Source organism: Pangasianodon hypophthalmus, chromosome 16 (assembly GCF_027358585.1).
Source record: "Pangasianodon hypophthalmus isolate fPanHyp1 chromosome 16, fPanHyp1.pri, whole genome shotgun sequence".
In the NCBI taxonomy this organism is placed as follows: Eukaryota; Metazoa; Chordata; class Actinopteri; order Siluriformes; family Pangasiidae; genus Pangasianodon; species Pangasianodon hypophthalmus.
In genome coordinates, this window is record NC_069725.1 from 5383699 (window position 1) to 5454911 (window position 71213).

The 71213-nt window shown below is 37.6% G+C and overlaps 2 protein-coding genes across 3 annotated transcripts in view; one reads left to right on the forward strand and one right to left on the reverse strand.

The window, feature by feature from the left end:
* Window positions 1-7365: 7365 nt before the first annotated feature.
* Window positions 7366-22063, reverse strand: tbx18 (T-box transcription factor 18). The gene is made up of 8 exons (XM_026944923.3): window positions 21594-22063; window positions 20002-20185; window positions 19569-19670; window positions 19069-19240; window positions 18420-18587; window positions 17447-17511; window positions 14951-15045; window positions 7366-13970 (listed from the first exon to the last, which is right to left on the reverse strand). Exons 1-8 carry the CDS (start codon window positions 21796-21798, stop codon window positions 13309-13311), a joined length of 1653 nt encoding a protein of 550 aa, XP_026800724.3. The 5' UTR covers window positions 21799-22063; the 3' UTR covers window positions 7366-13308.
* Window positions 22064-62067: 40004 nt separating this feature from the next.
* Window positions 62068-71213, forward strand: part of LOC113545557 (hormonally up-regulated neu tumor-associated kinase homolog A) — a 15747-nt gene continuing 6601 nt past the window's right edge. For both annotated transcript variants that reach the window (XM_026944955.3, XM_026944956.3), the window contains exons 1-4: window positions 62068-62724; window positions 67398-67690; window positions 70062-70117; window positions 70523-70661. In XM_026944955.3, the coding sequence (XP_026800756.3) occupies window positions 62500-62724; window positions 67398-67690; window positions 70062-70117; window positions 70523-70661 (713 nt within the window). In that variant the 5' untranslated portion in view covers window positions 62068-62499. The remainder of the gene's footprint in view (window positions 62725-67397; window positions 67691-70061; window positions 70118-70522; window positions 70662-71213) is intronic.

The window sequence follows — 71213 nt, forward strand, 5'->3', positions numbered from 1 at the left end:
GCAACCTTCCGGATGGACCCAGGGGGTGTTGAGCTCTTCGCAAAAAGCTAAATAAACCGAGATTTCCTCACCTACCAGACAGAGAGTAAAGAATTTGGCCAGCTTTGGCACAAAACTGTCATTTGTTAAAACTATTTCTGCACTGAAATGTCATTTTAAAATACAGAACATATCCTGGAAAGCATGCACAATTTTTTATAGTTCTATGACATACACAAATATTAGTGAAGTGGAAGAATTTGACTTTTTGTTAAGTTGAGGATAAAAGACAGTGAATGGAATAGATTCATTAGAGCTGCAGAGTTCTATTAGTTCAGCTGCTGTGCTCAGTGTGTGTTAGTTTGTGTGTGTGTACATATGTGTAATGTGTGGGAGTGTGTATGTGTGTGAGCAGCTAAGGGGCATGAGTGACCTTGAGTAAGCTTTAATCTTCCTTCCTGTACGTGTGTGTATACTATATATATATATATATATATATATATATATATATATATATATATATATATATATATATATATATATATACATATATTCACACACACACACACACGGGCTAGGTTTACGTGCACATCAATATTCCGATATTAATTGGAATTTGGCAATGATCTAATTAGTATTGAGTCACGTAAACGCCGCAATCCGATTGCCTGATTCAGATTAAGACAATATTCTGATTCCCCAAATTGTGTTTCCCACCCCTGGAATTAATATATTTTTAATTGGACATTTGTTGCATGTAAACACCTTATTCAGAAGGTCCACTGAAAGGAGATACATGCACATGCTCAGGCTACAAGGAATTGTGGGTGCTTACAGATGCTTAGCTGTAGGCTCAGTATTGAGGACTGGCACCTCAGGCATACTTTCAACCATGTTTACAGGAATATTCCGATGCCTGTATGCATATAAACATCGTATTCGGAATACGGCTGCAACCGAATATAGACCTCAAACGGAATTTGATGTGCATGTAAACATAGCCAGTAACACACTTTTTTACTAACTCAATAAAGCAATAACATAAACTTCTAAGATAAAACTTATATTAAACGTTTGGGTGACCATATTTTCCACAGGCTTCTCCACATCTGGGAATGCATACAGCGAAGGTTGAATAAAATGAGACATGTCTTATAGTCTTATAGATGTGTCTAAAACATGTCTTATTTGCATTCACTTTGCATATGTTTTTATTAATGTGCAGTATTATCACATGCTGTCATTCCACTCTGACTTCTCTGTTGTTATGAGCTGAGCAAAATAGGCATTCAGAATAACGGTACACTATATAATTTATTTTTTCATACAATTTTAATTTCACAATCAAATATTATTATTATTTTTTAAAATTTCAATATAAAAAACATATACATCCATGAACATATAAATGTTTTTTATTCTTTAATGTAGGGCCTCTCTAATAATGAGGTATTAATCTCAGAAGTGTGTTGGTTAAAAAAATTGGGTAAATCACTCCAGAGTACATTTCAGCATTAGTGATTGAAATCTGTAAGCCTTTCAGCTTTAATTTTAGATTGAAAAGTTATTGAGGTAAGATGCTAGATTCGTTGACTGCTTTGACTTTGGCTGTTCGTTTGGCTCTGGTGGTTTGCAGAGAGATTTCACACGGTGCATGTGACAGCTCAATCGCTCATTATGATCGTGTGGATAATTTTAGTAGTGTTAAATCCCAGCTGGTCAAATGCTCACACACCGACACATGCTCATGTCGAAACACGGACTGTGAACTGCTGCTCTAGTAATATGAGTCATATAGCAAATGTGAACACTTGATGAACAAACAGGTGCATGCACCCACACACACACACACACATTTCATCTGACAGCACTGCACGGCTTAAAGTTTTCTCTATTACTGTCACCTGATCCAACTGCCATGGTAATTAGCTGATAAATTAACCAGCAGTGGAGACATTTCGAGCTGTGCAAGACAGTTAATCACCAGGACTGGAGTCTTAGAGGATACCAAACCATGTTAAAGAACTAACCCTAACCCTGAGCATCACCTCTTGTCATCTCATGTCTTCTATCGCAAAAATGACAACTAACATGCACTTACTGCTCATTCTCTGTTTGCATTGTGCCAAACTGTACTTAAAAAAAAAACAAAACAATATTACAGAAAAAAAATCTTGAATGAAAATGTACTCACTCTCTACCTTCTTCCTTGCACGCCACTCTACTAAATAAAATGTTAAAATACTAAGCCGTTGTCCTTCTGCACTCATAGAAAAAGGTTAAAGCTTGAACACTTGGCCCACTGGGAATGCTTAAAGGTGCTACGTAAAAACCCTACGACAAAAGGTTCCAGAAAGCAAACTATCCTAAGAAACAACCAGGAGCTTTTTTTTTCTAACAGAATATAATAGTGTAGTGTTTTGATAAACTTGATGATTCATTCATCTTCAGTAAGCACATTATCCTGGTCAGGGTCATGTTAGAGCTGAACTCTTTCCTGGGAAAACTGGGTGTGAGGAGGGAATACACGCTGGATGGCATCATACAGACACATATTCACACACTTATTCACAGCTAGGGACATTTTAGCAAAGCCGATCCACCTATAGGCTTGTTTTTGGGCGCTGGGAGGAAACCAAAGAACCCTGTGGAAACCCGCATGGACATGGGAGAACATGCGAAACTCCACACAGACAGTAAGCCAAGTTCAGGATCGAACCGGAGATCGTGGAACTGTGAAGCAGCAACTCTACCTGCTGCTGTCCTGGACCTGATCTATTAAAAAAATGGTCCAGATTTGAATAAATCAATGTGATTTGATTGGATTCATGTAACCTTTAGCATTAAGCTTAATTTTCATAACTTTTTTTTAATATATAAACTGATTCTTGCTAGTTGTGCGAGACCGTGTTACTTTTGTTGACTATTGAGTGAGACACTATGAACCAAGCAGATTAGCCCAGCTAGGATTTTCACACTCCTGTCAATGTGTTTTTAATGCTCTTCTTAAATTTTAAAATCTCTGCTCAATGGTTAAGGCTCTGGGTTACTGATCAGAAGGTTTGGGGTTCAAGCCCCAGTACTGCTAAGCTGCCACTGCTGGGCCCTTGAGCAAGGCCCTTAACCCTTTCTGTTCCAGGGGTGCTGTATCATGGCTGAGCCTGTGCTCTGACCTCAGCTTCCTAACAAGCTGGGATACGTGAAGAAAAGAGTTTCACTCTGCTGTAATGTATATGTGTCAAGTAAAAGCTTCTTCTTTATCTTCTCCTAAACTAATTTGCTAGGCTGAACATTAAATCCAAAAAGTCTCTAGTTGACTAGCACCAACACATGGGACACATGACCAAAATTATGGCCACATCCACCTTCTACAACTTTCTCTCTTGTGTTATGTTTCCATCCTTTTTTTTTGGTTCGTCCCTCACTTCCACTGTCGTCCCTCTCTCTGCTCTCCCTCTCTGACGTCTGCTCTCCCTCTCTCAGCTGACATAGTGATCATGGCTGGGGTTTCATCAGCTCTTTGCGCTTCTCACTTCTGCTGAGATTGATGTTGTGCTGGGCTATAAATGACAGCGCTAAGTCTGGCCATAGCATGGAAGGTGTGTGTGTGTGTGGTGGGAGGTTCACCCGTCCTCTACATTCTGCTGCTAATGGGACCAGTGGGGTGTGTGTGTGTGTGAGAGAGAGAGAGAGAGAGACAGGGGAGTGAAGGCATGAGGGGGTGAAAAAGGGTGTCACTATTTATGCTGCGTGCGAAAGACAAATTGCCCTTACTGTCACCTCCCTTTTCCTTCTCTACCTCCCGCCGGCTGTGTGGAAGTTCTGCTGAGTTCTCCTGAAAGCTAAACTAATGACCACACCGATTAAAACCAGCTCGATTCTGAAGTACACATTATGCTGGATAAAACATGTAATACTATTATTATATTACATGACAGAGTAATGTAATACTAAATAGTGTGTGTGTGTGTGTGTGTGTGTGTGTGTGTCTGTGTGTGTGTGTGTGTGGGTGTGTGAATAAGAGTCTAGACAGTTGGAATGGGCTGACCTGGCTTTTACTTTGATTTGTTATCCAGTTTTAATATAAGATCGTTTAGCATGCTGGCAATCATCAGACAGGACGTTTATAGAAAGTATCGCTTTCAGCAGGACACACACATTCGTGTATACAGATGGGCTTTGGGATTGCTTTATCATAATTTGTTTTTTTTTTTAGTTTTTGTTAAACTATTTATTTATTTATTTAAGTTATGTTTAAACTTATTCAACTCTTTCTTGGGCTTTTGGCCTTCTGCAACCTTATCAGTTGCATCCAGGCTGAAAAAACAGATCTATTCTATATATTATATATATATATATATATATATATATATGTATATATATATATATATATATTTTAAACTGGAGCACTGTTGCATTCTGATTAGTCAGAAGGTGATTAGCAGCTTGGACAGCTGAAAGCTTCATATTAATGCTCTCGTTCTAACATGTTATCACTTCCATAGTAACAACTCATTCACATGAACTTGTATGACAGATTAAAAAAATGTTGATATTGTGAAGTTTTTTTTGTGAAGAGATGTTTATTTAGCATTTTTGGAAGGAGTCTCCAGTTTCAGTGTAACAGTCAGAGGTAAAACTGTAACTTTAGGTTTTCCAACAGGGAAAGTCTTCAGGACGGAGGAGTTTATGCTTTTTCCAGTTTCTCAGTAACATGACAAGCTGCATTTTTTTTTATTTTTATTAATTTCAAGAAAGATGAGAGTGAAGTGAGGGAGCAACTGTTTCTAACTATTACAGCAATGAGAACAGGAACTAACCTGTACATTTAATGTTGCAGGTATAATAAATAAAATTAATAAATAAAAATTGAATGTAAATCATGTTCCAGTAGTTGTTGTCTCAAGCATAGAAAATTTTGGACCATGATGACCCATAAAAAACTGCTTTTTGATTGATTATTACTTATTGGTAAATAAAGACAATGAACATAAATGTAATTAATGTATGTATTTAAATATGTAATTGATCAAAGCCAATTGATGCTGTATAATTCAACTGAAGCTTTTAGTTGTCTATCGATCAAAATTGCAACCAATAATAAAACTTATATTTCCACTAAGTTTTCCTAAATAATTTCTGTCCTGGGGATATCCAGAGTATATAATTCATTCTCTAAAGTAGCTGGGAGATTTTTCAGCCAGAGACAGATTAAACCTCAAATAGGAGACATGTCTGGGAAAAAAGGACATCTGTGTCTTGAAGTTGTAACTCAGTATTTATTAGACAGGAAGAGAAAAATAGAAATGGAGAAAAGTCTGAGTGAGAACAGGAGAGAAATGGAGGAGGGTGGAGTTGGGATCCTCTGTCCTGTCTGTGTTTTTCGTTGTTGTTTGTTTACATGGTGGTGTTAGCAGAACGCCGGTTTGTAAAGCCAGCCCACAGACCAGCATTCAGGATGACCAGATCTGCAAACAGCTCCATTAATCACTGCAGTGGAAGGGTTTGATGACAAAGATTAAAAGAGTGTAAGAGACACCAGTGAGCCTCAGATTACTGCAACTGTCATCAAATACCCGCCAGGACATCCACCCTGAGCTCTCCCGCCTCACTTACACCCCAACACAGCTGACACACCTCGCTCTGTGCAGCACAGGTGCTTTGCCTGGACACACACACACACACACACACACTCTCTGTCCACTTGTCCTCTCACACTGCTGTGAATTATTTTCCTGTCAGTTTTTTCTCTGAGTGACCAGCTCTGCTTCACATGGCCTCATTGCACTCTCTTACTAAAGCTTCCTTATGCAGTTAAGCTTCCATCCAATATAATATTTATTAACCTCCTTGCTGGACATTTAGCTTCTCACAAACCTATTCCCAAATCATAAGTTTATATAAATGCCATCACTCTAATATGTTATCATTGATATGGTGATGTTTGCAAGTACCCCTCTCTGCAGAACATACTGTCCATGGGGCGGAGTCGGATCAGATCCAGATCCTCCTATCTGGGAGGAGTCAAAGGGGTAGATGCAACTCGGTGTGTTTCAGGCTGGATAAGTGTGTTTAATGCGTTGTTTCATGTTCTACAGTTTTGTGTGGGTTAGGAGTTAGGGTGAAGAGTTAGGCTTATAGGAGGAGTTGGATCAGATCCAGCTCCACCCCCTGGACGTTTGCTTCTGCAGCGAGGACTATCTCTAAGTTTGGCCTCATTAGACTCTCCTACAAAGGCTTATGCAGAATGTTAGGTCAGTGTCAGCTCTGTAACACTGCAATATTTGGTTACTGGAGCAACAGAAAATCAAAGGAAAGTTTACTTCTTCATTTTCAAATTTTCAGCCATCTTCTGGATCATGCCAGATCATTTCTAAACTTTAAAAAGTTATGTTTCATTAAAGGTACAGTTTATAATGTTTTGAAGTCTTTCTAGAATTTTCTTCATTTCAGGGTTCACCTCCAGCCAGAAGAGAACGGCTCAGTTAGTTTTTTTTCTTTAAGGAGGTGGGTGTCAGTTAGGGATCTTGTGGGGATTAAGGCTTGTCTGTGTTTTCATTGCTACTGAAATTCACCTTTCAGGCAGAGGGCTGGAAAAAAAAATGACAAAACCCTCCTTTAAAATATAGTGCAATGTATTTTTAGCAATGACCATGGTGTAAGGCTCTCAGAACTTCAAACATAAAATTGCCTAAACATAACATAAAATTTTCTACTAATCAGCCTAAATTGAATTGACCTAGTTTTCTAGTTTCCTTCCTTTAATGGCCAGTGTCCTGTAGTGTAGGGCAAACGTCAGCACTAAATACTGCACCACATGTGTTTGAGCTGTAGGACTTTCAGCACCTCAGTGTGCTTAGTGGAGAATGCTAAGCATTCAGCTCTGCCAAACGCCGATCAACTGGCCAGTAGTCCACCAACTGCCTGTTACGTCACATAGGACGTAATATTATATATTATTACATTTTTCTGTTTCTCGACCACCTTGCATCTAAAGGATGTCCATCTGAAACATCTTGTTTCTATAAGAACTGTGTATTATTTCAAAATTTAAGAAGAGAAATGGAATTAAGAGAAAAAGTAACACTGTTGTACTAGTAATACTGGTTAAATATTGTGGCCTGTATATACTGAATGCAATGAAGAACTATATTTCTTAAGTAAAACACCTTTATGATAGTAGGAGTGGAATAATGTCATAAGATTTATGCATATTAATAAGTTGCTGTTAAATGTACAGCATTTGGACACAAAGAAGACAAACATACCTACTCACACAAACACAAATATATATATATGTATATATATATATATATATATATATATATATATATATATATATATATATGCAAAAGTCTTAGGCACCCCATTTTTAGTACAATATTTGTAATAAGTTTTTATGACTTCTACAATATCGAGTCAGTACAAAAACATTTTAGATTCCCAAACATTAGTTTTCCAGCAAAAATGAAATGTTACAGAAAAATATTTGAATGTCAGCAAAGAAAGCAGCGTATTACATAAGAGACACTTTTCAGACAAAAAAAACATAATGAAGGCTGCTGGGTTTTGCTGCAAAAATAAGAAGCGAGTGTGACAGTCAAAGTCTCCAGAAGAACTGTGGCTGCTTCTGCAAGATGCTCAGTAACACTTACAGCTCATTTCTTTATAAAACTGCACACATTTTACCTGAGACTACTAAAACTTTTTTTTAAGCAAAAGGTTGTCTACACTAAATACTGACTTTGTTTCATTTATTACTGTTTACTGCTCTTTACAGTATTTTTTTTTAAATGTAAAAACATTTCATTTCATTCTTTTTGAAGGCATCTTTGCTCTACAGCATTTCTTTGCATGTGCCTAAGACTTTTGCACAGTTCAATTATTCATTTATTCATTTATTTATTCCTTCAAGCTGTACATCATCCACATTTCTAAAGAAAAAATAAATAAAACATAAACTCAAATCGTCAATGAGAAAACCCTTTCAGTAAATAGCTTTCCACAATTTGCTTTCCACAAAATGCATGAAATTACTCCATCACTTCTGCACAGCCAGTGTGCAGGACTTTATGCTCAGTCATGAGTGACTACACCGCAACATGTAACTACAGGAAGTGTGAAGCAGAAAACACAGGCTCTACTGTAATACGTTTGTATTAGTCATATGTTAAAGAAGGAGGAAGCAGACGAGCTGCCGGCGTGGACTTGAACCATGCTCTTTGAGGTTATTTGTGGCCAAATTGTGGATCATTTGCATTATGTAACACACCAGCGGACACACAGATGAATATATCTGAATAAGCATGACTATATGATGTGGCTTGTAGTTTACTCTGATGTTAATACGGTATGATTGATAGAGTACTGCAGTATATTAATATGAATTATTTATTATGAACTGATTTGAACTTTTGTGCATAAAGGCTGGTTTTTGGCAATACAACAAAAACACATTCAGGATGATCTACAGATGAAGGAAAGACATCTAGCTACTGTACATAGGGATGAGTTTGTGTATATAGGCTAGTTTGTGTGTGTGAGGTGGACTGTATGAAAGAAGGAGATTGAAAAGAATGATGTTTGGATTGCAGAATTGCAGAAGGTCTTATAAAATAGATGGAATAGATGGTATAGGAATGGGGAGGTGGCATGATGTGTAGAAGAATTACTGTTAGCACCACATAGTTGATTATTTTCCGAAAACAGCTCGGTCCCTAGTGTTTTATTCCGCTTATACCTCAGTAATTTGTGTTTGATTACAATTTTTTACAACTTTATTATAACCTATGTTATAACAGCTCTAAGCAGTTGTTCCTTCACCTCTATTTTTTTCTCTCTCTCTTGAATAAGACAAATGTTGTAGCTTGCGAATTGCATGTTACCAAGAAACCAGTAGATTTTCTTGTGCCAGTAAACCTACTGACTATTACAAAGCACTGACACTGGAGACTCCTTCCAGAAATGTTAAATAAACATCTCCTAAGAGAAAAAATATCAATGATTACATGTTTTTAAAATCTCATTATGTGGAGTGTGGAGAACTTACAAGTTCCTTAGTAAGTTGTTAATATAGAAATAATAGCATTATAACGAGCATAATAATATAAACCTCACAGCCAGAACTATTGTAGAAAATTAATCAACACCTTTTGACCAATCAGAATTCAGCATTCAGTGCTGTAGTGTAATTATTGATATGCCTTCTATGATCATGTTTCTCTCACACACACAAACACACACACACACACACACACACACACACACTATCAGCTCTCCAGTGCACCTGCTAGCCTTAAAGTGTTAATGTACTCAAATGTACTGATAATGAGCCAGACATTGAGCTGTTATGTGCGTGTGTGTATGTGTGTGTGTGTGGTCAGGCTGTCACCTGTTATTCAGATTCAGCAAGCCAGTCATTCCTCTGTTCTAAAATAAAATACCCCCCAGCATGCTGTAACCCCACTCACCTTCAAGAAGCACCTCGGTGGCTGTCAGAAGTCAGACTCTTCCTCACACAGCACACTAACAAACAGGACTCATGTGCTTAGATACTGCATTATCATTTTCCACCAATTACACAGCCATTTTAATCTAACAACTAAATGCCTTGATAGTTCTATGACTTATTTCCTGTGTAATGTCTTTTTACACTCTCTCCAGTAATGTCTCGCACACACACCACAGAGGAACCATTTTGATGACTTGTGTAATTTCACACTAGTTTAAAGTTTTCACCCAATCAGTGGCACAATGGTGACAGGTTTATTAGGGCAGGAATTTTGAAGGGTGAAGTGCTCAATGGTGGACCAACATAGACAAAAAACAAAATATATAACATACAAAATATAAAATCATTCAATTATTCAATTGGAGAACCGATTACCATCATGCTAGTTGCAGATGTTCAATGTAGCATCGGTTGAGAGCTCATTACCACCATTCTTGTTGCAGATGTTCAATATAGATCTGTTGTTCCCTTAAAAGGGTTTTTTTAAAAAAAAATTTTTTTATGAAACCATTAATGAAACACACCATATGCTGAGCTTGATTATAATTATGGTCTTATACCACAGTGCTATTGACTTGTTTGGTTCTGATTGGTCAGAAGATGTTGATTAATTTTCTATAACAACAGTTTGGGCAATTAATGCTCTCTTTCTAATACATTAACAGTTTAATTGCAAACAAAATTTAGATATGGATTTGTATTGTAGATTGGCAAATTGCTGAGGTATAAGAGGAAAAAAATCACTTTGGGATGTGCCATTATAGGAAAATAATCAACGTCTCAATCAAAGTGCTTTTCATTGTGTCACATCACACATCACACCACCCTGTCGTTGCTTATTTTCCTACAAGAACATGCTCTCGAGTGTTTTCCTTACTTATTCTTCTATAAATCAATAATACTACCTAACCCCACCCTCCAAGATTGACAAGCAACATTAATATATATATAGCATCATAGCATCAATATATTGTATTTTGTCTATTCTGCTTCACTGTAGTGCTTGGCTTTATAATTTCTACTCATGTACTGTCAGAAAAATTCTTATATGTTCTTGTTACAAAAAACATGCATTCTAAACATTGATTTTGCATTATGGAATACTTGGACTTGTCGATGTCAGCTATGTTCTTCTTTCGGCACAGCGGATCATTGGTCAGCATATTTGATTTGGCACAGGTTTTATGCCGGATGCCCTTCCTGACGCAGCCCTCCCCAATTTTTATCTGGGCATGGGACCGACACTCGGAGTGCACTGTCTTGTGCAACGCCAGTGGCTGGGGTTGGCTCCCCGGCAGGAAATCGAACCCGGGCCACGGCGGTGAGAGCGCCTAAACACTAGTCCTCCAGGGAGCCTTGTGGATATCAGCTATATTACTTGATTTAGTGTTGGTGCGAGGCATTGCTGTACAACTTTCAGAAGTCTAACACTTAGAGGTACAGATACAGTTTTTGTAGGAGTTTGTGTTAAAAAAATTTAGTAATAGCTAATAAAGAGGAGAGCGTAATATTTCAGCTCATTGGAATGATATGGTTTGATGCTCAACAGTAGAAATTATGAATGAATTTGTTGTGTCTGCTTTATCTTTTGAGTTATTTAGAGTATTTAGAGTCAAAACATTAAGTCTTAATATCTTAAAATGTCAGTCTTGCCTGATAGACTCTTAATAATTCCAAGGCCCAGCTATATAAATAATGGATATGGAGTTATATTCCTTGAAAAGTCTGCTTTTTATATAGTTCAGCTAAAGCTGTAGTGGATGATGTGGTGCTATATCATTCATTCATCCATTCATTCACCTTCATTAAGCAATTTTTCCTGGTCAGGATTGCGGTGGATCTGGAGTGTATATCCTGGGAACATTGGGTGTGGGACAGGAATTCACTCTGGATGTATGGCACCATGCACACACACACACACACACATACCCATTCACACCTAGGGACAATTAGGCTAGCCAATCCATCTAATGGCATGTTTTAGGGACTTGGGAGGAAACTGGAGAACCCTGAGGAAACCCAAATAGGAAAGGTGAGAACATGAGAAACTCCACACAGATAATAACCTGAGCTCAGGATCAAACCACAAAGCTGTAAGATGGCAATGCTACACACTGATGATGCCATATCATGTAATTTAAAATTAAAGTAACTGAAATATGTGACAAAAACTTTTTAAGTTAAAGAGATATTTCCTTCCCTGACATCCTGTGAGTGTTTTACACATCTGTCATGACCTTGTCTGACAGTAATGGTAGATCTTACACACACACACACACACACACACACATACTCACACAGGTATATTTTGCATGTGGTCAGTTATATACATTGATTAACACTGAGAAACCTCATAGTCTTATTGTTTTGTACAATATGCATATATTTTATTTGGCTCAATAGGGTTTGTTTGTAATTCCCAGGCCAAAAATTTTCCAAAGTGTCAGATTTGGCCACTTAACAAACATCAAAGATAAAAAAAATGTTTGCTGTAAGTGCATGAGTGAACTTGTCCAACAATAACATTAATATCAATCTTTTCCTTATTTATATAGAATTGCTTTTAAAAAAACAGACATATTAAAGCTAATACAGTATGTCTGCTAGAGGAAAAAATAAACCGTTTTTGAATAACTGAAGCTTTAACTTTTCAGCTCCAGTTCACTGGTACTAAACGCTGACCCAGGATAAGCCAAGAAGCCTGACGGAGGTTGCCAGAGCATGCATTTGTAACTGTATGTGAGTTGAACAATGCCATGGCCTATATTTCTAAATCATGTCAGTAGAGAAGTGCAGATCAAATTTCCACATCGCAGCTTGGTAAATAACGGCCAAAGTTTTATTTTTTTGCTCACTGTTGCTTTACCTTTCCAATTTCAGTTTAAGCCCCATAAACTATGGTGCTAGCTGGAAGTCATTCAGGCCATAAGCAGTGGAGTCGCTAAATCTGGGCATCCGACTCTAAACCCCATACAGACTACTGCTGATTTCCTGCTTGCAAGCTCTGCTAATACCAAACAAGTACCAAGTACACTGGCAGCCAAAGCGCAAATCTTGGTTCCAGTGGGACTTCACATTTTATTTGTTTCCTAACTAAAAGCCCGGTTATGCTGTGACGCTGGCCACCTCCTCTTTCTGGTCTTGCAGGCTCCCAGCTGCTCAGTTGGTAAGAAGCTAATTCGGATTCTAGGTCAGCTCATACCAGGAGTCTCTCACGGAAACTCACTCAGATAAATAGGCACTGTTCGCTGTACTAACAGTATGGAGAAGTCAAATTTTGGCATCTAGTTCTGGGAGGGTTTGACTGTAAAGTGTGTGTGTGTGTGTGTGTGTGTGTGTGCAGTAAAGTGAGAGAGAGAAGTGCTCTCCAAATTTTTAAAGTACTTTGTAAGTCAGACGTGCTGTCCAGTCTTGCTCTGCCTGTGTTCAGCTCTGTCCTAGTTCACGGCAGAAATGTTTTTATCATGGATAGATGCCCACGCTTAAACCATTTAAAGTCCAACCCCATGGCCATCAGTGCATGAGCTTTTACTGTATGCAGAACCCAGTAGGAGATTTGACTTTTTTTTTTAAAACAAAGGCAACACTTAAAGTCTCACTGTAACCTCCAGATAACAATAATGCTAGAAATAAAACACTCTCCTCCTTTGGCTTTCTCGATCCATAAAATACTTCCTCAGTATTGCATGTTACATCATTCCTTACCTTTGTCAACAATCTCATAGTACTGTCCCATAAAGAGAGCTTTGAGAGACCTCCAGATTGTTTTGGCCACCTGTCTGTGTCCATGTCATGGTGGGGAGGTCAAAGTTCATAGTTCAGGCCATATGGGCAGTGACCTGAGAGGTGGAACTTGTCAGCCCTAATGTCCGTGAGTCAAAGAGAGATTGTTGACTCCCACTGAGCATGTGCAGACCATCCACAGGGGACAGAACTTGCCTGTCTGTCAAAGTACCGCTTGGGGATGAGCCCAGGACCGAGCTCTGTGTGGCAGCCATCTTTTCAGGACTAGCAGCCAATCGTGGTGAGGTGGAAAAGTTGTATCCATAAAGGCCATAGGGACTATGGAGACGAAAGCCGTTGTACGAGCTCTGTGCACTCTGATTGGTGGAGAAGGCATTGTGAGCCGGGCTGGGCATGAAATACTGGAGCTGGGGGGCATGACCAGGCATACCGGGGATCTGGATTGGAAGGCCAGTCTGTGTGCAGGAAAACGCCTCTCCGTCTGATCCGCCCACATAAGCAGGATTTCTGGTTGAGGAAAAGGCGTCGGCTGCAGGGCTGGCCAATCGGCTGTACGAGTCTGCAGTGAGGGGCGTGGGGAATCGGTGAAGAGGATGGCTGGTTCGACTGCAGGTTGAGTAGTCACACACAGGCCCCGCTCCTGTGGCCAGGTGAAATGCTGGGGAGGAGCATGATGATGTAGAAAGTAAGTGTGTGTGTGCCGAAGACCCAACAACTCCATGAGAGCCTGCTGCACCTGCAGGACACACACATACACAACATTACAACTCGTATTGGACAGTAATGATAAAAAGACACTGTAGAAGAATCAGTAGATATTTTTAAATATTTTTCTACATTTAAATTTGAGAGAACCGACAAAGACAAGTGATGTGTTCGCTCTGAATCGTGTCGCAAAACTGCTGAACCGTCTTGAGGTTTATACTTTTGGCAGTAAGTTCCCATGATCAAAAACTATTTACAAAGCTCATGGCCACACTAACCATGATTGCATCATTTTGAAATTTGCACCACCCAGTGCACCACTTTGGATCCACCATAAACAGAGCAGCTGTGGGTCACTCAAATCCACACAACAAGCAAATCCTTATAAAAACCTTTATTACAATCTTAACCACTAAAGCTCCAGGGATGCATCTGCACAACATACCGTTCCAATTATTTCCGTTATACATAGCTACTGAATAATTCAGAGCTGGTACAGAATAATACGCTTTAGAAAAACAGGGCCTGCTGCTAGAGAGCAACTCTCGACTGTTCACTATAAAACAGTCTATTTTGATATGGTTGATTCCTGGCAACCCATGATTCTTTGCAATAAGTGATGGGTTAGGATTATAAAAGAATAAAAGAATCCAGTAACTTTTACCTTTAAAAAAATCAAAACAGTGTTTCACTAGGCTTTTTTTTTTCATAAAAATGCAAGCACCATGATATGTACTGTCAATATTTTGAACACGTCTTGACCCATATTTCACCCAGCCCAAATTAGAACAACATATTTCCACTCAGCACAGAGAACACAAACAGACACCCCCACAATACACACACACACACACACACACAAATGTGTGGACACACACACACACACACACACATGCAAATGCACATACACATGGACATACACATACACATGCAGGTACATGTGGGTGCATTTTATATCTAAGTAAATCAAGTAAATCAAGTAAAATAATCATTAAATAATCATTTCTGTACCTTGCTTGGTCATTCCTGGTATATCCTCAAACGTCAGAGTTCTGAGTGAAGGCCTCCAGAAAGCATACGACTCCACCAGAGCCTCCAGACCCATCCTGCAAAGTTACAACTCTTAGACTGCTTTTGTACAGAGAGTAAGCTTTAATCCGGATTAAATACACAAATCTATTAATCCACATGCAGCAAACTTTAAACTTTATGTAAAAATAATTATGATATAATTTAAAACCTCTTTTAATCCAAAATCAGTAATTTAATAGGAACTAGTTTAAAGTTCTGAAATGCCAGCATATATTATACACTGCAAATACAAATGCAATTGCAATAAAGTGTTCTTAAAAGTAACATTGCTACTGTTTACTTTTTTTTTTTTTTTTTATGAATCTATGATCATCCTGGGTCAAGGTTTTAGCCAAAGGTTGACCTGTTAATTGCTGATTTGTAAGCCTTGTTTAAGCTTAATGAAACCACAGTGCTGTTGAATTCTCATTTCTGATTGGTCAGCAATTCTGACAATAGTGCCAGCTGTAATTCAAATATTATTTACATTAATGCTCTCTTTCTAATATGTTATCTTTCTATGGCAACAATTCATTCACATGGACTTGTATGGCCTACACTCAACATCATCTATGGCTAATAATGAACATATTTGTGTTGTTATTTAACAAAGAAAAATGTATAATTGTTGATTTGTTTAAGTTTTCCCATAAGGAGATGTTTATTTAGTGGGATAGATTGTTTTTCTTTTCCGGTTTCTCAGTAACATGACAAGTTGTGTGTTTTTTTTGTCTTATTAATTTCAAGAGTTTATAGCTGTCATAATGCAAGCGATAACAGGAACTTATTTCCCTGATGTTCCACAACATTTAACGTAATTACAAGTGCTTAAATTTACAACATATTGTTCATTAATAATAAATGGAAAATTGTAATAATTGGCAAATTACTGTTGTGTAAGACGAATAATACACTTTGCGAAGTGTTGTTATAGGAAAATAATCAACTTTGGTAACTCAGCTGCACACTGGGCCGTGTCACATCACCCTGTCGTTGAATATGTTCTTATAACAGTGTGCAACATAACTCAAATAAGAACAAAACCTAATAATTGATAAATTCATTATTAGCTCTCAACAGTGTTTAATGCAAGCCTTATTGGAGCACTTCACTTTTAAAATAGTAATGTGTTAAAATCAGTTATTCAAAAAGCCATAAAATGTGCAGATTCCAGCAAACTATACCGTTCGCCAAACCTAATGAAAATTAAAGAAGCAGATCTCTAGACCACTGCTCGAACAGTCGCTGGCTGCCATTACTGAGTGTCCAACCCTGGCAGCCATCTTAGTCCAGGCCCCTTTTCTTATCACCATGCTTTTGGCAGTACTTAGGTAATGAGGAACATAAAGTGTGTGTGTGTGTGTGTGTGTGTGTGTGTGTGTGTCAGCAGGTATTTCTGCATGGCTGTAATTATTTTCACACGGTAGGATCAGACACAGAGTGCAGGAAGCCACAGTTAAAGCTTTATGAGGAGAGAGAAAGAGATGGAGAGAGGCGAGGTAACGTCGGCTCTCAGCGCTCCTCGTTAGCATGGCCATTCCGCTGCCTCAGTGCCACTCAGGCGATAACTCGCACAAGATGTCTCGACTTGTTTCGACCCCGGGTTCTATGAGACGTGCCGCTCGAGCTACCCGACGGCTCAGTTTGTTTAGCAAGCTCCTTAACTTCTCCTATAATCCTGAAACGAGAGGTGAGAGCTGTCGTGGAGAGAGGGAGAGGAACGGATGGAGGGAGGAAGAGGAGAGGGGGGGTGCACGTGGTCTGGTGCTATTCAGCAGGGTGTTAAAAACGTTCTCGTTTAAAACTAATGAGCAGGGTAAAACCCCCCCGCTGAGACTCCATGCCAGCACCACAACCGCCTTATTACTGGGCAACCTCCATTTCCTGTTTACGCGTTTATTTATTTTCCTGCTTTTACGCAAGCACAGAGATTATTTTTATTGTCTCGTAGATTTTATTTTTTGCATTTAGGCCCGTTTTCTTTTTGGGAGAAATAACGGACTTTATTGTGACGCTGTTTTTATTTCTTGTTTTATATTTATTTTGTCTGGGCCTCGTCGGAATGTTGGTGATCTGTTCAGTTTGGCTTCAGAACGACTTTTTTCTCTTGCAAAAATAATTATCAGATAATCCTGTAATACAGCCTGCTGGTTCTCAAATAACTTCACACTGACGTCAGAGCGCAGAGAACACAAGCAACAAAGACTCCTTTTAAACCGTGTCTGTTAAAAAATATTCCAAAACTCTTTTTGTGGAATTGTTTCTCCCTGAAATGCAATAATTATTGTAATAATAATTTAATTACTATGTAATAATAATAATAATAATAATAATAATAATAATAATAATAATACAATGCATCATTTAATCTACTCAGAGCTGTTGACCATGTAGAGTTCTCTTTATAAAAGGTAGGAAGCCTGGAAGTGTCTTTACCTGTTTCGCCCTGAGTCTCTGAATCCTTTCGCAAATGGATTTCTGTCTATTTTCAGTCTTGTAATCTGAAAATACACACACACACACACACACACACATACAGAATCACTCAGACGTTTCTTCACTGACCCACAGCCTGTTATGCCGAGTCCTCTGACCCTCTGCAAGTGACCTGTGTCCCATAATGCAATGTGGGGGAGTTCTTTTATAAGTCATGTTTGCAAATGCTACAAAAGCTGTATGTGTGAGTGTGCTCACATTTGTGTGTGTGTGTGTGTGTGTGTGTGTGTGTGTGTGTGCATGTGTGTATGTGTGGAAAAGGACTGCTATTTTTGGACAGATGGATAACATTTTTTACCAAATCACTCAAAATTGATTGTGATCAGAAAATTATAACTTGCAAAATAAAATGCAGAATAGAACATGCAAATCTGTCTCAGCAATCTACATAAAATTTACCAAAAAAAAATCCAAAAAATACAAAGCAAGTTTTAGGCAACAGCTTAATTTACAAGCTCAAACCCACTAAGGCTACACAGGAAAAATGCACACACTTTCAAGTAAAGAAACCCATCCAACAGAAACCCATGCTAAACTGAATATGCTGAAAGCTACAAATGCACTACAAATCGAAATCTGATGTAACAAAAACCTCACTGGTGAAGAGAGGAAACTCCATAAGCAATGCTAAATAAATGCTTAAAATACCTTACTATTTATGGCTAGGTTGGTCTTTATGGGGTGTTTTATATTGTTTGTATTGCTGACAGATCCCAGACGTCTTTGATCTTCGGTCTCATGTAATAAAACTACTGCAATGGGAATTGAACTCGCTCTAAATGTTCACCATATACAAAACTAACAATGCCGTAATAAAGCATCCCAACAGGAGCCTCCTGTAAACGTGATCACGGCAGGAAATCAGGCTGAAGTTATAACGGGAAACACTGTTAATGAGTTTGGTGTTAGTTACCTGTTGGTTCTGGTAGGCCGTGACTGTGGTAAACACCGTTTCAGGAAAGGAGAAGGCCTTCACGCCGTCGCCGGTCGGCACGGCCTTAACGGGTGAGAGCTCGTCACCGCACTCTTTACGGATGACGTGGACACGCGGCTGGTACTTGTGCATGGAGTGTAGAATGATCTGGAAAACATTATCCCGCGCATCCGTGTTTAGAGTGGGGGAAACGGAGGAATTACCGAAGCAGTTTTCTACTTCAATAAAAACACACGTGCTCACATTTTCAAAGCCGGAGCAGGCCTTCAACCAGCTCGCCGCAGGAATGCTTTCAATTGAGTTTGTTTACAACCTTCCACATTACAACATGTTTAGGCCTTTAAAATAATTCAGCAAAACAAAATGCACACCGGGCGACAATCGCTAGCATGTGTCTTTAACAGGTATATAAAAAGAGTAGGCTGCTCTAATTATAACTTTTAACCTCATTAAAGATCAGAGTCAAAATGTTTCAAATAGGTATCGGTTTGTCTCTACAGCAAAAATAAAAGTAGGCCTTTTCCTAAGGCCTTTTCTATTTTCAGGTTCTGACTCAATTATTTACATCCAAGTAACACTGAACTGCTGCACTAACATTCAAAATGTAGATTATAAACAATCTGCTTACATGGCCCTGGTCGTCCAGCTCGTTATTGGTCAGTTTGAGTTTGTCGAAGCTGATGACCTGTCGCATCCACGTCTCACCAGACGCAGGAGAGTCCGGGTGGATGTACACACGCGGCGGTACGGGCGAATCCGCATTTCCTGCCACCATCCACTTGGAACTGTGGTACACGTATCTTTAAAACAGAAAAAAGCCCACGGCAGTTAGGCTCAATCCCGCGCAGAAAACAGACCTCCAGTCAGCATTTGAGGAGCTGTGTGCATTTGTTTCAGCTACATTTGTCGCCTGACCTTCAGATCCTAAAGGTTACACACCCAAAAGGGCAGTCAGTGTCATCACTGTCTTACTGAAGCGCCATTTGTACAGACCAGTAAAGTGTGTGTTTGTGATCTAAACAACTGATTGTGTTTGCATCATATTTCAGCATTAATATATTTATTAAGCTTTGTATTTGCAGGGCTAAAATTTGATAGAATAATAAATAAACAAGAATTTGTTTTAACCTGTAACGTTTATTGTCTACGGGTATGATGTCCATTGCGATGTAGTACTGCTGATGAGGGTCCAGTCCTGTAATTTTCACTCGCATTGCAGGGAACATTCGCCTGGAATAGAAAATTATTGTGATTCATAATGACTATACAGTTATGAATATATATTTGGCAAACATCAGATGAGATTTTTTTTTAAATAATATATTTTTCTTCTATATATTTGCCATTTTTTTGCTATTACAGAACAGGTTTTTTGTGCCTTTTTTTTTTTTTTTTTTTTTTAGAAAATGACAAGAAAAGCATTAAACACACTGACATCACTAAACCGACACGCCACATGCGACGTTTGGAGTTTTTACGTAACATCACATGCTGCACGCGCGTTTAGCTATCAGCTAGCTCACAGCTTTTAATGGTGTGCTCGTGAGATGCATGGACCCACCTGCCTGCTTTGGTGATGATCATTTCCGTGCCGATGTCGTGGAAGCGTTTCCACAGATCCGAGCCCTGCAGCTCCACGCGCGTCTCCTCCGCGGCTCGCGCGCTTGTCGGCGGCGGTGACGCGAGCAGCTGTGAGCTCCGTGACGCAGGGCGAGGACTGTCCGAGCCCACATCCTCACACTCCGCTAACACACACACACACAGGCTCCATTATTATTATTATTGTTATTATTATTATTATTTTTACTGGCTCAGATGTGCACGCGATCTTAATGTAAGATTATTTTTATGCGCCCACTTCTCTCCGCCACTAGTCTATAATAATATTAATAATAATAATAATAATAATAATAAAGACTTCATCATAATGTATCTGTCCTCTTTATGATTTGCAGTTTTGATTTTTTTTAACTTTATTTATTTATTTTATGGGCATTTTAATGTTTTAATAACAAATGTGTAGTCCTACTCCCTTGAGCTAGTCATTATTAGAGTACTGATGGTGTAAAGGATAGCAGGAAACAGACTAAAGGCTTCATTAAATTGCTATCTCGGAAATATAATGGTTATTAATCATCAGTTTTTGGTGGTTCACGTTGCACGAGCACTCCTGATACTGAAAGTACTGAAAAAAATGAGGACTCCTGACTATACTGCACTATTGTGCCATGCAGTTTAGTACAGCGTGCTTTTACAGGACTAAATCACATGCTCATGTAGGGTATGTGCTTCTGTTTTCTTTTTGGTCCAGTACTTTCCTTCTCTTTCTTTCTTTCTTTCTTTCCTGTTTTCTTTTCTTTTCTTTTTTCTTTTTGCTAATTTGAGACTGTGTGTATGTGGGTGAGCTCGTGCACATATGATCTCGTAATATCATCCATCTTAACGACTCCTGTAGTAACTGTACAGCAGTCTAATACACATCTTATATCTGTGCAATATAACAGTGCAAAGACTGCTTCAGTTCCTACGTCAACCCTTAATAATAATAATAATAATAATAATAATAATAATAATAATACATGTTTTATTGCTATGCTCTTATTATTATTATTATTATTATTATTATTATTATTATTATTATTATTCACATTTCCATGGTCATGCAAAGCACAGCGAACTCCAAATATGAAAAAAAAAAAAAAACATCACTAACTATTTGTAAAATACAGCACTGAGAATATTCTTTTTGCTCTGAAACTGGTTGATTTTCAGGTAATTTTTCTCTCTTTCTAGTGCATTTGGCTGTTTTTGTAAGTGTTGACAATTCCACACCCCATTAACAGCGAATAAACTTGCTAAAGTCATTCTCTTACACTGCTGTAACACTCAGGACACTTAGGAATTACAGCAGATAATGAATTGCTTCTTTTAATCTCAGAACCCTGATCACGCAGGCCTGGCGTCTAATGTGCGTCTCCAGAACCAGAGCTCTACCCTTCAGTAACTTTATTAATCTCCAGATAACTCGCATTTTACTCTTCTAACATAAAGAATATTATTCAAAGCGGTATACTCGTTTATCCTCCATGTGCCTCTGGTTCCTGTAATCTAACAGAAAAGTTCAAATGTCAAAGTTTTGCTGCAGGAACTTACGAGAAGCGTCACAGTCCGTGTCACAGTTCCGCCCGCCGCCGCACGCGCTCCCGGCCAGGCTCGCGACCTCGTTTACCTCCCCAAAACAGCTCTCGCTATCCTCATCGTCGAGTTTCCTTCGTTTCTCCGCGCCGATCAGCGCCTCCACAGAAAACGCGTGCGCCTTCAGGCTCATGGTGCACGGAGACCGCCGCTTCTCGGCCATGCTTTAAAAAAAAAAAAAAAAAAAAAGTAGCCAGAGCGCATCCACTTCTGCTGCGATCAATCCGAGTCGGTATTTATTCACCTTCAAGAACGGACATCAAACACAAGCACGAGCCAAATGAAGCGGAGACGTAGTTTTCAAAGCGCACACGTTTGATCTGTTTGTACGCGCGCGCGGACACCGAGAGGCAGCGAGCGACACCGGTTAAAGCGCCAATAACCAGGGCCTGAAAGGGGCCGGCCTGGCGCGTGCCAATCACCAGAGCTGGCGACCAATAGGAACGCAGAGCGCAGAGCGTCGCCCTCCTCCCCTCGCTGCGCGCGTGCCGCCCTTATGTGGTAAAATGAGCAGCCACGGGGTTGCCAGATTGGAGAGAATAATAAACTAAGCTGTTGTCGTGTGATGTATATGATGTTGTTTAGATTCAGAAAGTTTAACCCACATGTTAAACCTGAGTAACTACGTGCTGTGGTTTAAAGCGGATTAGGAAAGTTTAATCCTCTGTATGACTGGAGGAGACAATGCTGATCTGGCAACCCGTAGAGCTGAGTGCACCATCACTCCTCAGCACTGAGCTCGGTGCAGTCACGGCATTGTGATCATTTTCACATTGCGGCTGCACATGCTCCACATAGTTCCGCATCACCTCCCCCGCCTGCCCCTGCGAGCCAATCATATATTATAATTACCAAATCTACACCCAGATCAGCACGGGGCGCGCGGTTATTCCACACGGTCATAAGAGATGTCAAGCTAATACAGCATGACACAAGAAGATTGCAACTTCTCAGTAAAAACGTCCCCAAGTAGCAATAAATTTCTGTATCACAATAAACTGGATTTAACACTGAATTAAAGCATAAAAAAACAAAAACAAAAAGACGAACGGTTTTAGAATAAAATTCTGCATAGGATTATTGTCCAGTACGAACAATGCTATGATCAGTACTCATCAAGTAAAATAAAAGAATGTATAAAAAGGATAACACATGCAGATAATCAGGTCAGTATTTTTAATTGCACGCTGTGGCGCGCGGCTGAAACTCCTCAGCACTTCGAGAGGCGCAAATTAGCGCGCGGCCATTTGGAGAATTCGTGTCCGTTAGCACACGCGCATGTGAGCACACATGGAGCAAACCTATATATAAACACCGCGTCTCAGGTTTCTGAGGTTTCAACACCAACACACGTTAACCTAAGAGAAAAAAAAAATCAGTTGCATGGGATAACAATTTCCATCATCCTAGAAAAGTGGCGTGTGTATACGGTGTAAATTAAAGGCGCTATTTCCCTGCGCGTGCACTGAGCATTAGACATATTTCTCAACATGTCTCAGCTCTCGCAATCTCTCGAAACATGCATCGCCTCTGCTTATTACAGTGCACTAGATGAAATAGACAATAGACACTAGGCGGTTCATCAAAAAAAAAAAAAATAAATAAAATAAAATAAATAATAATAAAAGTATCCATATAGCCTACCTGCATGAATAAAGTCCAGACACACAAAACCCCTTGTTTTGACTTTCAGTGATTAAGTAAGTGTCAGTGTGCACACTGTGAGTGTTAATTCAACAGTAGGGATTTTGCTGTATGTGACATTTAAACAACAAACATCATCAACAACAACAACAACAACAAACACAACCTGAACCGTGAAAATTGCAACGCAAACCTACTGGTAAGAACTCTGAGCCTAGTGTTAATTCCTCACTGGTGTAACATGCAAGAAATTAACCAGTAAATCAAATTCTTCCCAGTGCAAACTCTGTGTGTCTGTCAGATGATCAGCCGCAGACTGAAGCCGTGTTCTGAGCTGGACGCAGATTTAAAGATGGCACCAAGAGACTCTGTTCACTTTCTCTCCAGAATGAATTCAGGAACATTAGCAGAGCTGAATGCAGATATATTTAAGACGGAGTGATAATCTAAAAAATTCTCTTCTTCTTTCTTAAATCACCCAGGATAATAGTTTTTAAAAATAACTGTTAGTATCACAAATTATTTTACACAATGGATCATATATATATATACATATATACATATATATATTTATATGTGTGTGTGTGTGTGTGTGTGTGTGTTACTATTACATAGTCTTTATTTTTTATTATATTCTATTATTCTATTATTATTCGAATGTGCATTTATTATTATTATTATTATTATTATTATCATCGTTATGCGCGTGCGGCAGTAAATGAGTCTGTCCGTCTTTTCTTCACAGTCTGATTTATTTAAACAGGAAGCGAGGCACTGAAGCACGAGCGCTTGCTTTAGTAAGGTGCAGATGTCAGTCAGATGGTGCAGTGAGAAAGTGAGTTTACCTTCCAAACCGCAGTGTGTGCAGCTCACTGCCTTACAGCCTTCACGCGCCTGGGAGATGCTTCCTTCTTCCTGATCATCTGCTGAAAACTCTAAATCCTGCATTAGGCAGAAACTAAGAACGGAAGGCCCAGTGCATGTGAGTGTGTTTGTGTGTATGTGTGTGTTCACTCTTTTAGCAACTTTCGGATAATAAGCCACCATTTCGATACTTCTGATATGACATTTCGCATTTAATTAAAATGTTTGTTTGTGTGTGTGTGTGTGTGTGCGCGCGCGCGCTTCAACGTGATATTTAACAGTAACACAGCGGTAACCTAATAGCGATAAAAAGTAAATAAATAAATCAAACAGACCTGAGAATTTTTCCGCCTTTGTGTATTTCCGTTTTATAAATGCTGGGATTTAGCTACTGAAATGGTGCTAAGAACAAACACAACAACTAATACAGCAGAAAACAAAAGCGTCTTAATTCAGTTTGTTATTGTTGACATTATTATTATTATTATTATTATTATTATTATTAGTAGTAGTAGTAGTAGTGCTGACAACAACAACAACTCCTATAATAATAATAATAATAATAATAATAATAATAATAATAAAAATAAAAACAACAATAAAAGCGTTTTAATTCAGTTTGTTATTGTTGATATTATTATCATCATCATCATCATCACTATTATTATTATTATTATTAGCTGTAGTAGTGCTGACAGCAACATAATTCTGACAAATAATAATAATAATAATAATAATAATAATAATAATAAAAACAACAATAAAAGCGTTTTAATTCAGTTTGTTATTGTTGATATTATTATTATCATCATCATCACTATTATTATTATTATTATTAGCTGTAGTAGTGCTGACAGCAACATAATTCTGACAAATAATAATAATAATAATAATAATAATAATAATAATAATAATAATGACAAATACAAACAAATTAAAATTGTTAAAGCACACACATAGAAATTAGTTTTTGATTTATTTTGTGTGTTTTTTTACATGGCGGTTGTTTAAACTGTTTAAAAGTTCGCCGCACGAAACACCACACTAAAGACTCACACTATAATGACAAACGGATAAAAAGAAAACGCTTGTCTGCTACTATTTAAAATAAAATACAGGAATTTAAATTCATAACACAGACATTTAAATGTGTAATATTTATAATATATACATTTAATAAGGCTTGCAAATGTTCCTACTGAATACTTCTAATATTTCTATCCAAACATTACAAATACAAACACACTGTTTATAAACAGTTAAAGAAAAAAAAAGCTAGGTTATATATTTTTAAATACTGTTTTTTAAAGGTTCTTTTAGGCTACACAAGTGTGTGAGATATGATTTCGGAGATTTTTTTGTTCAGACAGAGTGGAATTTGTTTTCTTGTTGGAATTTGTTTCCTTGTTGTCTTTTTTTCAGGATTGTGTATTGTGTAGCAGACAGTGTGCTCTGTGAATGAAGTGAAGTGAATGAAGTGAAGTGAAGTGAAGTGAAGGTTTCTGTGCTGCTCCTTCTGCGCTTGGCACAACAGCTGGCTGAACCTTTTCAGCTGGAGCAGCTCTCATGTGCTCCTCAGGATGAAGACATCCGTGTTGAATTAGGTCCTAGGAGGAAACTTTCAAAATAATGCGCATGTGCACATAGGTTGTTCTGTTGTTCTGTTCTTATTGTCTGACTTCCTGTGGAACAATGAGGGGAAATGTTAGTCTGAACAAGTTCACACTTTTCCCCTCACTATCAGATGGGAATAGTGTAAGAGTGTGTGCTGATGCTGGGGCTGTAGATGCGAGGCCTGGCCAGGTGTCTGTCTGTCTCTCTCTCTCTCTCTCTCTCTCTCTCTCTCTCGTGTCTGGGCACCACATTGTTAACGGTTATTTCGTGAGTGCTAATGGGCGCGTGGCACTCAGCCAACGGCTTTTATAGCGGAAGTGGCAGCGCGAGGAACGCCGGTATGTAGAAAAACCAAGAAAAAAATGCATCTGTGTGTCTGTGTGAAAGAGAGAGAGAGAGAGAGAGCGAGACAGACAGACAGAGAGAGAGAGAGAATAAGATATCCTTCTCTGATGTGTGTGTCTGAAGTGTATAAGACAGGAAAACACACACACACACACACACACACACACACACAGGTAGCCCAAATGTTTAAACGTCACTGGAAGCATCCTGACATGAAACTTTACGCGCGCGCGAAAATAGCCGTGATGCCATACACTGTACCCCCCCCCCCCCCCCCCCCCCCTCCAACACACACACACACACACACACACACACCCATACACACCTATACACACCTACACAGACACACACACCATTCGTACATCCAGTCTTCCCGTGAAATGTGAAATGCGCCTTATTTCTCTCTGTGCATTTACCGTATTTACGGTAGTCTTTCTGAGGATGCAGACCCAGCGTCCTGTAGCGGAGTCCTCACTGTGTAGATTAAATACAGTATTTCCGCACGTGAGGTTAGAGAGGGTAGAAACCCAGCGGGTGGGGGTGGGGTTTGGAGGGGTCAGAGGTCAGCCTCGGTGGAGTGTGAACACTGAAAATTATTAGCGCAAGAACTGTTCCTGTGACGGGACGTTCCGGGGAAAGCTGTCAGCCACAGGTGAGGAAGTGTGTGTGGCCTGCAGTGCGACAGAAACTGGCTGGATAATAAATAATCCAAAGTTATATAGCTTCAGTTCAGATATTATCAATATTTAAAATGTTACTTTGAAAACCCCAAATTGTCCAGCTTGAGTTACACAAGTGATTTATAAAATGAATGAATATTAAAACTGCAAAAAAACTGTAGGTCCATGTAATCTGAGCTCCATCGCTCTTTGTGTGCACGTTATATGCAGCGGGTTTCTATTGCATTAACCTGCAAAAAATCATGTTATAAATCATAAATCATCATCAGATCGCATTATTATAGAAGATCGCATTATTATATAATTTTTAAAAACAGGCTTTAAAAATACAGATGCTTTTTTTTTGTAAACAGCAGGTATGGAGCAGGTTTCTATTTGCATTAACCTGCAAAAAAATAAAAAATAAAAAAATAAAAATCATATTAAAAATTATAAAGCATTATTAGATCGCATTATTATAGAAGGTCGCATTGTTATATATATTTTTTTAAAAATATAAAAATATAAAACATAAAATATAAATGCTTCATCTGAGCAGCAGCCATTTTTTTTTTTTTTGTATACAGCAGGTATGCAGCAGGTTTCTATTTGCATTAACCTGCAAAAAAACATGTTATAAATCATAAATCATTTTCAAATCGCAATATTATATGTTTTTTTTTTAAATCAGACTTTAAAAATATATGTAGCTACTACATCCGACCTGCCCCAACTTTCTGTCAATACAGAAGGTTCACTGCGTTCTGTACAAATAACTGTCTCTGACAAAAAGATATCATTATACCCCACTTTTTTTTAATAATAATAAAAAAATATATATAGAATATATTATATTATATTGTATTTTATATATATATATATATATATATATATATATATATATATATATATATATATATATATATATATATATATATATATATATAAAATACAGACAGTTAAAATATAAAATATAGCTAATTACCATTACTGTCTTTATGTTAATAAAGTAAATGCACAGGCAGCCAGGGTCTAATTGCATTAGCCTGACCAAAACAAAACAAAAACAAACAAAACAAAACAAACAAACTACAAAACAACAGCAACAAAAGAAAAACCCTGACTGTATCATGAACCATAATTTCATTATCATATCTGATATAGCTACTACACGTGAGCTGCCCCAATTTGTATTTCATGAAATACAAAATAAAATCAAACAATCAATCAAACAAACAAATAAATAAAAAAACAAACAGCCTTGGTTGTACCTTGTGATAAATCATAATCCCATCTGAATATCTTTTTTTTTTTAATCAGATTTTCTATAAGTATAAATATAGCTACTTCATTACAATTCAAAATAAGTCTTTATGCTGATAATGTTAATAATCATTAATAATATCAAATGTTAAAATGCTAATAAAGTATTACGTTTATTCAGGTTTCAACTGTTTTATGACTATGACATCATACTCTGTGCTTTTAAAACACAGCAATCCCAGTTATGATGATCTTTATTTGTAAAACTCATGAGTATTTGTTTAGAGACCTGCAGTGTTCAGTAAAGGGATTTCCTGTAGCCTGTATTGCTGTAACTCAGATGATAAAGCTGAGGATGAAAACAATGTCTGGAATCAGAAAATCGCTTCTTAAGGTTGTCTTTGCTTTGCATGGCGTGGATGTGTGAGGTGTTTATGTGAGCCATGTGCTCTTACAATGTGTGTGTGTGTGTGTGTGGGTGTGGGTGTGTATGTTTGAAGCTGCTGAATGCATGCATTTTTTTTCTCCTAACAAGTAATGAAGAACTTAATGACTTAATTTATTTCTAAGCAGGAGTCAGGCGAGTAAAATGTTTCTAATGAAAAATCCAATTCTCTTGAACAGGAAAGGACACGGAGATGCAGGAAAGAATTTGCTCCCATTTTCCAAGATCATCTATGTGAACATTAGCTGCACCTACCTTGGACGCATAAGCCAATAAGCAATGAGTTTGTGATCTCCTTTCTGGAAAAAATAGAGGAACTGCTCATTTTTGTCTCCATGTTTTCTTAATCTTGCAACAAAACAAACAAACTAGCCAGCTAATGTTAACTGTAATAAAATCAGACTGCTCATAATTGCCTAACATTGATGAAAAAAATAGACAGGAGAAAGTCCAGTGTGTCTGCCGCTTTATGCCTACACATCAGCAATGTTTTTAATATTTTTATAACAATTGGTGAGGGATTGTGTAGAACAAGCGGCCGGTCTGTGGAGAGATGGGTGCTGATCTCTTTAAGCCTCCAGTAAACCATGCTGTTAGATGACTGCTTTCTCTGTTCCAGCCATCCTTTACTGCTCCCTCAAGCATTTCTTCTTTTCAACGGATGTGTGAAAGTGAGCCAGTGGACAGTGCAGGCTCCAGTTTGGACACTACTCAAAACACCATTGTTCGTTATTGTTTTTCAGTCAAAGCCAAGCTTTTGTTTTTGCCAAGAAATGGTCCTGATTGACTGACTGTCTCCACATTGCTGAAATGTGCATGCATGAGAGTTTCAAAGGACGCAATCTGCGGCTATTGCTGCGGCTGCAATCAATCGCAGAGGACAAAGTAGACCAATATTTCAACACTGATCAAAACCATATACAACTGTCAAAACGGACAAAAACTCATTTTCCTTTTAATCACTTAATCACTGATAGCTAGTTCTAGGGATAGATCACAAGTGAAAATATTAAGTTGCTAGCTTTGTTCAGAGACACACTTTAACATCCAGCTAATGCTGCTTTTGGATGCTACTCATTCAACCTGATGTTATGTGTTTTCTTGACATTTTTTTGGCAGTGGCATCTTAGCGGTTAAGATTCTAAGCTAGTGATCGAAAGATTGAAATCCCAAGACTCCCAGAGAACCCAGCAGAGTTGTTAAGCCCTTAAGCGAAACTTTTATCTGTGCACCTGTGTGCTTGGATTGCATCCTGACTCAATTGTAGGTTGCTTTGGGTAAAAGCATCTGCTAAATAAATACATGTAGTGTAACGTTTTCTTCACTTTTCATAGTTCGGTGATGTTAATGGACAGAACATTATGGGTCAAAAGTTTCAGTTTCTGTCAGAATGCATTTGTGGTCCAGATTAACTAGACTTGCCTTGTTTTAGCATTTACTGTAGCCTATGTAAGGAATTAAACATGACGTGGCATGCTGTTATAGGAAAATAACCAGTGACTGAGTGGTGTGATGTTGCCATGTGCAAAGCAGAGTTACTGTTAGCACCTTCAATTTGATGATAAGTGTTTTTTTTTTCATTCTATTCCACAGCAATTTGCTGACAATTACAATTTTTATTTTATTAAAGATGATGTCTTATTTTTTGTACATTTACAATTACATTTAATGTTGTGGGACAACCACAAGACAAGATAGTGACTGTTATCATTTATATTATAACAGCTATTATAACAGTTGTTCCTTTACCAGCCTCTTTTTTTCCTCTCTCTTGAACTTATTAAGAAAAAAAATGCAGCTTGTGATGTTACCAAGAAACCAGAAAGTTCTCCGTCCTGAAGACTTTCCCATGGCAAAGTGCTGACACTGGAGACTCCTTCAATAATTTGAAATAAAAATCTACTTACAAACTTCACCATATCACAGAACATCATTTTTTTCTTTAAACAAAATCTATTTATTATTAGTCATGGATGATGTGGAGCGTTCATCATACAAGTCCCTGTGATTGAGTTGTTACTATAGCAGCGCTTGAATTTTCCACGGCAAGGACAAACATGACATAATTGATATAAATGTTATATGGGTTTCCCCTTATATAAACATTTATTAGTTCATTTTCAGCTCTCACGTGGACTCGATGTCTGGAAAGGGTCACTCGATAACATTGTGACTTCTACTTCTCTTGATTTGTGTTGTGCTGATACCCTGCAGGTCAAACTTTTCCATCAGTTTTTAGGGGACAGGATGAAGCCTGCAGTCCCTCGTGGTGCCTCGGCGATGAAGTCATGAGCAAGAGGCCCGACGTGAAGACTGACAACGTGATAATGAGAGAGGGAGTAAGCCTGAAAGAGGCAGCATGAGACAGGATAAATATGGGTAGTGACCGGATGTGATCTCTAGAGGGCAATGCCGTGGTCAGTGTAAACGTTTTGCTTGAAGCAATTTTGCCGTGCCGATCGAGATCTCTCAGTGGCGTCTTATACGTGAAAAAGGAGCCAGTGGGTAAGGGGTTGAAGGAAGAAAGGAAGGAATGGAGGCGGTATGAAAAGAGCATATAGCAGAAAGAGTGCATGAAAAAGAGATGGCTCGTCTTTTCCAAGCTTAAATGAGTTTTTGATTGTAAGCATTCACACACATGTAAGCATTTTTCACATGAGGCATGGGGAAATGAGGAAAACAGGAGTGTGAAATGAGTGAAAGATGGAAGAATAGGGAAAGAGGAAATGTGCAGATTCTTTGGCCGGCGCCTTTGTTTTGGGCCTTGACTGCCTTTTCTTTTGGAGTTCAGGCTCCAAAATGTCACTTTCAGAAAAAAAAAAATACTCCAACATTACAGACAATACCTTTTGTCTACCATAATACTCTCAAGGTACTTTTAGTAGACAGATGAAGTGAATGTGGTGTAAGTTAAAAAAAAAAAAAACTTAAGATACTTAATTGGACATTAAAAGGTATTTATTGTGCCCTTGAGGATTGATTTTTTTGTGAAGGGTTTTTGGATAGTTGAGGAAAGCTTTCTAAAGGGATTACACTCGAAACCCTCTCTGAAAGAGAAAATCATTTTGTTGGGATTTACGTATATTGAAACTTTAATGATTCCCACAGAGGAAGCCATAAGGGTGCTAGATTGAATTCATTCTTTTTTTCTTCTAATAGAACAAAATATGACTGTATAGGACATTGTTTTTCCAACATGGCTCCTTTTCTTTTCACCAGAAAATAATCCAGTAATTCCGTATGGAACGTCTCAGCCACTTAGAAGCATATTAAACTTAACAGATGGAGAAGAGTTTGCTTTTTTAGAGTTGTACTTAAAAAAAAAATCAAGTCAGTATAGACAGTGACTTCCACACCGACATTTACAACAACATCTGGATGATCTTCTGGATGATTTCTTTTACACTGTAAAGAATTTCTGTCATTTTTTATTTTTTTACAATAAAATACTGTGTTCAAACTAGTATGCTAGTTCAAATATATTAGAGTGCACGTGGTACTCTGAGAAAATATTTATAGCACTGTTATTATTACTTATATTGTAGTAATACAGCAAAACATACAATCTCACTGACTTTACTGGAAAACTGTGTGCCAAAATACAGGGTTAGTGAATTAACTGATTCTGTCACTTGTTATCGTTGATCATTTTCTAATTGTGCATTTCTTTTTTTTTTTTTTACAGTGTAATTATTTATTTTTTAAAAGAACATATTCTCTCTTTACTGCATCAGTAGCACATAAATGATTATCAAGAATAATAATTATGACTTTTTTACCTGTCCTGAGAAAAAAAAACAAAGTATAAGGCAGGTTGTTGAATTCCACCAAATGACATGAAGCAGGCATTTTTGCAGACCGCTTTCATAAACGTTTTATTCAAAGAGACTTATAAGTTAAGCTGCAAATCTGTATAATTCATCCTGACAGAGATAGGAAATGATTTTTTTTGTAAGCAAACTGAATTACTTTAAATTCTTTTCTTTACTCTTGTAAAGTTGGATGAAAAACAGCTTCCATACTATATTCTGTCATGTCTGTTTCAGGGAAAGTGTCAAAAGCTCTTGTCCACTCGAATGGCCTTGTACACTACGATTAAGTTAAAAAAAAAAAAAAAACTAGAGTATTCTTTTAAACATGCTTGGGAAGACATCATGTACCATTTTCTAAGTGCTAGCACTCCTCTGACATTTAGAGCTGACATTTAAAGACGACACACACGCACCCATGCACCCGCACGCACATACACATACACATACACGGTGGAGCTATTTTTGATGTTTTGCAGTATGTAATTGAATGTAATGATACACCATGGCCAGGAGAAAAACTCTTCACATTAAGACCAAAGAGTTCTGAATTACTGAAATGGTACACAGAAACCGCAAACATCGCACAAACATACGTTCAAACAGAGGCGAATATACACACTCCTAATTTGACATCCAGGATCTAGTTGCCCTGTCCCATGCTCCTGCAGAACTCAGGCTGCCTCTGGCTGGATATGGTTCTAATATTCATATCAGTGTATGGGACTAATAGAATTAAAGTGCGACTGATCTGCTGTCCAAACACATGCGGGCATCCTGCCTGGACACCTGCAATAACACCGCGGGGTCCTACTGAAAATATCCGCACTGTCAGGCCCCCACGGGCAGCCCCCCGCTCGGGACCCGGCCTGTTTGATATTTTATGAATGGGGGAGAGGATGAGAATGAGAGACACAAAGACACTTACACACACACACACACACACACACTGTTTTCTCTTCCTTAAGGTTGTCATCAGATAGTCTCTCACACACTGAGCACACTGAGTGCTCAGATATGAAACACTTTTAGGAATCTGACTGATTACATCTCAACCCCAAATGGCCTACAGGCAGTGTGTGTGTGTTTCTCTCTCTCTTTCACTCTCGTTTTGTGTGTGTATGTGTGTGTATGCGTGTGTGTGTGTTACTACTTGCTTGTCAGACTTTAATAGGCTTTGCTTGCAGTTATTCTTGAATAATGATGTGTTAGTTATATTTTGAATTAGTGTGTGTGTGTGTGTGTGTGCATGTGTGCGTAGGAATAGATCAGTGTGTTCCCCCTTTCCTTTTTTGTACACACAAAAAAACATCACACACACACACACACACACACACACTTCAAGGTTTGGGAACTCAGTAGAAGCAGGTCTAATTATTCAAAGATGAGAACAGAGGAAGGAACTAGATTTTTTCTTGCTTTCATTCTTCCTTCTCTTTCTCTGGATATGAGGAGGGAAAGTAGAAGGCGGTGAAAGTGGTGTGAGTGTAGGGGCTTGACTGTGTGTGTGTGTGTGTGTGTGTGTGTGTCCTGTTGCTCTCTACAGGACTGAGACACACATAGCTTTCATCCTCAGCTGAATAAGACGAGGTCAAATAGCAGCGAGGGAACGATACAAAAAGAAAGAAAAGTATATATATGAGAGAGAGAAAAAAAGTGCTGTGAGGCATCATATGAAATTAGATTAGTTCCCTCTCTCTATCCCCTCTCTTAGTGTGTGTTTCTCTCTCTTTTTCTGTTTTATATACCCCTTTTATTCCCTTTCCTGCTGCTCAAAGCCAACCGCCATGAAACCACTGCCACATTAGAGCCTTTAACTAGCTGAGCTTGGCACTCTGCTGGCCGAACACTGTCTCTGCCACCTCGGCCCTGTTTCCAGTCCGACCCACTCTACACACACCACTGCCAGTCACGACGTCTCAATCGATGCTCACACATAATCAAGTGGTGACTGTGCTTTGTCAGTCAGAACCTTACAGTTTTTCAGAGTAACACTTCTGTGTGTCAGGAAGAGGAAGAGTTGTGCTTTCTTAACAAATCTACATCAGCATATGAACTCGTAAATGTGAAGCACTACAGAATTCGATCGATCGGATTTCCAGAACAATAGAACACAAAACATTGTAATCCAGAAGACATAAAAAAAGAAAGAAAAAAGCAAATTGAGAAAATAACGCTTGGAAAAGCACACATGAAAATGGCAAAAAACTTCACAAAGATTAGAGATGACTAAGCAGTTAAAGACACTGGATGAAATGAAGCTAAACAGGAAACAGATGTTGCTAGATGGCAGGTGAGTTAGAGCGATATTATGTCTGTACTGGATTCGGACATGTGGAGCTGACGTGGCACCTGTATCAGCAATGGATTCGGACATGATACCAGACATACAAGACACACACTGAAGTGTGTATGTGTGTGTGTGTTACTCTTCTTCCAAGACAATACCATATGCATTTCAAAACTTGTGTAACGAAGGAGACTCAAAAGGGAAGTTAGGATCCATGTGAAAGAGTTTTATGAGCAATTCCAATAATTGTGTACAGAGATAATATCCAGGTCATACACAGATCAATCCAAATCACAGGTCCAAAGGCAAGGTCAGTACACAGGCAAGCGTAGGTGCATGTATAATCTCAACAGTCGAAGGCAGGGGCAAATCCAGAAACTCAGAAATAGGGATATAGACAGGAAATCATTCAAGGCAATAATGGCTCAAAACTTATGAGATTTGTATGTAGCGTACTGTAAAGCTTCGCAAAAGATAGTGTGTGTCCATGCGGTTTATATAGCAGGCAAACAGGAAATGAAAATGACCAAGAAAGAAAAACTAAAACTTGATAGAGAGTGCTGTCTGGAAGCATGGTATTAAATTGCCCATTAGTGGTGTGACAACATGATAGTGATGTATCAATAAAAGTGAAAAAAAAAACACACTAGATGCCACCTTCAATCAATAGGTCGTTTTTTATTAGATATACAGTCATCATTTATTGTTCAGTGTTTCAGCAGACCAAACTGAAAAAATACTTTAGCAGAGATGTTTCATTTATGAAAATAATAATAAAAAAATGTCCATAGTCCAGCAACTCTAGTTCTCTAAACATGAACAAGAGCAGATCCTGTGTTGTGGTTTATCCAATCACATGCATGTTTATAAATTATTTCGCTAAAGGAAGCTCACTAGCCCAGCTAAGAGACTAGTTACGGGGGTAGAGATATTAGATCAGAAAGAGAAGACTTTTCACAGATTTTATTAACTCTCTCTGGTCTAATTAGTGAAGTGACAACATGGCTTACTGGATATAAAAAAGAAAGGTGATGATGAAACGAGAATGTTTAAATGTTTTAGGAGCAAACAGAGAAGTATGTGTATATTTTCTGATTTAATTTCAAAACCAAGGTATCTCATCAGTTCAGAGTCTGTGGCTCTAGTGAAAAGTGGGAATATGAAGCGTCACTACGGACATAACCACTTCAAATTGATGAGCATTATTTACTAATATAATATAAACTAATATATTATAAACTAATCCCTATAGTGATTAAGTATTAAAAGGTAACTGTTGTCACCATTCAGTAATGTTAGTTATCCTGACCTTGAAAAGCAAAGAATTTTGGATTATTTTGGGTCATTATTGGAATTTATTTATTTATTTTTCACTAATTATACTTAAATACCTCTGCTTTGGATGAATGTAGCTGAATTTCTGTTTTTATGCAATGATTTTGCTATTGAGCTTAATTTAAGGATCCTCATGGCTGGTTTGACAAGTGGTATGTTATAAAGTCAAACGGAAAGTATGCTCAGTATGAACAGATTGTGAATACGAGTCCTGGGGTGAGCAGAGTATATAGTTATTATGATTGCAGCAGCAGATCTTAGGTACAATTCTACATTATCAGGTGAGATTATCCACTGAAGCAACTTAAACTTACATTAAAAGTAAATTACAGTAAAAAGATGCTGACAAGCAATGTTATGATAATCCAAGACCTTTTTTTTATGATTGATACCTAAAATTTAAAAACCCATGCTTCTGCCTCTTGTGCTGAGGTGTTTGTGTTGCCGATTCTACAGAATATTCTGTAGGATCTCTGTAGAAATTCTTCGAAGAGGAATTCTCCACTGAAATCACAAAAAAGATGCAGTTTTTGTTCAAAAATGTATAATGTTTTCTGCTCTATGAAACCGATCTCATGCGAAATTCACAGGCATTGTTTAAAAGGGAAGTAATGTGTTGCTTAATTGTATAAGACTGATTATAAAGTCTGCATTCATGATTTTATCCGTTACTGCTGGGAAACAGCTGGATTAGCAGCTGGACTCGGGGGTGTAGAGGAGGAGCTTCTGTCATGATGAGGTCATCAGCATGAGACAGCAGTTTACTGCGCAGACATTTTAAGTGTTGGGTTTATTTATGATGTGGCATTGTTCCTCACGTAATATTCCCTACACACACACACACACACACAACTCGTGTACGATTCCGTATGGACAGTCCTATAAAAGTTGCTCTGCTCAGTGATGCCATCGCTTAATCACCCACAATGCACCAGTTCAAACACATTGTTCTCGACATGTGGTCGAACACAAAGTCTTTTCTTCTCGTGAGCCAAACCTAGCATTCCCACTTTTAATGAGTTTGAGAACAACACAAAGACAAGCATGCTGAGCTGGAAGTGTCAGAAGTGCCATTATTTCTGTGTGTGTAAGAGATCAAGTGAGGAAAAGTTTACTAATCTCTTGGGTAGTGTGTAATTTCTTTAGCTCATGGGTTCTCAAACTTTTTGCAACCCTTTGGGGTTTCACTGACACGCTTAGCACAGATGTATTTAATGAACGATTCAAATATTAGGTTCATTATTTAAATGTGCACAACACTATTGTGAATATTTATTAGAGCCATAGAGCATTTTATTCCTTTCCACTTTACAACTTTTCATTCACAGAACATATTATGTTGTTTTGGAGGTTTTGATTAAACTCATGTCATTCTAGTGACCAGTCAAATAGGCTAATAACTATAACAACTCAATAATAAATCTAATAACACTGATAACAGTGGATCATTATTTCCACCACCACAATCAAATAAAATTAAAACCACACTGCTTTAACTTTTACCACAATTGTGCATGTGTGTATTGCAAGTATGATTATTCTGTGTGGCTTCATCAGTGGTGGCAGAAGTACACAAATGTAAGAAGTACGCTTATTTGACTGAAAGCAGAAACAAACATTAAAAAGTTCAACATAAAAAGGTCACAAAGGCAAAATGCGTCTAATCACACTTCCTGACAATATTCAACTTTCACCAAGGAAGTACTGCTAATAACAGCTACATAATTAACTTGTCAAATGTTAGCTAGCATGATATCAACTCTGACAGTACAAACTAGCTCACTTCCTGTAACACACTGCACCAAGGTCTTAGCGAATGCTATTTCGTTCTATTGTAAATAGCTAGAATGACAATAAAGCTCTCTACTCTGCTAACATGCATGCTAATAGGTAACTAATAAATTATTTTTTTAGCTTTGAGGAAGATTTTTTACCAAGGAATCACTTGATTTGTTAGACATTATATTTGTTATGGATTTAAAAAAATGCTTAAAGCTGGCTGAAGCAAAATGTCACATTATTACTATTAAAAATATGTACATTTTGGAGCAACTGATCAGTTTTAAACTGCAGGGGGTAGAAAGCCGAGATTTTTCTTTTCAAATGTAGTGAGTAAAAGTCAAAAACCTCGAATGAAAGAAATATTCAAGAACAAATATTTGAAAAAAAAAAAAGTAGTTAAGTACAAGTAACAAAGTAGTTATAGTTTGTTATTTCCCACCTCTGGGCTTTATCTACATGATCTACATGTGTATGTGTGTGTGGGTGTGTGTGAGTGAGTGAGTGAGAGAGAGAGAGAGAGAGAGAGAGAGAGAGAGAGTGAGAGAGAAAACTCTTTCATCCCTGCCACACTCTGACCGTCTGAGGTGATCACTGTTTTTACAGCCCCAGACTAGGATGTTTACCCAAACACACAGCTGGATGTATGGAAGAAAGTCTCACACTGTGTGTGTGTGGGTTCGGCTGGCATCATTTCTTATGTGTATGTTCATAAGATAATGTGTGTGTGTGTGTGTGTGTGTTAATTTTAGGTTGTTCTCTGATCTGTAATAACTAATTACATTTTTACGATATAGTGCTTGTAAATCAAATAAACCTGCAGTTACTATTCACAAATGTGTAGAGTGAGTAATAAAACACTTGGGGGTGCACAGTTATAGGAAAATAATCAACAGCAGAGTGTTGTCATGCGGCATGAAGTTGAATATTTTCCAACAGCATACCCTGATGTGTTTTATTCCTCTTATGCCACAGCTATTTGTACACGATTACGATTTTGTAAATGTCATACTTTTTAACCATTTATAGTAACATTTAATGTTGTGGACCCAAAGCAAGGCAAGTTAGCTTTCTCTTACATTATAGCAGCTTCGTACGGTCATTCTATCACCATTGCCTCTCTTTTTTTCTCTCTCTAACTTTGATACGATGAAAAACAACAACAACAGCAACAACAACAACAACTTAGCTTGTCATGTTATTGAGAAACTCATTGGTGGAATACCTACTGACTGTTGCAAAGTCCTGACACTGGAGACTCCTTCCATAAATATTAAATAAACATCTCCTTACAGAAAACTTCATCGTATCAATGATTAGCCATCTTCTTTTAAATAACAATACATTAAAAAAAAAAAAAAGTTTGTGAGTAGTGTCCACCATCCAAGTCCATTGTCACTATAGAAAAGATAACATACTAGTACATTAGTATGAACCTGTGGTTTGCAGCTGGAACTACTGTCAGAGCTGCTGTTATAGAAAATTAATCAACACCTTCTAAGCAATCAGAGTCAAGAATTCAACAGCACTGTGGCAAAAAAATTATAATTAAATAGCTATTACATATTGTAATTGTGTAATAACATAGGTATAACACACATATTGACTGGTACAGGCAATAACATACATTTATTCTCGCTCTCTAAATCCCTACTCAGGATTCATACATGCTTTTACAACATTCCAGACATTCCCAAATTAAAAAAAACAAACAAACAAAAAAGTCTGTTTGCAATTTACACACTTGCTCGCCAAATGCATCAACAAATTGATGACAGGGTTTAAGCCAAAAAAAATCCACTATCATTAAACGGAGAACTGTTGGCTTGTTACTTGTCTAAACCAATCTATATCTGGTGTTAAAAACGCACAGCGAGCTTTTTCCATGGCCATCGTCGTTTCAGCCAAATCTCAGTACGCTTGAGCTGACGCTCTTACAAGGGGAAAATAGCCGTCACGTCTACACCACCGAGGCCAGCGGCTAGCCGCCTGCTCAGGATACTTTAGTTTGGACACGGAGCGAGATGAAATATGATATGACATTAGAAAAATGTTCAAATTTCATCCATACACACACTGCGGCAGTTCGGAATCTGAAAATGCAGCTTTGAAAAAATGAATGTTAGCTTTACGGGTTCAAAAAAAGTGCCCAAGTTTCAAATTTTAGTTTTATGTTTCAAATTGTCTGTTTGGAAGTGTCAGGATTAATCAGCGTCTTGTTGTGTCCTTCACTGGTTTTGTGTTACTTCAGAAGCTTGCCAACTTGCGTTCTAGACCCTCCAATTTGAATCTCAGTTCAGGATCGGGCTTTTTCATCAATCTTTTTTAGAACATGATCCTTTTTGGACAGCATCTCCTCAGATCCTCTTAAGGTAAAGTGTTAAGACTAATAATAAAACCATGCACTTTACAGTGCATTAAGCTTATCTTTTTTCGTTTGATAGACATAAGGCTGTGTTTTCTCGAACGCTATAAATTTCCCGGGCTGCTCGTCGCCATGATTTCTGCTCCGGGCGTAACTCATTCGGTACAGAACCTGTGGACAGACACACAGCAGGAAGGGGGATATTTATTCGCCTGATTATTTCATAAATCACGCTGTTGGAAAAGCAGAGGCTCAGTGTTAAAAAACGTGCTGTTTCTCCACTCGCATTGGTTGTGTGGTGAAGAGCCAGGCCCAAGCTGCAGTTTCGGAGAAACGCTGCGGTGTGTTTCACTCCTCACATTCGTATCAGGCTGTGGTCGAGCCCTAACCCGCTACAGGAAGCCTACGGTGGCCCTGCAGGGACAAAATAAATCTGTGCTGAAAGGTAATATGGGTAATCAGTAAGCAGGCAGACGTGGGAAAGACTGCATTTGGGGTGATTGATAGAACAAACGAGCTGCATGACAGTTTGGTTTTGTGTGTGTGTGTGTGTGTGTGTGTTGGTGGATATGGGTGTGTTGCCATCTGGGGATTTAGCTAAGGAGGAGCTCTGCCCATTAGCTCAGTGTTGATTCAGTCTGTTTTTGTTGATGCGTCTGTTGTTGTTTAACTCCAGATGCTTTGGGTCAGATCCATGTGTGTCTCCCCATCTGATGCTGGTTTGGTGGGCAGAGTGTTGAGCGAGTGCGAGATGTGTTTGCTCAGTGAGTCATGTTTGAGCTGAGCTGTTGCTTCAGCGAGAGGAAATGATCAGTTTAACATCCAACATCCCCCCCACCCCTCATTATTCATCCATATTCTGTCAGAAAGCACGAGAGAATCATGGCGCCATCATCAGACAACTGAAGGAATGTCAGCATACACACAACTCCCAACCAGTGCTCACAAGAGTGTTACACAGGTCCAGAGCAATATACAAGCAATATACAATACAATATCCTGTTCGATTAAAAATATCACAAAATAACACATGTAACACCTTCCACTTTAAAATTCTTCACTCTTTATTTAATAAATATGTTTTTTGAGCTGTATGTCCACAGGTTCTGTACAGAATGAGTTACATCTGGTGCAGAAAATCACAGTGATGGGTGTCTTTGAAAATCTCTGAAACGCAGGTCTATGTTGAATATAAAATAAAAAATGTTTAAAAGCAGAATAAAATGCCCTTATTAACTCTTACCATTAATATAATCTGAGAAGACATTGTCCAAAACCTCAGTGTTAAAAATGAGGTTGATGATCAAAGACTAATCACACACCATCCCTTATTACTGACGTAGCATGATAGTGATGAGTTAATTCATATTTTCTATTGGAATTCTTCTATATATATTTAATAATGTGATGGAATATTCAATGAGACTGAGCTGTAAAAAAAAGCAGAAACTTGGAATTCTGTATACAGTCATAACTAGTTAATTCGCAGTATTAACCAGTCACATTCATATATTTTTTTTTTTACAAATATCCCTATCATTTTACACACATAACACATCTCAAATTGAAAACAGTTTTTAAATGTAAGGATAAAAAGACAAGCACAGCACACATAGTGATAATATGTTCTTTGTCAATAATATGTGCCTTTATACTCTAAAAAAGCTAAAAATATTTCAAATCCAAAATCAACCTAGAACTTAGGTTAATTAATACATCCCTGATATCATGACATTTTCATGCAAAAAAACTATCTAGTTGAAATCCATATGAAGCTGAGGTGCTTGAATCCAGACACAGGTCATGAAACCAGGGATGAAATGGTGCTGTGATGTCATGCTATTGCATCATCGCTCGATCTGTTTTACTGCAGCTGTGAATGGCATCGTACACCAAAGCCCTTGGTCTTTAAAGTCCAGTGATCTGAGCAAACATTGTCCTGAACTTGTTTATGACACACACAGATTGAGAGCCTCAGGTTCAGGATGACACATTTGGGGGAATGATAATGTGTTAAGACCACACTGAAGCTCCACTTAGTCTCCTCTAGTGCCAGTGTGCATATATAAGTGTACAAGAGTAATACGTCCATACTATAGAAATCTGAGCGCCACAATGTGCGTCCAGTGGAAGCATTTATGTTAAAAAGTATTAATGTTATATATTACTATCCATCCAACAAAAAAATGATTTTTTTTGTAATTTTTCAAACTTTCAACAAAATTGTAATTGCTTATTGTAATCGTCAAGCCACATTACTCGCAATTCCACATTACATGGCCGAGTCTGTTTCTGACATTACAGAATTGTTCTCCCTTACTTACTTTTTTTTTGAGAGAGAAAGAGAAGTAAAAGACTTTAATTTACTGTGTGGAAAATTAATATAGATAAACTCTAAAATATTATAATTAATCTTCTGTTAAAATGGACAATTACTATTATTTTACAGTAATTTATCAAGCCGTAAATTGACATAGATAAATTGTATAACACTGTGGTAATTAATCTATCAGGAAAATGGATAATCATGATTATCTTACAGTAATTTTCTGTTTTATTAAAGTTCTTGCCATTCTATGAATAGTTATAATAAGGAAAAATAATTTCAGTTAACAATAACAGTTATGGTTTATAGTATAAATGTATACATTTATTTATTAAGAAATTTAATGCCACTACAGGATGGCAGACAGGACATAAACATCAGGAACGCCTAAACCGAGACAAAGTCCTTTAATAAAGACTGCGTATAGTGTATCTTTGAGTAGAACACTAACATGATCTTATATACAGTACATATATCATATAAATCCTACAATGAGGACGGGGATTAAAGAGGTGAGTGGGGATAAGTACGGCAACAAAGCACAGGCCTGCTTTAATGTTTAACAAAATGAACCCAATATGGACCAAATAATTATAAATCTACATATTTTTTGAACAGAATAAGCTTTGAAATTACATTTTGCTGAAGTTTCCATCGTAAAACGCCTGTGTGGAATTACTTCTGGCCTTCAGCACTGCCCTGCCTTCCTTCCCTTTCTTTTTTTGTCAACAGATCCATGAAAGAAAAAAAAAAAGAAGCAATAAAACATAAGACGTTTAAGCAGCGCTTGAAGCAGTCGATTCTAATTTGCTCTCCGTTGGGATTTCCAGTGCCGGTCCCCTTCAACTCGACCCGGCCTTGTTCTGACCACTCATGCATGATGGTCTGAACTTCACAGAGAAAGAGGGAGGAGTAGTGTGTAGTGCGGTTATGATTGCGTGTGTGTATGCGTTTCTGAGAGAAACTTTAGATTTTTTGGTGCATGAGAAATCAGTGACAGCATTCAGCCATTATAAAATGACCACACGATATGTGTGTGTGTGTGTGTGTGTGTGTGTGTGTGTGTGGTCTATGATCTCTGGCCTCTGCACCTGCAGAGTTAAGTCTCCGGCTCCTGGGGTTTATTTAGATAACTGTCTCTTTTTCTCTCTCTCTTTCTGTCTCGCCCTTTCTGTCTTCTCCCTGTAGAGGAAATCCTAAATTAAAATCAGCCGTATGAAACAAAACAGCCAATACAGAAGTAGGACAGAGGGATGCAGAAGAAGACATGGAGGCTGCACTTCAAGCAGGCCGAGGGTCAGTGTGGAGGCTCTGATGTTGGCTTATGTACTCTAGGGGTGAGTGAGACTCTGAACTTCAGTGCAGACCCCACACTAAACTGTGTCAGTTAAAGTATGAATGGAGAACGCGCATTGTATCCAGTTTATCCATCCATCCATCCATCCATCTTCTGTACTGCTTATCTCTAGACAGGGTCACGGGGAGCCTGGAGCCTATCCCAGGGGACTCGGGGCACAAGGTGGGGGACACCCTGGATGGGGTGCCAACCCATTGCAGGGCACAATCGCACACACACTCACACACCCATTCACACTACAGACAATTTAGAGATGCCAATCAGCCTACAGTGCATGTCTTTGGACTGGGGAGGAAACCGGAGTACCTGATATGTGAGACAAATATGCTAACTACTAACGTATCCAGCTAATATATATGCTAATATATGTGTTGACAGATTCTACCTGAAGAACAAGCACAGATCTTTCCCGTAACCTGATATTTCTAATTTTATCCAAGCCACAAATGTGCAATGCAATGTGAATACTTGGAAAAGTCTCTCAAATGCACTTCATACATGAAATAACTAATTTGTCACTGGATGTCTCTAAGCTATGACAGCGATAAACAATCACTCACCATGTGTAATCACTGATATGTTGAAGTGAGTCTCCAGTGTCAGTGCTTTGTAACAGTCCGAGTTAAAGCTGTAACTAGTTTTTGACACCGGAAAGCTTTCAGGACAGAAGTGTTTACGTGTAATAGTTTCTCTGTAACATGACAAGCTGCATTTTTTTTGTCTTATTAACTTCAAGAGAGAGAAAAAAGAGAGACTGTCAGGGGAATAACTGTTGATATCTGCTATAATGTAATGTAACATAACATTGCAAACATTCTCCAGCATTAAACATAACTATGATAGGATTAAAAGTATGGTGTGTTTTTCTTTAATAAATAAAATTGTTAGCTTTTGCAAATTGGCGTGGTATAAGAGCAACAAAACACTTCAGCACATGCTATTATTGGAAAAACTTTGGGGTGGTAACAGTGTCACTCCATGTGGTTGTTGATTATGTTTCTATATCACTACTTTTATTAATAAGAATGGCAGAAGTGTGTCTTCCATTGATGCCTGCAGTACAGAGTTTTTTGGGATTCAGGAAAATGTAAGAAGCTAGAGGTGGTGTGACATATACAGATCTCCAAGAACAAAATTCTAGATGATGAATGTAAATAAATAAATAAATAAATAAATAATGGTTGATAATAAGGTAGCTCCCCCATAAACCTGTAATTAACATTAATGAAATTTTGCAATTAATTGAACCAATAATTTAACATCTTTAGCCATTTTGTATACCTTTTTGTAAGATTTGGACTTGGGCCCGATACCTCAAGCTGCTGCTAATTGTGGTGAATGCAGACATGCCTGTGTTCAGTACGTAGCACATATTTCCTCAGCATGATGTGCTAAAGAGAAATTTTGCCTGGTCATAATCTTCAAATTCTCTGACCTTGGCAGCTGTGATGCCCACCCTAATACATCTGGAGTGACAAAACAACAGATTAACACGTTAACACTAGCACAGTCCTCTCAAAAATATGGTTCTGTCTGAACTCTTGCTTATGATCTTTTTTTGTTCCTTTTGTATGAGTCCTTGCATGACAACGTCACTGTATACTGGACCTAGAAAGCAAAGATATTTCTTTTTCATACTTTTTGGAGTGGGGCGATCTTGATCTGAACGCATGCAAAAAAGATGAATTGGGTTCCATAAACAGATCTTTTTCTTTTAAAGGCAACACATTAATGAAAGCAGGTTGATGTGAGGGGGGTTTAAACACATGTTTGTGTTGGTGTTTGGTGTCCAGGTGTCCGCTTCAACATGAAGCCATACTGGACTTCATTCATTCCTGTTTCTGCAGCGAGAGACTACAAAGTAACCAGGTGGAGTTGAAAAGAGCTAGAGAAAGCAAGAAAGAGAATGTGTGTGTGTGTGTGTGTGTCTGGAGCAAGTTATAGCCTGCTAAAAGAGCCACCTCATAGCCTGCACATTGTAAATCAGCAGGAGGCCCCGAAACACAGCAGGTGATTGGCGGAGCTAAGCCACGCCCCCTCGTTACTGACAAAACCCATGCTGAAACTAATGATGGATCACGCAAGCTAACTCAACCTAACTCTGGTTAGCTCAGCTGCGTCCTAAACCTACTTTATTCATCAAACGTGCACTACATGCTGTAGTGAGCTCTTTCTGCTCTGAAACAAAGACAAACGTCACACACTTTCATTAATACCAGGCCTTCTTTTATGCATTCTGTAATGTGACACAAACCTCCCAAAGCTGAGAAGAATTTTCACATGAACTTCACCTGTGAATGATTCACACATTTTTCACATACAGTATAGAGCTTTTTTTTTTTTTTTTTTTTAACTTTCATAAGTGATTTTTTCCACATCATTTATTTATTTTCCAATGTAATGTATACACATGATTCATTTATCATGTGATTAAAAAACATATTAATTTCGTCATGTGATATTTAAATATGTTTCATTTATTTTCACCTTTACACATGATTCATTTATTTTCACGTGATTTATTTATTTAATATTTCCATGTGATTCATTCATTTTTACATATGATCTATACATATGATTCGTTTATTTTTACATGTGATTTTTATGTGATTCATTTATTTTCACATCTGATTTTTTTAACATAATTCATTTATCATCACATCAGTTTTACACGATTCATTTATTTTCACATTTGATATTTACTTATGATTCATTTATTTTCATGGTACTTATGCAAGATTCATTTAAATTCATGTTTTTTTTTTTTTTCTTTTTTACAAGTGATTCATTTACTTTCAAATGATTTTTTTTTACACATGACTCATTTATTTTTTCATGTGATTTTCACATGATCCATTTTTTTCTTTTTTTTTTTTTTTTTTTTACACCTGATTCATTTATGTTCACTTGTGACTTTTGGATATGATTCTTTTATTTTCAGGTGCTAATTTTTTAAACAATTCATTTATTTCATGGTACTTACACATGATTTCTACACACACTTCATTTATTTTCACATGTGATTACTTGAAAAACAAATCATTTGTATGGGATTTTTTTTTTTTACACACAATTAATTTATTTTCACATCATATTTACACACAATTTGTTTATTTTCACACGATTAATTTATTTTTATGTGTTTTTTTTACACCTGATTCATTTATGTTCACTTGTGATTTTTATATGATTCCTTCATGTTCAAGTGCTAATTTTCAAATGATTCATTTATTTTCATATGTGATTTTCTCACACGATTAATTTATTTTCACATAATCTCATATTGTTGCAGCTTCAGGGCATACTATGTTGAAATACACCTTCACATGTTAAAATCTTATGATCTTATGATGTGAAATCGCAGTGAGTAATAACAGAATTTGTTTACAAGACAGAAAACCAGTTGCCTAGGCTTTATTTTCAGTTCCAATTCACTAGGATCCGTTTTGCTTCATAAAAAGCCCAAACGCTTCATATGAAGCTCTCAGCTTCAGCTTTGTTTGGGAGCACCGTTTGAAAGAGCCGTTTTTAATATCCTCGACTTCCTGCTCGTAAACAAAACCATATTACGGCCTGCATGGTGGAGAAGACATTAAGCTGCTGCATGCGATGCTAAAAAAACAGCGGCCTATATTAAACTCTCACATCATTAGTGGGGTGCAAATCCCAGTCCCATACACACACACACACACACACACACACACACACACACCCATGCATGCATGCAAAACACTCACAAACACAGGACTTTCTTTGCAAGAGCTGGAAGCTGGCCACTGAAAAAGGATCCAGTTAAACACACATATCTTTTAATTGCCTAATTCTGGTTGGCAAACGAGGTGTGCCATTATCAACATCACACAAAAAAGTGAAAGAGCAAACACACACACATACATACAAACTTAAACACGGCGAGGAAAATAATGGGCCCATGTTTTTATTTTATGGTAAAAAAAAGATCAGGCAGACGTCCACTCAAACTATTGGAACTTTATTTCAAATATGGCACTAAGAAATAGTATGTAAGATGGCATGCTCTTCTGTTCTTCTAGTCTATGTGCATTTAATTTTTGGCAAAAATTAAATACACGCATATGACCAATTAGCTAAGATATATTTGAAATTTGCTGCTTTAGATTTGCACCGGCACTACAATGCTAATGTCAGCTTATTGCCACCATTTTAGCATGGCATGTCTAAACCATTTTGCCTATCACTTTAAGGACAGATGTCTCCGTTACCCTCCCAGCCTCCTCCCGCGAGCCCAAGCCCAGCAAGGGACACAAGGATGTCTGACGTGGCACAAGAGACGCCATCTTTAACCAAAGCACCCAAACTGAGAGAAAGAGCGACAATATGGTTGTTTTCAGGACGTTTCACGGTGTCTTGTTATGGAGGAACACCAAACATCTAACTAAACACATCAGCATTTCCACATTATTGTTCTCTGAAAGGGAGGGATGTCTCGCATCATTGCCATCGAGCCTGGCAAACAGATTTAATATCCAAATTAAAGCAGCAGAAATATTGCAAAATTGAGAGCAGATTTTTTTTTGTTTGCACGGAGATGCGTTGGTGATTTTAATAAACCTTCTCCACGATGCACACGCTCGACTCTCTGGTGGAGTGGTCGAGTAAAAAGCGTGCATACTTTCTCTCTTGCTTTCTCTCGCTCAGCGGGCATCGGTGTGCAGTTAGGAGTCATCAGAAAGCAGGTAGTAATTCATAAGAAAGAATTTGGCCTGAGGAGCAGCGAGCGCAGCCTTAACAGGCCCAGCAAAACACACGCGCTGTTCCAGTCTGTTTCCTTTCAATAAAACCCAACACTTAGCACTTCATTTCGGAGCACTTCTGACATGATTATGCAGGTTAGTTAAAGGGAGGGGAAAAAAGAAGGTCAGAGTGAGATGGAGTGTGAGAGTGAGAGAGAGCGAGAGAGAGAGAGAGAGAGAGAGAGAGAGAGAGAGATGAAGAACAGAAGTTAAGCATTCAGCAGAGCATTTCAGAGTGTTTTCTTTTTTTCCCCCTGTTTTCAGTAATGAATAAATTCTCCATAAACGAAGGAGTGAGGGTGAGAGAGGCCTTTAAAGGGACGTACTTGGCATGGTAAAGGGGAATATTTTATTGCCAACCCTTAATGTGCCTTTAAAATGGCCTCTCAATTAAGAGCAAGCTACGGTGCAATATATTACAGCCCATTATCGGCCATTCACACACAGCAGCCCCAAAGTCCAGGGTGAGGAAACCAGAGGTTAGGGGTTATGGGATGGATAAATACACTCATTAATAAACTGCTGGTAGAAATGCAGGAAAAGAGAAGCTACAGACTCTGAACTGTCTCTCCGCAAACACGTTCCAGTGCGGTTTAACTTTCTAACAAATTTGATAACCACAGAGGCGTGACGTGGCCACGTTCTGCTGCCAGTCAGACATTTTTTTTCCTAAATTTCATGGCAAACTGTTGTTAGATTCCCTCTGCACACACTGCAAAAAAGCTGGAATCAATCTTAGCATCCTGGTACTATTGCAATTGTATTTCATGCCATTCATTAGCATCAAACCCAATGCTAATTTTTTTTTTTCTTTTGAGTTTTCAATAAAACAATAAAACAGTAATGAATAAACCAATAACGAATATGTTAGTTTACTGATATACACAGATGGCTTGAGGTTTAAAAAAATAAACCTGTTGACCCCCGTCATTATAATAAATGGAAGGAATAGACTCTAATCAATAGTTTGACAGTGAAACTATTAGGGTTGAGCAATGCATTGAGAGTGAGTGATACCATCGAATGAGGTCTTGTCGATGACATCACTGTAAAATGTTGCTGTAAATTTTCAGTATTTCGTTTATAGCAAAATACTGTTGTATTATTTAACAGGATTGTACTGTAAACAACTGGGCAAAAAGAGAAGTACATTGCTTTCCAGTGAAATACCAGAAAATGTGATCCATAGTGTGATATGTAATGTTGTGCCCTTTATATTAGTGACTGTTTTAGTCATTTTAATTACAAAAATAACAAACCCTCATTTAGTTTAAATTTATTTGCTGTTAAATTCGGTTTATTAAAGCACTGAAATTACTCACTGAATGTGAGTTAATTCAGCAGTAGAGGTGGTTGAATCAGTTCAAGCTAGCTGAGGGAAGTGGTTTGAGCCACTGATCAGAATCAGAATTCAAATCCAAGTGTTTACAGTGTAAGAATGATGTGGTGCAAACTATTACACACATACAGGTCAATACACAGCTGCATTCAAGATTTCTAATTCTTTAAAAAATAGTTCAATCTGCGATTCTCTTCAGGCTTAATGCTGTGTTTCCTCCAAATAACAAACTTGGTAAACAAAAAAACTGTAATCTTTTCATTCAAGCCATAAGATGCTAAACCTATGGTTCTGTCATCAGTCCTTTCGTGTATGACTGTCACTGATAGGCTGCATGAATCTACACTCTGGCCTAGAAAAAATTAAGCCTCAGCATTGCTTCTTAGTGCCATTTTGTGTATTTTTTTAACCTTTGTTGGTGCTGTTGTGTTTGGTTCCACAATAATCCAAAAATAATCCCCCTTAAAACATTTTCTAATGGCAAATAATTGGATATGCATGCCAAATCTTATACTAGTGCCTTCTTATCTTTGAAAGACAGGGAGATTTAGCCCTGCTAGCACATTTATACCCTTACTGACCCATTTATTTCCCATTATCTGCCCTTCCACTCTCTGGTCGCACGGTCTGTCTCTCTTCATCTATGTCTTCCTCTCTGTCTCTTTTTCACTCACCCACCCTCCAAAGAGGCATACTTCCAAGCCCACCCCTCCTTTCAGCTTCAGGAGGGAAGCCAAAGGCAGCCATTAGGCCACCGCGCAGTGCTATTAAACTTAATATAACACCCTCTCCATAAAACACATCCATTCTGCCCTGTGATGTTTCTGCTGTTGACTTTGGGTGCACAGACAGCCATGTGAGCAGGAAATCACTGGCACTGTGGTTGAAAGAAGTATGCGTGTTCATAAAGCAGAGAAAAAAAATAGAATCATATAATTGTGAATTTACAGTAATTGTGTCCATGGAGAGAGCATTTTTTTCCCTTCTTCTTGATAATGTTGTTGGAGAAAGTCATTAGGCTGAAGAATGCTTTATACTCAGCTTGCTGCTAATCAAGGACAGAACAGCCATTAAATAAATTAAAGGAACACTCGCAAGAATAGAGAGGCTCCGAAATGCTCCAGTTCATCAAAACCACGGTGAAGTACAAGACTCTGTGACCACTGCACTTTTATTTCTCTCTCTCTCTCTGTTCTTTTGAAGGGAGTTCCTAGAGAGATGCGAAGGATACTTACTTTGATTTGTTTCTCAAAAATACGTAGCTGAAAAGTCTAACGAGGAACTTTTCGATTAAGGAAATGGATCTGTGTTTTCAAACCGAACAACTGTAAATTGTTGTACTGTATGTGGCGTAGCAGGAATATCATCTCGAAAGTGCACTTGGCTTTCCTTTACCAGCTAATACCAACTGAGACAAGTCCAAGACCAGGATTAGCCGAGATTGAGGTAAGCCCGAGTCTTAAGGGGGTCAAGGCCATGTCAAGATTCAGTCCAAATGAAAGCAAGGCCGAGTCAAGACTGAGACCGAAAACCATTAAAGTCATTTTCAAAGCAAGCCTTTATTTCACCTAGTTGGCTTCATTCATGCATCTCGCCAATGTTTCAAAAGGAATTACTTCTCATCAAACTTTGACCGTACAAAAAGAAAAGACAACATGAACACTATTTTTACAAATTCTTAGTCAAGACCAAGACCATATTTTGCGAGACCAATGTCCAAGACTGAGACATGTCCAAGTACAAATGTCAATAGGTTTGAGAAAAGACAAAGACGAAGTCAATACAGAAAATTTCTCAAGACCGGAATTGAGTTCTACCTACAGCCCTACCAACTAAAGTCCTATACTAGGGGTCAGCAACTGCCAGACCATGGACTAGTCGCGGACCCAGCAAAGTATTTCACCAGACTGAACCAAGCTCTCGAAAAATACTGTAGCAGAGCCAACAAATGTATGAAAAAATGACTGTAGTTTAGCAACTCTAGTTTTATAATATGAACCAGCTCTGCTTCTTGAAAGATGTTTCACAGACTTTCAGATTTTTAAAAAAATTTAATCTCTGGTCTGATTAGTGATGTGATATGTTTTGTTAAAATAAAAGTTGATGACAAAAACAAATGGTTGAAGATAACTGGACAGAAAAATGTATGTGTTTATTCTCTGCTTCAAGTTCAAAATAGATGCAAGCAGGAGGGAGGAGCCAGGCTGGGAGGACGCACGCCTGGCACTGAGTTGGCTAATCAGTGGGAGAGACGGATAAAGGAGTGGCTAGAAATGCAGAGGGAGAGAAAGAGAGATGTACGTGTGTTTTGTGTTTTATGTTATGTTTAAACGTTACGTTTAAGTTCACTCAGTTCCCGCCTCCTCCTTGCCCATCGTTGAGATTTGTTATAATTCTGTTCAGAGTCTAGTCAAAAGTGTTAAAAGGAGCTACTGAAGCACCAGTAAAAAAAACAGAACAACTTCAAATTGCCTTATTTACAGGTATGAACTAATTACTAATGGTTAAAATTGAAAGCTGTTGCCACTATTCAGTCATGTTAGTTGCTTTTCTGGACCTTTGACAGCAAGGAATTATAGATATCTGGACCTATCCCTTTCCTTCACTAATTCTGTTGAACAGACCAACCATCTGAAGCCCGTCTGAGCTACTCTAATCCCAATGACACACTGATATTTTCCACTAGAAAAGCTTTTCCCTTTATCCCAAAATCTGTACCTAAATCACTGTAAAGCACACAGGAAAACCGCTCGCACATCAGCATCAAATGTCAATTACCCGCCACCTTTAGTGCCACCCTCTGGTCACCACATGTACGCTTTACTCCCCGCCCGGCTTTGATGGTTCCTCATGCCACGACAAGGGGAATGCTGGGGATGCCAGGGAATTCTGGGAGTTTCCCCCATATGCCAGCACAGTGAGTGAAACCATCTGTGTGTGTGTGTGTGAGTGTATGTGCACTTCTAATGGGTTTTTAGGGGATAATAAAGACAATAAAAGTAACAAACATTAAAGATAGCAGAAGAGGTGTGACCGGTAAAGAGCCGAGGCTTATGCTCCTAAAAAATGTCTGATGTGGTTCACTTCCTGCCTGTCAACACCTCTGCCCCCTTCCCTTTTCTCTTTTTCTCTCGCTCTCTCACACAAACACAGACACACACACACATGCATTTAAACGTATGGCTTTTTAGCTACATGTAACATGGCACGTGTAATTATCAACATGAACAATCTTTTATATAGACATCTAATACATATTTCCATCCTTTACTTTCTCCAAATATGTTGATTTGGGCGCTGAACTCTGTGCTCCCTGCACCCACACACACACACACACACACACACACACACAAGGCCAGATCCGTTGGAAGGTGTGTAATTTATGAGCTGTGAGGTGTGTGTGGCAGTTTGGTAGTTTGGATTGGTCGCACAGCCTTTCATTAGCACGCAGTAATTAATACGTGTCAATTCTGCATCTCACACACACGTCTATCCATCACAACACACGTTACGCCACATGTTTGATTCCGTTACACATATCCAAAAATATTGCCCCTGTCTGTCTCTTCTAAAGTTACTCTAGAGCAGCAGTGTGCCAGTCTGACAGTATGCCAGGCTCTTACCGGAATTATGGTAAATTCATGTTTACAGTTTAAAGGTTGCATATGAATGTCTACATCAAGTTATAATTACAAGCTTCTCAAGAAAATTTAAATTGAAAGTTCTCAACGTTAGTGAATTTAACCCTTTCATGGCGGAGGAAAGAATGGTGTCTGTGAGTGATGGTGGAGATTTAAAACAAAACAAAAAAACTTATTTGTACCCAATTAGACATGATTAATAGAAGATGAAATCTGAGACATCTTGATTTTTTTTCAGTAACCCTTGAGTCCATTTTTATGTAGGTATAATATATATATATATATATATATATATATATATATATATATATATATTTACTGTATGTGTGTGTGTATATACATATATATACATATATATATATATATATATATATTACACACACACATACATGCGTACATACATACATATATTATATAATACATTATATATATAATAAATATATAAAATAATATAAAATATATAATAAATATATATATATATTTTTTTGCATTTATCAATCCATTTTTAAAATAAGTCCATTTTCCATTTTTATCTTCATGCATAATAATAATAATATTATTATTATTATTATTATTATTATTATTATTATTAACACATTAATTTATAAAAATAATTGTCATAAAAGGAGAGGTGAGAAGGATGCAGTTGCAGTGAAGCATTATATCTTTAATGAGAGACAGGCAGACAAATCCAACAATGTTAGGCCAGATCAAGGTCAAAAAACAGGCTAGGGTCAGACGAGGAGCAAACAGAGTCTACAAGGCTAATGCAGAACATGAAAATCAGGAATGAGCAGCAGTCAAGAAACCAAAGTAGCGAAAACAGAAACAAAAGGCTTAGTAAACATTGAACAACACTTCGCACAGAACAGAAAAACACAAGGGTTTAAATACTCCGACTAATTAAAGGGTGAACTGAAAACAGGTGTGAGTAATCAAGACCCATGAGGGAAACAACCAATGATGGGACATGGGTGGAGACAAGACATGAATCAAAACAAAAATACATGTGGCAACATAAAAAGCTAAAAAGAGAAATAAAGAAGAAAAGAAAAATAATATGAGAAAATAAAATGAAATCACCGTTCACAGGTCTAACAAGGTTTCTCATAATGTGCCAGTTGTAACACTTCCTACATTGAATGTAGAGACTTGCTTTTTTCCCCATTTCTATGGCCTACATAATATTGTTTTTCCAGCATAACCACTTCCTGCTTTTAAAACAACATCATTTTCATCCATCAGGAAAAACTGTAGGCTTAATGTTTTTCCATTAGGGCTGTCAGAATGAATTTCACTGTTTAAAGACTACTGTGATTTTCACAATATTTTTATATATATATATATGACAACAACAACAACAACAAACCACATTTAGAAGCTGTCTAAGGTAAGTCTATTGAAACACTACAAGAGAATTGGAAGTAAATGATTTATATTTTGGTTAAATAACATGAGGGCTCTAAATTAATGTGTCACTTAGGACATACTTCATTTTCACTTCATTAGAAACTTCATTTTCACTTTATTAGAAACACTTGTACACCTGCTCCTTCAGGTTTTTATCCTATCAATCAATCAATCCCAGGATCACTGAAACTGGACAGGCAAAGCAATGTTTTTTCCTGTGCTCACTCCCAACCTCATATTCCTGTTCTTGTCTGATAGAAGTGGAACAGGATGTTGTCTTCTACTGTTTGAAGGTTCAGCGTGTTGTACATTCTGAGATACTTTTCTGCTCACCACGGGTGTAAAGAGTGGTTATTTGAGTTACTGTTTTCCTCTGACCTCTCTCATTAACAGGGCGTTTCCGCCCACAGAACTGCCGCTCACAGGATGCTTTGTGGTTTTCTCACTGTTGTGTGTAAATTTCTGGAGACGGTTGTAATCAGCAGTTTCTGAAATACTGACACCAACAACCATGCCATGGTCAAAGTCACTGAGAAGATCTTGATCTGCATCTTCATGATTTTATGCATTGAGCTGCTGCCAACTGATTGGACAGGATTGCATAAATTAGCAGGTGTGGGTGTTCCTATTAGATAGATAGATAGATAGATAGATAGATAGACTTTATTGATCCCATGAGGGAAATTCTTGTGTTACAGCAGCATGGTCAGTAGCAAGATACAACACGTACACACACAAAATATAAAATACAATAAGTTCAATTAAATGTAGTAGTGCATTAAAGTGTATTAAAGTGACTATTGAGTTTTTTGAATTATTTGTGATTTATTTATGTCTTAAAAGTAATTTTACATGTTGGCATTTACAAATATATTATGAAATATATTCATGAGATATCTTGTGGAGACTGAGATTCAGAAAAAAAAAATCTATGTATAAATGTTACAGCCTTATAGTGAACATATAAAATAAACAGGAAAGTATTTGGGATTCACCTTGTGAATTAATCAAATATATATTAAAATATTAAATATATATATTTAAGGTTATGTAAAAGTCTGATTGTCATTTTGTCTCTTTTAAGAGAGAATTGCAATGCATATAAAAATCAATGATTTGCATATTAAAATCAATAATTGCTAACTTTTAGTTAATGGTGTACATGTTTTACAAAAGAGTGACATTACAAAGTTAGGAAGATATCAGAATAAATCAGGCTAGCTACTGTTGCTTTATAGGACCAACTGAGAACCATGTGAAGGCAGTATTACTATTCACTACACTACAATACACCACAGAAAGAGAGAGAGAGAGAGAGAGAGAGAGATGGAGAGAGAGAGAGAGAGAGAGAGAGAGAGAGAGTATGGCTGTGTGTGTGACACATCTGGCCACAGTGCTCAGGAAACAACTGCTTCACTTCACTGCTGTCATCACCTTGCACTATGTTTGTGTGTGTTTGTGTGTGTGTGTGTGTGTGTGTGTGTGTGTGTGTGTGTATGTGTGTGTGTAGAACGTCTGCATTAGCCCCACTCAACACGTTTGGCTGTAATTAAGGTTGAAACTTCGTTCCCTCTACAGATGTACAAGACAGGCAGATCTCGGTAAACCTCTGGACAGCCGTGTGGTGGAAGCTGTGAAACTGTGTGGCTTCCAGATGGCTTTCAGGGTGAGGGGTTTTGTGTGTATGTGTTAATGCACCTGTGTGTGTACATACGTGTGTGTGTGGCTACTTGAGGACATGCAGGGCTAAGGGTGAGTGCAGAAAAAAAAATCTGGCGATGACTGAGAGAGCTACTATGTTGGAAAGGAGATTTTATTCAGGTACACAACATTCACACTTACCCTCTCTGCCATACATTCACGTAATGACCAAATCTCACACCCTCTGAAGCGGCACTGCCTTTTGCCCACCACTAGAGGGCAGTGTTTGTCTGCTGCGTAGCCTGTCAGTCTTTATTGCGCCCCAGGCTGGGCACAACCAACATCCAACCAGCCAGAATTGCGCCCCAACTCTACCGTCGTGTCCATCATATTCAGCGTCAATCAATTTTCCATAACAGCAGCTCTGACAGTACGTTCCACTGCTATTCAAATCACAGCATTAAAAAAAAAAAAAATCATTGATATAATCATTGAAATAGTGATACTGTTTGTAAGATGTTTATTTAACATTTATGGAAGGAGTCTCCAGTGTCAGTGCTTTGTAACAGTCAGTAAATTTTCAGTTTCTTGGTTAAATGACTGCGCTTTTTACAGGCTGAGTAACAATTGTTTACAGCTGTTAAAACGCAAGTGATAACAGGAATTTACTTGTCTCATGGATGTTTCACAGTTTTAAATGAAGTGAAAGAATCATTGGTTAATAAATTAAAAATTGTTGTCAAATCGCTGTGATGTAAGAGGGATAGAACAGTTCAGGGTGTGCTATTATAGCCAAATAATCAGCTTTGGGGTGCTAACAGTAGCTCTGCTTTGCAGCAGAACATATCACACCAACCTTTCATGGATTATTCTCCTATAGCAGCATGCCCCATCATGTTTTATTCCATGTAGCAAGAGTAGAAATAAATCTTGATTCGACTCAACTAAACATCTTTTGCAAGTACATTTCAAGCCCTGACACTACTGGCATTTTTTTCCCCTGTTTTTTCTTTTTCTTTTTCATTTGTGCAGTGTTAAATCTCAGCTGGGTGAAAGAAAAGTATTAATGTCACTCTGATTTGCATTAGGCAATTAAGTTCTTTTAATCATTTTAGTTGTCCCAAGTTGTGTTTGTGCCATGGAGTATGAATATAGATTTGCACTAGATGCCTGCCTGCGTTTAAGCCCACTCTTGAACTCTGACATTTTGGATAAGCCCTAATAAAGAGCCTTTGCACCTCCATCCTGCTGCCTGTGGCTCCCATGTGTTACACCATTTATTTGACAGAAGGCTCATTATTCTTCATTGGCACATGTGCAGAACCCTGGAACGTGATGTTGACTGGTGTGTGGCATCAATTTCTATTCACCTAGACACTTTACCACATAAAAATGCACTGAAAGAGAAGAAACACATTTTCCGATCATACACATGATCAAATCCTGAAAGTAAGTTAGAGAAACTAATATAAACTTTTAATGCAACACAATAATCCTGCAGTTGTACAGTTTACTCTGAGGCCTTTGTAACAATTTTCATAGCTGTCTGTGTATGTGTGTGTGTGTGTGTGCATGCATGCAGGAGGTCCACCAGAGTTTTATGAAGTTATTTGGTGTTAAAATATGCCTTAATGGATTGCTGGGGATTCGTTTCTTACAGAGCAGGAAGCGGACCAGGGGTTTTTCGGGACTATTAATTTGACCGCATGGTGTTATGCCAAAGCCTCCAGGCTGGAACACATTTTTGGGGATGAACGCAAGACGTTTTTGCTCTGTGTGTGTTTGTGTGTGTGTGTGTGTGTGTGCACGTGCACATGTGTGTGAATGCTGGCTCTCCCTCATTCCCTCCTATGAGCCATAGATATAAAAGTTGGGTGAAGTTGAGGCAGTCAGAGAACTTTGAGATACATTTCCCCTCACATAGACACACAGTTTTTCTGTCCATTTGTCTATATCACACTGCTCATATAAAATCTGCTCACATAAAAACACTAGAATGCCAGAATATAATGATATTGTGTCTTCATGTTGAGTAGGGAAAAAATTGGGGGCATATTGTCATAAGAAAATAATCAACAGGGTCATGTGATGTGGCTGGATATGAAGCTGTTTCCAATAACAACGCATCTCAAAGTGTTTTATTCCTCTTATACCATAGCAATTTGCCAGTGTGTACAATTTTTATTTACTAAAGAATGATAGATTGCATGTTTTATCCATTTATAATTACATTTAATCTTGTGAAAAATCCAGGAAACAAGGTAATTACTGTTATCACTTAACATATAGCACACCTCACTATTTGCTCTTTTTTCCTCTCTCTTGGATTTGATAAGATTTAAAAAAAAATGCAGCTTGCCATGTTACTGAGAAACCACAAAGTGCAAAGCCCTCCATCTTAAACATTACTGTCTTGGAAAACTTGGAGACTCCTTCCAAAGAGACTGTGTTGGAGACTCCTTCCAAAAATGCTAAATAAACATCTCCTCACAGAAAACTTCACCATATCAACAATTACACACTTGAAAGAAAGAAAAAAAAGCAGTTAACGCATTGATGTATGTACTGTTTGCTAGAGCATTAATAAAAACCTGTATGATTTTAAATGACTAGAAATGCATTTCTCTTCTGTCATCTCACTCTGCAGTAGCTGATGGATGTAAATAAATGATGAAGAAAGAGGAATGTGACCCCTAACCCCTAATTCCTTAACTGTTTTGAACATGCCCTTTCTGACTTCTACTCAAAGTCAGGTGTGTGTGTATGTGTGTGTGTGTGTGTGTGTGTGTGTGTGTGAGATGCCAGTGCCAGCAGATCCTGACACACTTCTACAGCTACATCTCCTCTCATCCTCCAGACTTTCCCAATTCATCTTGATGTCTGCTGTTGGGAATGATCCCCACATGGATGTCCTAAAGATCTGTGCTTCCCAAAAACAGTTTATAGCCCAAGACTCACCCTTATTGCAGTAGATAATCTCACCTAATCTCACTAGAACTGCTGTCGGAATCATAAAGACTGTCCTATGCTCATCCCAGGACTCTTTCACAATCTGCTCATACTCGACATCCTTTCCACACACTTAATACTGTCTGTCTTTACTCTTCTATACGTGTATACTGTAATGATTTATAATCTCAAGATCCGGTGTCAGCCAGAAGATAGGTTTTTTGAGTCCGGGTCTTCTTAAGTTCATCTCAGGGGATTTTTCCTTGCCACTGTGATTTCCGTAATATTTAAACGGCTATATATATATAAAATTTTATTGAATTGAATAGTGAATTCTTTCAACAGGAACACTATAATTTTATGTTCAATGCAGCAATGTTGTATTTTTGTTACCTATTTATAGTACCCAGAAAGGAACTGGTGGACAGGCCTGAATGGAGTTACCAATCCACCTATCGGGTATGTTTTTGGGAAGTGGGAGGAAACTGGAGTAACTGTAGGAATCCCACATGGACACGGAGAGAACATGAGACAGTGCACAGTAACCAGAGCTCAGGATCAAACCCTGGACCCTGGAGTTGTGCCAGCCTGGCTCCACCATCTAATGATACATTTTGCTCTCTTTAGTTTGTTAATAATTACAGTGGCACTTGTCTGCCAGTTAAAATAATTTTTTTGACTTGCTTCTTCTTCTCTCTAAAGAAAATCGAGTCATAGACAGCAGCACTGTATATATACAGAGCACAATGATATGTTCATTATTCATAACACCTTCCATATAAAAATCAAACAAGTGATATATGACAGTTTTACAATTTTAATCATCTCTACAATCTTCATAATTAAGCATAATTTAGCAAACATTTAATGGGCTAGTAACCAAAAATTGTTTCCTAACAAGCTTCTTCAAACTCCCAGGCCTTGAAATGAATAGCCAAACTCAACAAAAAGTAAAAACTTAGATCAAATGAGACGTTTGGTTGCACAATAACACTGGCAGAAAGTTTAAGCCAAAGCCCCATGTGTTTCATCTTCCAATAAGCTTCTATAAGTAAGTCTGGGATGGATGTTGGACGTTTATATGCATAGTTTCATTTAATATTTTTCAAATAATCCTGAAGACCTCCTGTATTTTTAAACCATTAAATGTAATCTGAGTAGAATAATACATTGTGCAATGATTAAAAAACACTACAAGCGTCCTATTTACAGTATGCTCATACAGAACATTTGGTACATTTTTAGTATATTCATTACTGTTTACCTTTTACCGTATGGCTAGTTACTGCATCAATCAAAATCGACCTCTCAGGCATCACCTAGAAGAGGACTGGGTTCCCTTTAGAGTTGCATTCTCATAATTCTTCCTTTATGAGAATATTTCTCAATTCAATTCACTTTTATTTGTAGAGCGTATTTAACAATAGACATTACGGTAATGTAAAGTAATGAGGTCTGTAATGCACAAGCCGAAGGTGACAGTGGTGAGGAAAAACTCCCTGAGATGATATGAAGAAGAAATAATGAGAGGAACCAGACTCAGAAGGGAAGCCATCCTCGTCTGGATGATGCTGCTGGGATTATAAATTAGATTGTAAATACGACTCCTGGGATGAGCACAGGACAGTCTTTATGATTACAGCAGCTGTTCTTAGGTACAAATCTGCCGTATCCAGGTGAGAATCTCCACTGCGGCAAGGGCATAAACTGTTTTTAAAGTTTTTTTTTTTTTAAAGGGATCTATATTATAGTATATACTATATGATACAATTTATATTATACTATATTATATAAGGATGTTGATTTTCTCTAGCTAATTAGGTAGCTAGTGTTTAACTGGCATTTCAAACCAAGCCTATTTTATGAGATCACATAATATTGAAAATATTTTATGAAAATACTGATAAAATGTTTTCTGTTTTTAATTGAACAAATAATTAATTTTAGCACTGTGATAACAAATTTCACTCAAACAACAATCTATATACCCAGTATCAGCCATCCAAGAGGAACATTTTCTGAGCTTAGGGGTTTAAGTCTTTAAGTCTTAATGTTTTTATCTTGACAGGCAGAGTGCAATTGTGTTTGCTTTTTGTCATTCTAAGTGGTTCTGCTTCGCTGAAGAACATTCGTGAACCGAGAACTGTTGCTGTTGTTGGCTGCAGCAGCGAGCACAAGTTAGTGAGCTGTGTCTCATGTGCACTTAAAACGTCTCAGATCAAAACACTTTAGGGTTCAGCGTGTCAAATCTGGGGAGCTCAACTTCAAAGTCAGCATAGCCCCTACTGAGAGAGAGAGAGAGAGAGAGAGAGAAAAGAAAGAGAGGGAGCAGCAGCAACTGAAGAACAAGATAAGTGTTAGAAGGTGAAAGTTGAAAGAGAGGTGAAGATCATTTTTATCAGATTGTAAAGGATTGTGCCAGCTGTCTCTGACAACGTGTGTGAACATTTTGTGTTGGTTTAAGAGTCTGTGTGTGTGTGTGTGTGTGTGTGTGTGTGTGTGTTAGCGGGGGTTATTATGGTATTGTATGTCCTCTCTTCACTGGCTGACTGCACCTGAGACCAGATACAGTTAATTATCCACCACACACACATAGACACACACATTAGGAGGGCATGAAGCAACCAGACTGACAGAGGAACCTTCCCCTGGAGGGACACAAGTAAAGACCTGTGAGACGAAGGACAGAAGACAGAGAGAGAGAGACAGAGAGAGAGAGAGAGAGAGAGCGAAGGAGAGAGAATGCGATCTGGAGCACAAACTAAAGAACTGAGACTCAACATTAAAGCGTTCAGAGAAGACAGTGCTTCATGCAGAAGACATCACATCAACATTTCTGAGTGAATTAGCAAAGGAATGGATAACTAACATCAACAGAGGAATGCAAGGACTCAGAGGAAATCCGGATCGCACCAGCTTTCTGCCCGTCCATCACACATGCCTGTTGTTCCTCACTTCCTTTCTCCAACTCACTTCATCGTCTCAGTAGCCGGGAACAGACAGGAGCAGGTGGCACCATGCCCACTCCGGTCAAGTCGTCTTTAGATGGTGTGACATGTGACTTGGGGGAGCTGGAGCAGGTGGAGCGGGCAGTCCCAGCAGGTTTGGGGAAAGTGCCCAGAGACTTGGTGAGAAACTTCCCACATACTAAACGCGTGGGCAGCTACCTGGTGGGCAAAATGATCAACAAGGGCTCATTTGCTAAGGTGATGGAGGGTATGCACATCAGCACGGGTGAGAAGGTGAGACAGAGACACACGCACACCTCCATGCTGCTGTCAATCAATAGAATAGCATCACATGCTAAAACGTGCCAGTCAATGCTATGTTGAAGGACTGTCATCCATTTTTTATGCTGTCTCTCAGTTTACGGTGTGTGATAGTCTCCCATCAAGCCTGATATATGAAAGGTGGATGCATGGTTATACAATATAACAACAGCACTATTGAATATAAAAATCAAAAGTACACTTTTATTGACTCAATGATATAAAAAGAATGATTGCTAAAATTAAAAAAAAATTACATTCTTTACTTTAACTTCTTAGAGATAAAAGTACATAAACTGTATTAACATTATTATTAAATAAAATGAATAAAAACTATGAAATATCTTACTGTCCAATAAAAAGCCCTGAAATGAATTTATATTACATGTTTATTCTTTTGCTGCTTCAAAAACCCTTTTCACCTTTGACCCAATGATTTGATCAAATTAATAACCAAGTAGTGATGAGAACATGTATCTAATCTTTAATAATTAATTGTGGATCCTTTTTAGTAACTTACTGTTGTCAGACTAACAGAAGCACATTATGTACTAGAGATTTTCTGCCATGTTAGAAATGTAAATTAAGTTGTACCAACCAAATGTTTAAGGTTAAATGAGTACAAGGGCACAATCAGGATTTGCTCTCTAAATTACGTCAAGTATTTTACTTCTACTTCATTCAAGAGCTTTTGCATGACAGTACAAATTGTTATATTAGATTTAAATATTGTCTACTGATTTTGAATTCATTATTTTTTACTTTGTAAGGAAAAATTTATTTGTAATATAGAATAGAAGAGGACTATTAGCTTGTATGCCTTAAAGATAATCAGCTAATTACCAGTGTAATTGTTGCATTTGTGTAAGCAGGTTATTAAGTTATTAATAACTTAATAATTTAATTTTAAGTTATTAATTTAAATTTAAGTCTTCTTTTATCAGTTTCACAATGTGTGAGCTCCTGATAAACAGATGATACATGATATATTTTGTTCTTTTTTTTCATTGTCTTGGTTAAATATTTTCAGTGGAGTGAACTCAAAAGCCCCCTAAAGTTGAGCAGATACACTGCTCACAAAAAAAAAAAAAAAAAAAAAAGCATTTAAGTTGATTGAACACACCATGTCCAATAAATGTGACAAACTTATTTTTCATGCTTTATTTACAAAGCTTGGATTGTTTTTAGACTGTGTGGCACATTGAACACTGAAATAATTAAATCAAAACTGAGTTGATGGCAGAAATGACTCGTAACCCTGTCCATTAGGAATATCTATTTAAAAAACATTGAATTAACAATTTTTTATGTTTTTTTTTTTAGTAATTCCAAATTAATTATGCTATATTATATACAAACCACATAACTTTCTTCAATCTACAAAAGGTAAATTAAAGGTAACTTAAGGTTTACTTTGAGTTACATCCTATGGCATATAGCGGATTTACACAACACCTCCTGTTTGAACGGCATCATGCATTATTTGCTCACGTTGCCATGGCAACACTATTCAACGTAGCAATTTTTTTTTTTTTTTTTGCAATTTAATACCACGAATATGTTGACATCAAGCTGACCAAATGTGATATGAATCTGATCTATGAGGAAGTTTGAAAAGATTGGTTTATAAGCCCCACTTCCTGTTGCCAGGTGGTGGCTTTATGACAATGAATCATTAATCCCATATGTATGTAACTACAGTCCCCTCATTTAATATGCATGTGAACTTTCAGCCCACAATGTAGAGTGGAAATAGGCCACTCTTCCGGTTTGTATGGTATGACACATTAAATTGGTCATGTTGCCATTGCAACATCGTTTAAGCTTAGCAAGAATTACTTATTTTAAATTTAGCATCATGGCTATATTGACTTTGGGCTTACCAAATTTGGTAAGAATCTGATGAAACCTCTAGAAGGAATATTGAAACATTTGGTTTATACACCTCACTTCCTGTGTCCAGTTGATGGCACTATGACAATGAATCAGTCATTTCATGTGTTACGTGATTACTCTCCATCATTTAAGATACGTGTGAACTTTCAACCACATCACACAATGTAAAGTGGAATTATGTCTCACTTTATATGATACATGGGGTCACAAATGATGTGCAAAGAAGTATTTTGATATATTTCATGTGAGGATTTAAACAGCAAATAAATAAATAAATTTTAAAAAGCTGTTGATGATGAATTGATTAATAAATAATGACATTCTTAATAGTTAATACCATTGTTAAAATTCCATTTGTAAAGTTCAGGTGTGTGAGAGAGATGCAATACACAAATGTGTACTCCAACTGTTTTTCACAATCACAATACAAAAACCTGACATAGTATAAAGATATGCCTAAAAAATGTTTAGTCTTAGAAAATCCTCATCTTGGTTATGCAGCTTTTAGGGAAATGCTCAGTGAAACCATGAAGATATAAATAGACAGGCTAACAAGTGGTAATGAGGGACATGTGTGACTAATTACCTGCCATGATGAGCGGAACCGAGAACAGGAAACACAAGCCATATAAGGACATTGGAGCAGAAACCAGGATAGATAATGCATATAATATTAGTATTATTTGAGAGATAATTTGGTGCATTGTTTTAGTTAGGAGATGAAATAAAAGTAGCTCTTAGTGATGAATCCCAAATCTTTTTGCACTGTATTGCAACAAATATTGTTTGGTTTTGATTTTTCAGAAATATACTACACTGAAGGCTTTCTGTGAATTTAATTTGGAGTGAGATTCAATTTTAATGGGCAATTATGAGTCAACAAAACCTGATACAGATGATTTGTGCACCAGCTTTTATTATCTTTAAAGCTTTTATACGTTTGTTTAAAACACCATACAGTTAAGCTAGCATTTAAGGTGGATTATGGACTTGCTCGAAGGATCTAGCAGTGGTTCTCTGGAAGTCACGTTACTGTAGTTTGTGTTAAAGATACAACATTATTCTTTTTAATAGTTTTTAAGGAAACTGAGGAGTTTTTATTGAAAATGTGACAAGCAAGTGTTATTGTGTCATAAATATAAGAGCCAATCATATTCCTGTATGCAAATGCAGGTTTACTATAAGAAGAAGAAGATGGACGAGAGTAGGAATGGCTGTGTTTTAAAATTTTTGTGTGTTTATAAAATGTGGATTTCTTGGTAAAATGATTGATTCTTTCTTTGCCTGTTATCTGATTGTCTAATGCCTGTTCTTTAGTGATATTTTTATGGAATATTAAACCATTTTTAAATACAATGCATAGAAATGATTCTCTTCAAAACTAATTTTAGGTGCCTGTATGTCCAAACTTCTGTAGTATTATTTTCACACATCTACAGAGACATGAATGGATAACAACATGGCTGAATGATATACCACAAAAGTAAGAGGATTCAGGTGTTCAGGTCTAGGCACATGCACAGTGCAAGTGTCTGTGCATGTGTTTTGGTGATGTCGCTTACCCTAAGGTGTTTTTGTTTGAATTTTGAGTTTCAAAATAGCTAGCTTCAGCTACCTTCTGTTAAAGTGGCTGAGTGTACATTTAAACGAAAAAATAAAAACATAAAACAATGACTAAACAGGATTAGAATTGTAAATCAATGCTGTATTTTAAGGAATGATTTTGCAGTAGTTTATATGGTAATGAGGGATAGATTAGCTTAGAGAAAATCTGTGGTTTATGCTCGTTAGATGGCGACCCAGTAAATTGGAAAATTCATTCTATCCATTCTATGTAGATTTCCCATATAGAATAAATGAATTGCATTCCAAAATAAAATGTAAAAGTGTGTGTGTGTGTGTGTGTGTGTGTGTGTGTGTGTGTATGTGTGTGTGTGTGTGAAACGCAAATGAGAATGCTATGTCTCCTCACCTTGGTGATCAACTCTTTCAAGGGTCACTGGATCCGGTCAGTTTTATCCATGTGTGTATGTGTGTGCATGTGTATGTCTGTGTGTCCAGCTCTAGTTCAGGTCACTGAGTCTGTCCTGACCACTTTGTTTAGCTTCTGAAGTTGCTATAGTGATGACCAAGAGTCTGATTAAATAGCATGCATCAACTCAGTCCTGCCATGTGGGCCTCTTTCCCCATCGCTGCTCAGTGCCCTTCATTAGTATCACACAAACAGTGGCACAGATGGATAACAGGATGGTGGATTCATCACAATTTAACATTTAAACATTTGGACTGAATTTGTTGAGGCTGGGAAGGGAAGTGGTTTGCTCTGGACAAGATCTCTTTGCTCAATTATGAGGCTGTGTTTGTACTTTCCCCCAATGTCTATGTGAACTTCACTTTCACACTTAGATTTACATTTATATGTATTTATTTGGCAGACGCTTTTCTCCAAAGCTACTTACAAGTGGGGCAGAATCCAATCCAGCCATAGATCTGTTAAAGAAGCTAAAAGTTAAGGAATTAAAGTAAATTTAAACTCAAAAATACAGCTCAAAGTGCTTTACAGCATAGGCAAAGATCAATCAATAATAGGATTTGGAAAGATATATAGAAATAAATTAATATTAGTCATCAATCACACCCAGATCGACATATACACACACTCATGGTTGCATCGGCAAATCAGAAGAGATTATATATAAAATGTGTTCATTTGATTGACTTGTCTTGATGTTACATTCCTGTTTCCTCAGGTGGCCATTAAAGTAATCGATAAGAAGAAGGCACGGCAAGATGCATACGTGTTGAAAAATATGAAACGTGAGCCGAGGATCCACCAGATGATCCGTCACCCCAACATCGTCCTTCTGCTGGAGACCCTGGAGACTGAGAACTGCTACTACATGGCCATGGAGCTGTGTGCCGGAGGAGACCTGATGGACAGAATCTGTGAACGCAAACGTCTGGAGGAGAGGGAGGTCCGCCGATACACACGGCAGATCCTGTCCGCTGTTGATCATTTGCATACACACGGCATAGTGCACAGGTAATGGAAGTGAGGGTTAGTACTAACTGAGTCTGCTTTGTTCATTTGTTCATTTCGTTTTGCTAAGAAGGTAGGTTGACTCTGGGAGTTGCACATGCAAAACAAACAAACAAACAAACAAACAAACAAAACCAAAGAATTACTTTTATCTAACCTTTAACATAAATAACAAAACACATTTAGAGAAAAGGAAACAGCCAATGTGATACACAAGTTTCACAAGCAACCTGCAACACGGATGAAACAAAGCAAGGGCAATTAATTGAACAGAAAAAGGGAACTGGACGTAAATACAATAAAGGTTTCATAGGAATATAGGCATGGCCATACATTCATGTGATTATGTAGCCCAAATGCACATGTAATAAATAAATGTGTGGTGGCCTGGGAAAACCCTTCACATGACAACATTTTAACATTTTAACATGTTCTACTATATACAGTATACAATACAAAACTACAGGCTTTCCTGAACAGTTTCTTATTTGCTCAATTACAAGTGAAGTTCAAGCATTTTAAAGTCTGGTTAAGCCCAAAAGTGAAAAAGGAGAAAATTACATTTAGATTTCATTTTCAGATAAGAATTCATTCCACTGAGATTTCGACAGCTGATATTGGATTATAAACTTATGTCCATTTGACTAGGGCATGTAGCTATCCAACAGCTTGATCACTGTGTGAGGAAATCACAATTACGTAGCAAGGTTTTAGACATCTTTAGGCACACTGACTGTTTTTAACCCCATGTTTGTTAAAATGTTTCCACACAGTGTCAAAGTATGTTATAGGCAGAAAAAAGGTTTTTGGCAAAACCCAATTTTGGTTGTGAATTCAGCCACAATGACATTTTATGGGTTTCCCAGACTGCCAGACATATGGTAAACAGGTAATGAGTAGCAATGAGTTTTACAAAGAGAAGCTTTGTGTGTGTGTGTGTGTGCATGAGCCTGATTTTTAAATTACAAAGCTTCAGCGTGGGATTCCGTTAGTGAAAAAATCTGTGAAAGATGTGTTAACCAAAGCAGAAATGAGGTCATTGAGTAGCAAATGTATTCCCACACACACACACATATGCACTCTGAAAGACTGACAAGTGTCCCCAGGTCTAAAAGTAACCTCCTAAAATCTCACGCACACACACACGCACACACACACACACACACACACACACACACACACACACACACACACAGGTCCATCAGGAGGGAGTAAAAGTACCAGTCATCACCATAGCCCATTTATTACACACAGCCTTCATAGCATTGTCAAATCACTACCCTAAAGTCTAAGCCAAGCCTTAAGTCACTCAGCTCAGAGTTACAAGCTGAGACCAAGTCATCTCATCCTCACTGAAGTCCCTAAGTTGCTACTAAGGTTGCATCAAAGTACAGGAATTTGCATAGTCTACTTGCACATGACAGAATTATACAAAATTCAGTACAAGTTGAGTCTTGTATCATATTTAAACAAGATTGAGTGTATTTGCACATCATTGTGATATAAATAACGTGTAATTCCATGTACAATAACCACCCACTGTGTTCTGTGACAATGACTACATCTGTAAATCTGTACACTTGTTTCTGAGGAGTGGGATTTTATATATATATATATATATATATATATATATATGTATATATAAAATATATATATATGTCTTATATATATGTCTTATATATATATATATATATATATATATATATATATATATGTCTTAGGCACATCCAAAGAAATGCTGGTGATCAAAGATGCCTTCTCAAAATAATGAAATTAAATGTTTCTACATTAAAAAAATACTATAAAGAGCAGTAAACAGTAATAAAAGTCAATATTTGGTGTGACGATCCTTCACTTTTAAAAAAATAGTAGTCTCAGGTAAAATGTGTGTAGTTTTATAAGGAAATGAGCTGTAAGTGTTACTGAGCATCTTGCAGAACCAGCCACAGTTCTTCTGGAGACTTTGACTGTCACACTTGCTTCTTATTTTTGCAGCAAAACCCAGCAGCCTTCATTATGTTTTTTGTCTGAAAAGTGTCTCTTATGTAATATGCTGCTTTCTTTACTGACATACAAACATTTTTCTGTAACATTTAATTTTGTGCTGGAAAACTAATGTTTGGAATCTATAATGTTTTTGTACTGAATCAGTAATGTAGAAGTCATAAAATAAAAATCTATAACAAAGTTTGTACTAAAAAAAATAGGGTGCTTAAGACATTTGCACAGTACTGTATACACACACACACACGCACACACACACACACACACATATATATATATATATGTATGTATACATTGTTTGAATTTGAATTGTTTGAAATTAAATAGAGAGGTAGATTTATTTGACGTTTTTTCCCCACTGTTTGCACAGGGATCTGAAAATTGAGAACTTTCTCCTGGATGAACACAACAATATTAAGATAGTGGGTGAGTGTTTATTGTGTATTAGCTTGGTGGGTTAACAGGCTTTTATGCATGTGATATACTATAAGTGGATTATTAGTGCTTCTTTAAAAGCTTCCCTAGTTTGGAATTGATAATTATAGGTTAAGGACTAGCACAAACCCACACACACATAGAATTGTTTGCCAGTGCAAAAATTAATCAGGCGGTGTGGTTAAAAGCCAAAACTATTCCATGCTAATATTAGCCCTAATATAAACACAAGTAAACAACATACATATTACCTGTGATGGAGCAGCTGAAATACTTAATAGAAAAAATACTCTTTCTTGTCTTTGTTTAGCCAGTGCACTAACAAATGAAAAGACCAAACTCTCTCTCCCTCTGTCTCTCTCTCTGTGTGTGTGTGTGTGTGTGTGTGCAATACAGACTTTGGTCTCAGTAACACTCTGAAGCTAGACTCTCTCTCCCCGGAGCTGTTAAACACTCAGTGTGGAAGTCCTGCATACGCTGCCCCAGAGCTTCTTGCACACAGGAAGTATGGCCCTAAAGTGGACGTATGGTCTGTGTGAGTACTATTCTATATGTGTATAGTGGGGGGAAAGAACAGTAGAAAATGTAGCATGAGTAAAATACAGCTGTTGGAAAATACAGTCAGCATGCTATAACACTTGGCCATTTTTTAAATTCTTTTAAAATTGAGTTTACATATGAAAGAAAAGAGATCTGACATGATTCTTAGTCAGATCAGACTTTTCCATACTAAAAAAAACGTACAAGTAATTCAAAAGTTCATCATCATTTATCAAAGGCTAATATAAAGTTCTACTCACTTATTCAACAATACATTTAATAGTAAGGCAATTCAGTTATTTACACTCTGAAAAGTTCTGGTATGAAACTGAAATCTGCCTAAATACCCTGATTCGATGCAAAATATTTCATTACAATAATAACACGGCTAGTTTTTTTTTTTACATGCAGTGTTGATTGCTGTCATCTCTTAATGACTAACCTCTGACATTGACTCTATTGCATTATACATTAAGCATTATCCCTGCTATTGTCTTCAGTAAAAAAAAAAAAAAAAAAAAAAACGTGTGTGTGTGTGTGTGTGTGT

Excerpts from the sequence above, each read along its gene's own strand:
- tbx18 (XM_026944923.3), bottom strand. The coding sequence starts at position 21,798 with ATGGCCGAGAAGCGGCGGTCTCCGTGCACCATGAGCCTGAAGGCGCAC. Across the intron at positions 18,588-19,068 it reads AGCTGGACGACCAGGGCCAT|ATCATTCTACACTCCATGCA; the intron begins GTAAGCAGATTG and ends AATGTTTTCCAG. Across the intron at positions 13,971-14,950 it reads ACCAGGAATGACCAAGCAAG|GTGCAGCAGGCTCTCATGGA; the intron begins GTACAGAAATGA and ends TGTGTCCTGCAG.